The sequence below is a fragment of the Bufo gargarizans genome, chromosome 11 (assembly GCF_014858855.1).
Source record: "Bufo gargarizans isolate SCDJY-AF-19 chromosome 11, ASM1485885v1, whole genome shotgun sequence".
NCBI lineage: Eukaryota > Metazoa > Chordata > Amphibia > Anura > Bufonidae > Bufo > Bufo gargarizans.
This window is the reverse complement of record NC_058090.1, coordinates 85,129,053-85,201,141: the sequence shown is the minus strand read 5'-3', so window position 1 is coordinate 85,201,141 and position 72,089 is coordinate 85,129,053. Positions and strand designations below refer to the sequence as shown.

The 72,089-nt window shown below is 43.1% G+C and overlaps 1 protein-coding gene across 1 annotated transcript; it reads right to left on the bottom strand.

The window, feature by feature from the left end:
- Positions 1 to 13,270: 13,270 nt before the first annotated feature.
- Positions 13,271 to 70,659, bottom strand: VANGL2 (VANGL planar cell polarity protein 2). The gene is made up of 9 exons (XM_044271744.1): positions 70,316 to 70,659; positions 41,924 to 42,098; positions 29,129 to 29,403; positions 28,652 to 28,775; positions 24,795 to 25,399; positions 22,979 to 23,112; positions 18,579 to 18,714; positions 16,641 to 16,872; positions 13,271 to 14,853 (listed from the first exon to the last, which is right to left on the bottom strand). Exons 3-9 carry the CDS (start codon positions 29,197 to 29,199, stop codon positions 14,593 to 14,595), a joined length of 1,563 nt encoding a protein of 520 aa, XP_044127679.1. The 5' UTR covers positions 29,200 to 29,403; positions 41,924 to 42,098; positions 70,316 to 70,659; the 3' UTR covers positions 13,271 to 14,592.
- Positions 70,660 to 72,089: the final 1,430 nt, after the last annotated feature.

Genomic DNA, 72,089 nt, shown 5'->3' with positions numbered 1-72,089 from the left:
CGCACTGAATCCGGACCCATTCATTTCTATGGGGCTGTGCACATGAGCGGTGATTTTCACGCATCACTTGTGCGTTGCGTGAAAATCGCAGCATGCTCCTCTTTGTGCGTTTTTCACGTAACGCAGGCCCCATAGAAATGAATGGGGTTGCGTGAAAATCACAAGCAAGTGCGGATGCGGTGCGATTTTCACACACGGTTGCTAGGAGACGATCGGGATGGAGACCCGATCATTATTATTTTCCCTTATAACATGGTTATAAGGGAAAATAATAGCATTATGAATACAGAATGCATAGTACAATAGGGCTGAAGGGGTTAAAAAATAAATATAATAATTTAACTCACCTTAATCCACTTGTTCGCGCAGCCGGCATCTCTTCTGTCTTCTTCTTTGCTGATTGCAGTAAAAAGGACCTGTGGTGACGTCACTCCGGTCATCACATGATCTTTTACCATGGTGATTGATCATGTGACGGACCATGTGATGACCGCAGTGACGTCATCAAAGGTCCTATTCCTCACAAAAGAAGACAAGTGGATTAGTGTGAGTTAAAAACCCCTCCAGCGCTATTGTACTATGCGTTCTGTATTCAGAATGCTATTATTTTCCCTTATAACCATGTTATAAGGGAAAATAATACGATCTACACAACCTTGAACCCAAACCTGAACTTCTGTGAAGAAGTTCGGGTCTGGGTACCACATTCAGTTTTTTTATCACGCGCGTGCAAAACACATTGCACTCGCTCGATAAAAACTGAACAACGGAACGCAATCGCAGTCAAAACTGACTGCAATTGCGTACCTACTCGCGCGGGTTTGCCTCAATGCACTGGGACGCATCCGGACCTAATCCGAAAAGCGCTCGTCTGCAAGGGGCCTAAATTCTATTTCCAATGAAAAAAGGTCTGCTCGTTGGTAGACCCTGATCTACAGCTGTGTGTGGTGGCAGGAGGCTGACCAGTGTGAACAACACTAGCCACGTGTGATGTCTCACTTACTTCTTCATGGAAGGAGTGACGTTTTTCTAGTGAACACTTGATAAACATTAAGGGTTTGTTCACATCTATGTTGGAGGCTCCGTCACAGTTTGTCAAAAATTGCAGAGAGAAAAATCCCGCATGCAGGACTTTTTTATCCGCAAAAAGAATGTTCTTCTGAATGTATCCTGATATAGTCAATGAGATCTGTTAGTATCCGTTATTTGGTGAATCTGGCATTTCCATTCCTCTGCTCCTATAACGGAGCAGAAGAACAGTAAACAATGGCGGTGTTTCAACCCATTCGCTTCCAAGTTTTTGCCCAGTACAGTTGCTGTAACCACACTCCTGAAAGCACAGGTTTGTAGCTCTGCCCACCCATCTGAACCACCATGCAGCTTTATATTAGCATACACTATGAGGTGAGTGGTGATGTCAACCAGCAACAGGTGGAGGCAAAATGTTATTGGCAATGAAAAAATTTCCATCATTTCATAGTATTTTCAAAAGTTTCGTGGTGGCTCAGTGGTTGGTACTAGTGTATGGCTAGTGCTGTTGTCCTAGGTTCACCTTATCAAAAACAACACCTGCCTGGAGCTTGCAGGTTCTCACTGGTTTTCTTCTTATACGTGAGTGGTGGCTCTGGCCTTGTAATATGCTGCTGTTATACGGGTAAGAAAAAATTAATTGTATTTAAACCAAGGATCCCCGTGCTGCAAGACACCAGAACTATCCACTGAGCCACCATGTCCCCCAACACACAGTGACATTTAAATAAAAAATATGGGGTGATGAAAATAAAAAAAAGAGGGGCGCCACTTGTGTTAGCAGGGCTCACCACTGAGCCACCATGCTGCCATCTTAAAGTGGTGAAGTTATTGGTTCAAATGTGAGCAAAAGTGGTTGCGGGAGAGCAAGGTCTATATCTCTATGAAGTTTGAATGTGAGTGGTGATGATGGGTGTGGCAAAGAGAAGAGTTTTGGACTTGAGTTTTTTAATATTCAAAAAAATAAAAGACCTCCCACATTTTTGAAACCATTGATGGCAATATCTTAACAAATTGGATGCCTCCTCTGATTGCTGGATCATGTCATTGCTCACATCTGAGTGGACTCTTGAGGTGGCTCCAGTGGTTGGTGCTGGTGTCTTAGAGCAGTGAGGTCCTTGGTTCAAATCTGATCAAGAGCATCACTTGCATGAAGTATTTGTTGGCCTCCACCAACATTTTTGAAACCATTATGGGGTTGATAGAAATATCTTAACAAACTGGATGCCTCCTGCCATTGCTCACCTCCTAATGCTCTTTTGTGTTGGGCAGTGTGGTGGCTCCAGTGGTTAGGATTGATCTCTTAGAGCAGTGAGGTCCTTGGTTCAAATCTGATCAAGAGCATCACTTGCATGAAGCTTTTGTGTTCTCCCTGGATTAAAGAGCAATTTGGATTTGAATCAAGCACTAAGCCACCATGTTGCCGAACACACAAAAGCATTTTTGAAAACACAGTGGGCCTAATGGAAATATGCCTCCTCTTTGCTTGATCATGTCATTGCTCACCTCCTAGTGGTCTCTTGTGTTGGGCAGTGTGGTGGCTCCAGTGGTTAGGATTGATGTCTTAGAGCAGTGAGGTCCTTGGTTCAAATCTGATCAAGAGCATCACTTGCATGAAGCTTGTGTGTTCTCCTTGGATTAAATGGGAGAGCAAACTGGATTTGAACCAAGCATCCCAGTGCTATCCACTAAGCCACCATGTTGCCCAACACACACAAAAGCATTTTTGAAAACACAGTGGGCGTGATAGAAATATGCCTCCTCTTTGCTTGATTATGTCATTGCTCACCTCCTAGTGGTATCGTGTGTTGGTCTGTGTGGTGGCTCCAGTGATTAGGATTGATGTCTTAGAGCAGAGAAGTTCTTGGTTCAAATCTGATCAAGAGCATCACTTGCATGAAGCTTGTGTGTTCTCCCTGGATTAAATGGGAGAGCAAATTAGATTTGAGCCAAGCATCCCAGTGCTATCCACCATGTTGCCCAACACACACACAAAAGCATTTTTGAAAACACAGTGAGCATAATGGACCTAACAATAAAGCCAAATCGGGGCCTCCTCCCCTTGCTGTGTCATGTCATCATTTACCTCAGAGTGGTTTCCTATGTTTGCAGCACTCACCATGCGACCATCTTAGAGTGATGAAGTCATTGGTTCAAATGTGAGCAAGAGTGGTTGCGGGAGAGCAAGGTCTATATGTCTATGAAGTTTGAATGTGAGTGGTGATGATGGGTGTGGGAAAGAGAAGAGTTTTGGACTTTAGTTTTTTAATATTCAAAAAAATAAAAGACCTCCAACATTTTTGAAACCATTGATGGCAATATCTTAACAAACTGGATGCCTCCTCCGATTGCAGGATCATGTCATTGCTCACCTCCGAGTGGTCTCTTGTGTTGGGCAGTGTGGTGGCTCCAGTGGTTGGTGCTGGTGTCTTAGAGCAGTGAGGTCCTTGGTTCAAATCTGACCAAGGGTAAGAGTGAGTGCTGTCTGATAATTGGATGTGAGTGGTGTGAAAGGGAGAAAGTGAATATGTGTGGAGGTCAGCTAGTGCTGTTTGATAATTGGTTGTGAGATGGAGAAAGTGACCAAGGGTGTGAGTGTTGTTTGATAATTGGATGTGAGATGGAGAAAGTGAATATGTTTGGCGGTCAGCTAGTGCTGTCTGATGATTGGTTGTGAAATGGAGAAAGTAAATATGTTTGGAGGTCATCTGTGAGAGGGAAATAAATATGTTTGAGTAGGTAGAAAGAGTGTGAGGTAAGATTTTAAAAAAAAGTAACTTTTGGACTTAGTTTTTTTAAAATTATATATACTGGTTGTTCCTTGGTCTCCCACCCAGGGAGACCACCATTCATTATACTTGTAATCGCACAAAGAATACTTTCCTTCATCTCTTACCACCAAGCTGCATCTTTCAGGAGAACACAGAACCTCCATCAGATAACAGCATTGGGTGGATTTGAACCGGGGAGCCTCACAACTGAAAGACACCTGTGCTGACCACTGAGCCACCACTCAGCTCAGTACTAGCAAGTCCGAGGAGGTGAGCAATGACATGTACCAGCAACAGGAGGAGAAGAATCAACAGGAGGAGAAGAATCAACAGGAGGAGAAGAATCAACAGGAGGAGAAGAATCAACAGGAGGAGAAGAATCTACAGGAGGAGAGTGTTTAGGTGATGAGATGTCTATCTAGTTCCAGAGTTTCTCACTGTTCCTAAGCCTAGTACCCCCTGGTCACATACATGACGGAGCAGAGGCTTATCCCCCTCCCCGACCTCATTGAGAGCACAGGCATGTTTGAACTGAGCCTGCACGTGTACAGGACAGATGGGAGTAAGAGCTGAGGTAAGCAGAGTAGTGAGGGAGAAGGGAACTCTCCACCACAATCTCACTGTACATGCTCTTCTTGGTCTGTGGAAAACAGGATGACAAGACTTATTGGTGGCCATTAGTAGCTGGTATCTTCTGGGACTGGGAACAGATCAGACCTGGATGGTCGGATAATGTGCAGAATCTTCATGGAAGGTTTAAGTATTCTCCACACTCGTATAAGTCATTCATCATCTGGTAGTTGATCCTAGAGGAGCCTAAGGTTTTATCCACTTTTCCAGATGCTCTGTATAGGAGATAACAATCCTCCAGAAACCGCTGGATAATAGAAGATCTAGAGAAGGAATCCAAGGTTCTTTAGTTCAGGTAAAAGAGCTTGTATAGATGATGGGCAATACATTTTGGGGTCAAACCAACCCCTTCATCAGGTAAGTACATCAATAACAGACACACACAGTACACATATAAATATATACATAGTCATACAACCATATAAATTAGAATAGATGTACATGCATAGCAAAAATATACTGGATTAATGTGGGAGGAGCCATACTACTAGCTCCACAATATCACCTCTGTAATTTCATTCAACCCATATGGTTGTATGGTTTGGAACCAGTACACCTCCTTGTTCTTTAGAGCTTCAAACCTGTTGTATGTCCCTATAGGTGTATGATCTATCAGCAAAACACTGAGGCAATCAAGGCTGCCGTCATGTTGTACGGTGCAATGTTCTTTCCATGGGTAACCTTTAAATAGCAATTAGGAGCTTCAGGCCAGAAAACCCTTTTTAGGCCGGGTTCACCTCACCATTTCATTGTCAGTTTTTCTGATCCTTTAGAAGAACAGAAAACAACCCATCGCATTGTTTTAGCCATTTTTCTCTAAGAAAATGTCGGATAGGATGAATTTTATCACAGAACGCAGCGCCACCTAATGGCAGGAAATGCACCTACATGCTATACAGACACTGCACCAGCAGGCGGAGCTGTATATTTAGAACTAACCTGAAAATCTAAATTCTTATTCTATCCATGTGAGCTTCGTCTATTGCTGCAATTCATCGCTATCTTTTTAAGTCATGTTGGAAATAGTTTTTCAGACATTGTTTATTTTAAAAAGAGGAACAATAAAGTTAATTGAAAAATGAAATCAAGTATACGGAGTGATATTAATGTCAGTGACTTGTAAGGGGTTGAATAAGTCAGAGAGTACACAGCTCCAGATCTTCTCTTCTTACAGCGGAAATCCTCATGTTCTGCTGAGAAACCTCCCGAGTGTTTACTTCATTCTGATTGTGAGGAGCATCGTGTCTCCAGTTACCTAAAAAGTTGCTTTCCAAACTTTTGAAAAGTCCAAGGAGGGACAATATCAGCAGCAGCAGCAGCCATGCCCTTAACTACGCCCAATGACCATCTATACACATCCAATCCACACAGACACTGTAAGAAAAACACCCCCTTAGTGTTCTCCATGCCCTATGATGCCCATAGTTGCGCCCCCTCCACCCATACATCACAAGGCCTCCCCACAGTTGAAGTCTGGACATGTAGCAGCCAGCCTGGGATTGCAGGACACAGGCTGAAATTTTGGGCTCTCCCGCTGGATCTGGAATGGTTGAGGGGCATGGTTTCTGTTGAGTGTTCAAGCATCACATACTTCCCTGCTGGTTCAGTGTCTGCAAAGAGCTGCAGTGTTCTGTGGTAGATCGAGTATAGAAATTTTAGACCATCATGTACATGTGTTCCAGTCCGACTGCTGGTTTATGGTTCCATACTCACAGAAGAGGAGGACTGGGAATCTCATAAATCTAGAGCTCATCTCTTCTTGGTTCTCTCCAGTTGTAGCTGGAGTGTTAGGAGGAGAGGTCTTATCAAAAGGGCTGGGATTTTACCTTATTTGGTCTCCATTGTAGAAAGTGCAGGGAGGAGTAGATTTCTGTCACAGAAAGAGCCCTCACAGATAAGAAAAAGAGCCAGATAAAGCACACATTAATGTCTCCCCTTCTCTCCGGATGATTAGGAGTGAAGCTGGTTGTAGATGACCAAGAGATGAGTGCATGTCCCGTAAACCTCATGTCAACATTATGGGTTCTACTGACCTAATTGAAGTTTGGAAGAACCTTGGGGTGGATCTTATGGCTATAGAACCAAATGGCTATAATCAGTCCACCTGAAACCAGATTTAAATATACACTACCTAAGCTGGTCATAGACATCAAATAAATGTTGGCTGATCCCACCGATTTCAGCTTGAGAATTGTCTCATGTGGATGGAGGATTCCTGACTCTCTCGATGGTAACAGTCAGAGATGACAAGGGTCGGAGATTTGGATTTCACCTGCCCAATAAATTTTTTGTCATGAAGGTAAGCCACTGCAAGTAAGTGTCGGGTAGTGGCTCTCTCTCCTCTGCCCGTTAAGGACACATGCACGTGTATGGAGGGGGTTGAGAAAGATAGCTGTTGGGAGATCAAATGTAACAAATACCATAGTGCAGCACAAAATTTCTTCCCAGACGCTGCCCGTGTGCTGGCCAGCATCAGCTGTCACGTTCTGTCCTCCTCAAGTTGTCTATAGTTTAGCTATGGAGCAGGAGGACAAGAGTGAAACGTGGCCACAGCTCTGACCAGCACTACCTTCACCATGCTGCCTGGTCATACAGGAGAATACAGCACTACATACCTCTTACATCGATTGATGTCTCCTCTGATGTAGGCATGTTCTTTCGTTTTCCCTTTTTGGACCAGACCACCATGACAACTTCTATCACCACTAATTTCCCCCCCCCCCCCCCCCCCATCTCTTCAATGTAGAGCATGGGTGTCAAACATGCGGCCCGCAATGAATATTTTTGCGGCCCGGCAAGTATTTCTGAACATGAGCGCGCTGCTATCGGCGCGCTCATGTTCTCTCAGCAGCACGGGGAGAAGGAAGCTGTCCTCCCTCCCCCTGTGCTGCTGCCGCTGCCACCAATGAGAAGAGAGGGGGGGGGGAGGAGGGGTGGGCGCACTGCGCCACCAATGAGAATAGAGGGGGGGAGGAGGGGCGGGCGCACTGCGCCACCAATGAGAATAGAGGGGGGGGGGGCGCACTGCGCCACCAATGATTGGACTATTTCCACACAGAGCGGCGCCCAGCACTCACCATTAGTCCTGGGTGCCGCTCCGTTCGCCTGCAGTGCCCCATTACTGTCTCCTCTCCTGCTCCACATGCTGCTTACTATCGGAGCGATGGGAGGAGACATCAGCCTCACTAGTGGGCGTTCCTTCTCCCTGCGCTGCGATTGGACAGCGCTACAGCCAGGAAGAAGGAACGCGCACTAGTGAAGCTGATGTCTCCTCCCATCGCTCCGATAGTAATCAGCAGCATGTGGAGCAGGAGAGGAGACAGTAATGGAGCACTGCAGTCGAACGAGCGGCGCCCAGGACTAATGGTGAGTGCTGAGACATCGCTGGGCGCCGCTCTGTGTGGCCTGATAGTGAAAGAAGTTTAACACAATACAGGAGGCGGGTGCCGGCAGCAGAATCGCATTGCCGGCACCCTGCCGCTGACAGGGAGCTGCGATCAGAGGCAGTTAACCCCTTAGGTGCCGCACCTGAGGGGTTAACTGCTGATCTGCCAGTACCAGCCTCCTGTATAAAGGGGTAATTTATCATCGGTGGTGCAGTGTGCCCCCCCCCCCCCCCCCAACCCCCCCATCCCATCCCATTAAAATCATTGGTGGCACAGTGCGCCAGCCCCTCTCAACCCCCCCAGTATTGAAATCATTGGTGGCAGTGGCCACAGGGACCTCTCCCCTCCCCCTCATTGCTGGTGCAGTGGCAGCTTCTGATCGGAGCCCCAGCTGTGTAAGCCTGGGGCTCCGATCAGTTACCATGGCAGCCAGGACGCTACAGAAGCCCTGGTTGCCATGGTAACATCCCTGATACTGTGTGCACAAGGCACAGAGCAGTAGGGACAGTGTGAAGTCCTATTCACCCTGATAGAGCTGAATAGGACAAGGGATGAAAGATCCCAGGTTCTCGCCCCTAAGGCTACTTTCACACTTGCGTTCATATAATGCAGACGGTGGATCCGTTCAGAACGGATCCGTCTGCATTATATTGTAAAAAAAATTCTAACTGTGAAAGTAGCCTGAACGGATCCGTCCAGACTTTTACATTGAAAGTCAATGGGGGACGGATCAGTTTGAAGATTGAGCCATATTGTGTCATCTTCAAACGGATCCGTTACCATTGACTTCCATTGTAAGTCTGGACGGATCCGCACGCCTCCGCACGGCCAGGCGTTTTTTTTTTTTTATGCGGCCCACATAAACTTAAATTTTGTTTTTTTGGCCCATGTTAGCCTTTGAGTTTGACATGCTTGATGTAGAGCGTTTGTTACACAGCCATTTTATATTCCTCAATTTTACATCATCCTTCCCACCTTCTCAAGACAAACTCTTCCTTCCTTGTCTCAGTGTTATCCTGGTGCCACCCAATGCCTCCAAAATATACTGCTGAACAAACACTGCTGCCAGTATAAATAATCCACTCCATATATTACCTGCAGTAACTGTGTTAAATAAGTGTCCAGCTTTTACTAAGTGATGGGCCATCCTCAGGTCCAACACCCGCATCCCCACGGATCAGCCGTTGGGGTGCAGATCCATCACCCAGCCCCCCACCAATTATCTAGTGTTAGCCTACACTGAAGGAAGGCCAACACTTAGTAAAGGTTGGACAACTCCTTTAATAATGCTCCCAGTAAGGCCGCCTCCACAAAAAAACAGGTACCTTCTGTGTTTCTCAGTCCCATTTACAGAAATGGCTATTCTTGTCTATGAAAATAATAGACAGGTTCTATAATTGGTGGGATGGACATAGATGTGGACAGCACATGGCTGACATCTGTGTGCGGTCCTTTTTGCAGACCCATTGAAATCAATTAGTCTGTGTGAAACCCCCCAAGAAAATTGGATCAGACAGACCAAAAATACTGACGTGTACATGAGGCCTAATACCCACTATTGTATACCTAGTAACAATAATGACCCCTATAGCACGTGCGGGAAGAATAATGCCCACTTTTGTATCCCCAGTAGTAATAATACCCCAGAATAAAAAATAAATAAAAAAGGCCCCCGATAGTGCCTCCACCAATAACAACATCCTCGGTATTAAACATGTCAGCATAGTGCCTCCAATCATCCCTATAAATTATGCGACCACTTTTACACATTTCCCCTTTGTGCAGGGGGTTTCAATGATGTCATCACTTCATGACTGCCTGTGCCATTCTTCTACCTGACATCTATTAGATGACTAGCAGGGCAAGGACACATCGGCTCCCGTGCCCAGCTGCAGTAATCAACCGTATACCCGTCCTAAGGGCTCATGCACACGAGCGTAAGCCCGTATTGTGCTCCGTAAGCATCCAGTACGCAAAATACAGGCAGTGAAGGGCCATTGACTTGAATGTGTCCACAAACCGCCACATATGACCCAAGAATAGGACTTTGTCTAACTTGAGCAGAGTGGAGACACAGATCGGAAGCCCAAGGAAGCACTACGCAAGTTCTATTTTGTGCGGTGTAGAACGTATCTCGCACATCATGAATGGGTCCGCATCTGCAAACTGTGCGCACTCAGCCGGTACTCATGCATTGCAGACCTCTGATAACCATTTCTTAAAATAAAAGTAATAATTCTACATTATACTTCTTAATATATCTTTAAAACGACCATTTTTCTTATACAGGGCTCCCATACTCCCTAACGTACAATGCCTGTAGCACCCACAAGGAGGAGCTTAATAGTACATAGTATACAGTTAGCTCCCTCTAGTGGTGACAGCAGGTAGATGGAATTTTCTTTTACTTCTGTCCACACGGGGGATGAAAGACGGAGGAAAAGGAAATGGTATGTAACTCTTGTAAGAGCTGAAACCTATTGCCCAAAATCTTCAGAATATGTCACAGTTTGGGCAGCTTGATAATTATTTATCGATTTGTGGGAAAAAAAAAATCTCCACTGCAAACACACAAAATAAAATTCTCTTTAAAATTATCTTATTCTTCCAGAAACACCAAAATTAAAAGAACATTTCAAAATGTGTTTATTTTATACAAAAATTTGTACAGTGTTATTCTAAAGTTAAGGAAAAAAAAAGTCTAACGTCTTACGGTCTCAAATCACTGCAAACTGTAAAAACAGGCTTTGTATATATTCTAAAAAATAAAAAAAAACTACAAAAAGACATTCTCCATATTCTACAGGCATGCACATAGAACAGCCTGGGGAAAAAAGTAAAAAATAAAATAAAATTTACAATAATTTTTTTTACAATTACATCCCCAACAGCCAACCTCAGGAAATACCCATCTTTTCATTGAAGAGAACCGGCAGGTGAATGGAGACTTCTTTGCAGGGCAAAGCTCCATAGGAAAAAAATAAAAAATTAAAAAAAAGTATAAATTACATCATGTCAGCAAGACCAGCGAATCTGCCAAAAAGGGATATTAGAAAGTTTATGAAGGATGCAACTGTCAAGGTCAGAAGAGGTCCACCACACTAGAACTTTTGGAATGTTTTCAAAGTTAGTTAAAACTAAAGAAAAAACTGTGGCCATACAAGATAGTCTGACCTGGATCCACCAAAGCAACTGGAAAGGATGGCCTACAGACTTTAAAACAGAAATTTTGAGGTACCGGTTTGCTTTCCACAGGCGTAGCAATTGATTGACCAAAGAGAACCAGGCAGCCAAGTTATAAGGGGGGACAAAGTCTCTTTAAAAGGGGGCAAAATGGGTTAAAAATTTTAAATGGAGCATCTCCAGCCACTGCTTTATGTCTAGGAGCAGGAAGTGGAGAACAGTGGACCACAGCAGTATGACCATCGATATTCAAAGTCAAAGAGGACCAGACATGGCTGTATTTATGGACAGACTGAAGAAACAGGTAAGGAATGTTTTCCAGAACTCACCTTCCCAACATGCTAAAATTCTTTGTGGTATGGGTAGGAGCCTTACATTTACTAGTTGAAATAGGAAGGATAGGTTTCACCATCATCGTCTGCAGACATTATTTTGGTTATAAACGGCCACCACTACTTCCAGTAAAAATAGGACTATGTACTAACTTAGAACTAGTTTTAGAGGTCCCTATGATCCATCAGGGCTGGAATAGCACCCTCATCAAGTATTTTTGGAATGGAAAAATGCTGAAAAATAAAAACTGGTATCAAAACAAGGCACTGAGTTATCATAAAATCATAATGGATGATCATGTCCTGCATTTGAAAGTTTCATTGATATTACATAGATTTTATGACCGGCTAAAGCTTTCTTGTTACCCATTATCTTGGAGGTAGACATTTTGGCAGCTGTCCCAATCTCCATGCCACTAAATACAATATTGCAAATAAGGTTCCAGTTGTGGACCTTTTATTTGCCTTCACACATGGGGACACTTGCCTTCAAGCATTTCATTTTTGAGGCCAACCAAAAAGGTTCCCTTGCACAAAGCTTTTTGCTACACTCAAGACCACCTTTTTCAGACTTTTGGTATGCCCTTTCTAATACTGTCCATGTGTGAAGCAAACAATGTTGAAAATCTGGTTTTAAAGGGGTTATCCCACTTAGCGTTTTTAAACTTACCTGCTGCCACCGCGCGTTCACTTCCTGGATTCTGGCTGGGGGCGGGCTTCATCTTGATTGAAGTCTTCTCCCGGCCGTGCCGCGCGCTGGACTGAATGCGCACGCCGCCGCGCATGCGCAATGGTGACTTATTCCTACAGAGCCGGCGTGCGCGTTCGCAGCTCTGTACTATTCTGGCCGGGAAGAAGTCACCGTCGCGCATGCGCGGCAGCGTGCGCGTTCAGAACAGCGAGCGGACCGGCCGGGAGAAAAGAAGGAGTCTTCTGGGCAAGCGCGACCTTCCGGCTTTTGGAGAAGAGCGGAGGTCGTAACCAGGGGAGACCGAGTCACAACAATCAGGTAAGTGGGGATGAATTTTATCCTAATCGGTGGGGATTTGTTAATAAAGTATATTTACAAAAATGATCACTGTCAAATCATTAACAGATTTAACAGTGATCATTATGATGGGATAACCCCTTTAACAAGTGAAGAGATGGCCGTCAGAGATATGTGCTACATTAGTTTCCAACAAAATAAGACAGGTCTTGCATAATTCAGGTTTCTCTCCCCAAAGACAATAGAGACAGATAATCTCATCTCATACAGCCAACCAAGTGATCGGCGAGTCGAAGAGAACATTTGGCTTGGTTGTTCGGAAGAACCTCTCCATGTTTAGAAAGAATTTGTTGTTTAGTTGCAGTACTTTAAGGCAATTTTTGAAACTACCCTTTTTGAAGAGCAGTAGAAGCGAGATGTTTAATCTGCTAGAAAAAGCTACACATATGGAAGTTCAGGCCATGGAGAAGTCAAGTCACAGTGATGGCCTACTAATATTGAGTGTGCCTCTAATATCTTACAGAAATGACACCTTCAGGGAAAGCGTTAAAGGTATGGAAAGGGTTCACATATGGTCCATGTATGCATTTTGTGAATCATTAAATAATTGACAAAAAGACAAAAAGAAAATCTAAACCTTAAATGAGGCAGGGTTGGTGTTTTAAGATAGTATTAGTTAGGGCTCATGTACACGACCCTGCAATGGCCAAGTCACCTACAGAGGCCTTCAAAAACATCTCCTTATGCTTAGATTTCACAAGTCACCTACAGAGGCCTTCAAAAACATCTCCTTATGCTTAGATTTCATATGAAAGTGTCTTGTTGCTGGATGAGAAGTGCACTCTTCAAAGAATTTTTTTTAACTCCTATATAGGGGCCAAGATGAACCAGACCCATAGAAATAGCAAACGCCCTTTCACACAACGACTTACTCATTTGTCGACAAATAAGTTAGGTAGTGTAAAAACAACTTTATTTTTTTATTATTTTTCACGTCCTTCAGTAGTGAGAAGCTAGAAATGTTAAAGTCCTTTTTATATTAAAAGTGAGACATCACATGAAGAAAAAAAAAATGAGTTTGAACATTTTTTAATTTTTTTTAAAATGATTTTCTGCCACTCAACCCAAAAAAGGCAGCAGAATAAAAACGTAGCAACGTCACACCTAAAATGATGATGTCGGCATAAATAGGCTAACCAATTGGAAGGGGATGGCAGACTGTAAACAAGATGACGATGCCGTTAGTGCACTTATACTGTTATAGAGTTAATCCAGAGACACACTGGAATGGAATTGGTTATTTCCTGGTTGGCACCCACAAAACAATGGTGCGTGAAATAAAATAAAAAAAAATGTTGGAGAAGTGTACTGTGTAATATGTAGGTGCATTTACATCTCAAACCACAATGGCGACACATTTCTGCAATTAAAAAAGTTGACATCCTGCCTAGATATGTAAGAGTACATTTACAGATTTGAAGTTTCTATTTTATACAAATTGGAAATATTTTTTGCAATTAAAAAACAAAAAACAGTGCCACAGTTTAGTGGTTTTTAAGCAAACCTGCCTGGAATTATAAAAACATTCATGCCAACCATCACGTCACCTCTGTCTTTTTGAGGGTTGCACAGTTATGGAGTAACATTTTCTGGATTAAACCACATTGTTTAGAATCAGAGTATCTTCTGAAGCACTTAATACTTCAAAAAGGTTAAAAGTGGACCTTGTGAGGACAGCACCAGGAAATTCATAGGATAGAAAAAGCATTAACTGATAGCCCTTTGCTTTTGGCACCAAATATTTGTATCCCTTGATGGCCTTGGCTGGTAAAGATGTTTAGGGAGATGTCCTGAAGAAACTCCAGAGCAGGTAGTCTTTCTCTTGAAGTCTCAACTGATGCAAACAGTAGTAGATCTCAATTATTGCAAAGATGGACAGATGAGAAATAATGCTTATAAACCATACAGAAGTACTGGCTCTGTGGAGAGTCACTGAACAACCCTGGTAGCTGGAAGAATGAGGTCTAATTCCCTTCAAAAAATGGAAGTAATGAGAACCCATGTAGGTCCTTATATTCTGATGGGCAAAACAGAATTGAAGTTAACACTAGTTCCTGTTGGTGCATACCCAAGGAAGGCATGTTGAGCTTTTTTAAAAAGTCAACTTTAGAATTCGTAGAAAGCCATCAAGAAAGAAAGAGGACCAGAGATGTACGAAAGTTTTGGCCACCTTTCCTTTGTATTCCCTTCCTTCACGATGAAGGTCCTTTGTTTCAAACTGAGGTCTCTGACTGAAGCCTCATTACAAATTTATGTGATTTTGGGTCTACAAATTCTTCTGAAAGCTTAAAGAAGGGTATCTTTTTGGTGCTGACCACCAAGCTGAAATCTTGACGCTTTAGAACAAACACAACACCATCTTTCAATCCATTGGTTACTGGTTCCTCGCTGACCAAAGTCCACTGTTTAGCCAGCCAGCGGTCTTTGTGATACTGGATAGTTGGTCCTGGACCCAAATACCTCTCGAGAAAAGCCTGTAGAGGCAACAAAACAAAAGTCATGTAAAATTTATGGATAAGTCAAATCAACCTTCTAAAAAAGGAGACCTAATTGTTCACAATTGAGGCACTTCATAATTTAAAACATGCTGAGAAACTTTTGGGATCAGTTCCACAAATTATGCAATTTGTAAATATTATACCACTTTAACTTCCAAAACTACTCAGATGTCCTAGAACTGCCCATCCATTGCTCTCATAATGATCAGTAAGCCATTAACAACTAGACACAATGGTCAAGTACGGTATATGATAACTAAAGGTTTTAGCCAAAACACACAGGGCTCCCGGGTTAGATCTGGGGTCTGTGGTTTGAATCTAATCAGGAGCATCATCTTCATGGACTTCATAGGACATCTGCTTATGTGGGCTTCTTTCTTAAGTTGGGCTCCACAAAAGTAATGCTGAAAATCTGTTCTAGCCATCAAAAATGTAAACTTTATAGCACAACAATCCTCACCGAACCAGAACCAGCTGTATGCAGCTTCACCATATGGGAAGAGAAACTGCAATTGTAAACTTTTTAGAACATTTTAGATGTTCTCGATCACCTGCTCTGATCAACTTATTATTTTTCAAAAATATCTCAATCATATATTTTAGCTTCTAATAATACTTTTGATTATTTTTTGGTCTAAATGAAAACACTGTAGTAATATAAAGACAGGTGGACCACTTGTTGCACAGAACATAACTACAACAGCCTCCTGGGGCCTACAGATTCAAGACGAGCAGACAGGTGCCTGTGACCTGCGCCAAGAAGCAGCATTAAATATTCAGTGGTTAGAAAAAAAAAATTCCAAGGAAGCGAATTTCAGCATAACTGGTCGACTGAAACATAAGCTAAGTGTTTACTATCTGAGGAATGGTTGTTTTAAAAGGTCTCAGAGCTTTTCACGGCCTATTATTAAAGGCTTCGGGGTGTGATTCACACATCTGCTCAGCGTATGACAAAGACTACTGCAGAGAGCTTATAATTAAATATGAATGAAAGATGTGAATATTTAATAAAATGTGAGCGCGAGGTACAGTAAAGCCTGTCGGCGTGACATCAATAGCTTTGTTATCCTACGAGAAAAGATTCTTGCATTGTAGTTCATTCTAGTGAACACTAGGGGGCATGCTTGTATCTTCAAGAAGAAGAAAATAACATATCACATTACAGAAAGAAAAAACTTACAGCTAAATAGGGACCGGGTTTAAGCCGCAGTTTAACAACTTGTCCTACACAAGCTTAACACCTCTGTGGGAACGGTTTCACAGGTCATATCTGAAGTAAATAGAGCGGCATCTGGTAACATTGGCACCAGACCCGTGCCCCCCCCCCCCCCCCCCAACGGGAAATAGGAACTACAATCAAAAATATTCATAGCTGAGGACAGATTATTGGATTTCCCATGCATTACTAGCACCTAGGAATTCAGTCAGTCAAGAAAAACAAGGGGCAATTAAGTTAACAATTCAGAAGTCCAGGTTTTGAGTGTTGGACAAACCGCTGGTGTTCCCCAATACGAAGATGCCAAACAAGTACCTCAAGTTGGATCAGATCATTAAGTTATGGGATGATTTAATTAGTTAACAGAGGTTCTGCAGTTACTACACAAGCTAAAGTAGAAAAGTTTCTTTGAGAGATGAAGCACAAGAACCTCTGGTAAGGAGGTTCCATGAAGATGCCACCAACCAAGTTTTCAATCAACATAATCGGGACATAGAAAAAACAAAACATAGTAGACATGATCATCAGGGATACACTGCCAACTAACCTTTGGAGTCATGTCGTGGGTAAGGCAGAATTCGAGGTGTTGCAGGATGCTGTCCATGGTGTGGTATGGCTGTTGTTTCGTTGTCCGGAGATACTTTTGCATGGCTCTGGCCATTGAGGCGAAGATAGCCTGGGCAGCCTCCCTGGGGTCCATGATCTCACGTGGGTTTTTCTGGTCCTCTTCCTGTAGCCTCTTAATGTGAGTAAAAGCTTCTTCTACGGCAACCACCAACCTAGGGTGGTAGAGTTATTCACATTACAAAGCTTCCCCAAGACACATCTGAATATCATCACATGTAGAGCTCATATGTGTCATTAGCAACTCATGTATAATACTCGTGTTTTGGTGGTGGCTGAACTCCATGACTGCTTGTAATACCTTCATATCCGCTATGAGGAAAGACTATTCAGTTATCCATAAAAATACCAACATCTAATAGTTTGGAACTCCCAATGGTCAGAAGGACTGGACTCAACAAATAAATCTGGAACTTAAGAATTCCTAGCCAGATGCCACAATATCGAAGAATGCCTTTGAACTTCACTTGCACAAGGAGGTTACCAAAGTATCGTCATGTACAGTATTTGTAACTGGACATGGCGGAATCAGAAATTATTATTATCTTTGGGATCCATCCCACCCCCACCATCCTCTCCAAATCAATTGGAAACTTAACACAAATTTTGTGAGAATTTGCCTACACCTATAACCATCATTGCCGTTCTCTCGGTAGACATCTGTCCTAAGAAACTGAGGTAACTGGAAGGCAACAAGATGAAGTTTTGAACAAGCGAATTATCCTAAATTCCAGGGCTTTGCTTGTTGCCGTTGACAATTATTGTAAGTGAGAATGACATCTATCTATGCCGAGATTATCATTAAGAGGCAGATGATGACAGATGTAGCAGGTCAGCGCAGGTCTACGAGTCTACACCAATCTGGTGTAAGAAGTATAGGGCTCACCGAGGGGAGACCTTAATTCTTCACTGATCCAAGAATGTGTGAACTACATTAAAACTTGTCACAGAAGCTCCAAACTGGGGCAAAATGAGGGTTTGACATACAGGACCAAAATGGAGACGCCCTTTACATAGTTAATACGGTTGGAAAAAAAAAAAAGAAAAAAAAAGTCTATCAAGTTCACCCAAGGGATAGGTGAGGACAAAAATTTTAGAAAAAAAAAGGGGTGCAAGACCTAGATTTCTACACATTTTCATAAGCATTTATTTTTTTTAAACTGTCCACTGTTCCTGCTGTGACCACGTCCACAGATTTACACTTCTTATAGTAAAGAATCCTTTAAGAGTACCCAAATAGCTTCAATTAACAGTCGCCACAGGTATTAATTGGAGCCATCCATATCATTCTTAATCAGCCATTTGTGATCTCCAAATCTCTTTTTAAAGAAAGTACATGTCAGGTAGTCACAGCCTCACCCATGTTAGCACCCCTGTCTCTAAATGTATTACAATCCTGCAAACAAATTGTCAAAGTTAAGGTTCTCATATCCAAGTATTTCCGTCCTTGGGATCCTGGACAAGGTCCATCTGGAAACAGGAACGGAACCAAGGTCATTATAAAAAGAGGTTATTTGCGGCACTGTTATTACAATAGTAAAACTTGGGCTACATGGTAACACTGATCATGTAATGCAGAGCTAGCCTTAACAGGATGCCCTGCCAGTACCTTCTATTAATACCCTTGCCGTATAGTGCGGAAATAATATACATTGTGCAAATAACCATACTCTGATGAAATAATACTGCTAAACCATTAAGTTTGCGGTCCTGCAATAGAGCACCCCACCTTTACCCTTTTAAAGGCTACAATGTATTTCATCTGGTGTAAACTTAGCGGATTTAGTGGTAAAGTAAACCCAAGTCAATACGTGAGATTGCCGATCGCTGAGCAAGCATTGTGCTGGGACTGTGGAGATACCTTGCTTTCCTCTTCCGCACTCTCCGCTCGTGTTCGGCCTCCTCATAATAATACTCATTGTGGCTGTTGTCTCTCCTCCTGGCGGCAGCGGCTATCACTGCCCGGGACTGTCCTGTTGAGTTATTTGTCGAATTTTCTAAATAAAAAGAAATTTGAAGTCAGAGGTAACAAAGAAGAACCAACCATCTTCAACCCCAACTGGAGAATATAAGATAAATCTTAGAAAGGAAGTGAGGACTTGATGGAAAGAATGAGACAAGAGATGGAGAACCTTGCAAGTTGTAGATTAGATCTGAGTCACCATTAACTAGGCATCTGGTCCACTGAACAACATTCAAGAAATAACTTGAAAATGGCCGCACTGCTTAACTGGCATTCACACAGGACAAGCCTTGACGGTCCACCACCCTGGAGAACTTAGCGGATCAAGTATGCATTACGAAGAAAGTCACTGTGTGTAAAAAGACTAATAAGCTATAGAATGTTTTTGAAGTTCCTGTTGATGGACCACACACACACACACACACACACACACACTATGGATCTTCTATGGAAGAACCAAGGGCTTGAGGGATAGGGAGCCAGGTAGTTGAGCATGTTACCACACTACATTTTTAAGTTTGCCATTATGGGGACTTTTGTACAGACAAAAATGTATGAAGGGATGCTCCATCGGTCACCATACAAGGCCCAGAACAAAAGCATGTCCACTGGTGAAATGAAATGAACCTGCCAAAGGCGGCACTAAAGAAGAAGCTTTCTTCCACCTTGAGGAGGGCCAATTTACACATACTTTATTCCGGGGGAGTGTTGTCTGACATGCAAGGCTCCCTATGCCAACTGGAGGTCTGCCCAAGGAGAAACAATACCCACCTAGACTTGTGGTGGTCATGTAATTACACTGTATATTTTCAATACTAGGGACACCTGTAAGGATAATTTTGGCAGAGAGTCTCTAATAATTTTAAGCTCAATTTTAACCTCCAAGTTCCACGGTATAATTATTGTAACGTAGTACCATCATGTTGAAGTTTATGACGACAATAATGAGCACTCGCATTACAATCCTTGAAGGGGTTAACAGAGACTTAATATAAAAAGGCAGCCTGAAGTGTCAACCTATATTTCAAGTCAGCAAAGAAACTTAATGAGGCCCCGATGCCTGTGACAGGGAAGCTTTGAAGTTTCTGAAATTCATGGTTTGATATTCAACTCACAGTGCCCTAAAGGGGCTGGGAGGTGGAATTCGGCAACCTCTATAATAAAAAGGGAAGCCCCCCCCCCCCCTCCTCCAAAAAGATATTCAATGCAGGGAAATCTAGAAGGTTAAGGATTTATTACAGCAGTCTAGTATTGTAGACAGTTCTGGAGGCCATAGAAGTGAAGTGGGTGGGAGCAGCTACCCCCAGTGATAGAAGACTTGTTTAGGACAAGATTTAGGGACTTTTACTACATATTAACATCTTCTACAGAGCCTTCTGTGGCAACCATAGAAATTGTGAAACTTGGATATGCTATAATCTAAATATTCCCATGGCTATGGGGAACTGGATCCAACGTGAAGAGTCATTTAAACCTTGCTTGGTTATTTGGCTACCAGTAAAAGATCCAATAAATCTGGTTAAATCAGTACGTGAACTTGGACTTAGCAATGTGATCTCTAGTGTTGAAGGATCTTCGGCGTCCAAGGTTCGTGTTTGGGATAGGTAAGAATTCAGTTATGGATTCCGCCACCATGGACCATAACTTATGGTCCGTGGTGGCGGAATCCATAACTGAATTCTTAGATATCCCAAACCCGAACCTTAGACGCCTCAGAGAACTGGCAGAGGAGCCATCTTGAGAAGATCCTCATAATGTAGGATTCAAAACTCAAGGAAAAAACTGTGGTAAGTGAAGAAACTAAAGATTGCTTTATGCATAATGCTGCTGCAGCAGTAACACATGCTAAAATTTAATTTTCTGAAGAAAATATGACAGTTATGCTTTAATCTGACCATACACTTGAGAAATGGTGGACAACTACTTACTCGGCCATTTCTCTTTACCCCGAGTAGTGTTGGGCGCGAATATTCAAATCACAAATATCGCCACTTTGAGAATTCGCGAAGATTTAGAATATAGCACTATATATTGGTATTTGCGAATATTCTAGATTTTTTCTTCATCTGAACCCATGATCCCTCCCTGCTTCTTGCTTGTGGGCCAATGAGAAGGCTCAAAAGTCTTTGTCTGAGCTTAGCAACATCCCTTGCAACCAATAGGAAAGTTGCCTCCCCCTTACTATATAAGAACCTCCCCAGCAGCCATTTTCTGCAGTTCTGAGAGAGATAGTAATGTCATTGCTGTGCTCTGCTTTGTCATTACATTAGACAGTCAGTGTAGGTTAGATAGTGACCGTGTAGCTGGTTCTGCTGTCCATACATGCTGCAGATGTAGTGCTGTGATGTCACAACAATACTTAGTGCATCAATCAGTAATATCTACTCAGACCTAATAAAATGTGAAGTTGCACGTATTGCGCAAAAATATGCGCATCATTAATTGCCGATTTGCGCATTCGCTTATATATTGGAGCACTATCTGCATATGAAGCTATTGTAATGTTCTGCCGTGCCAACCATTTTCTCCAGTCTCAGGAAACTTCTAGCAGCTTGAAAAATTTAGCAAAAGTGACCCACGCCTGTATTGCACGCGCATTACGCGCATATTACATTTCAAAATAAAAAAAAAAAATCGAATTTTCAAATTTACGATGAATATTCGTGAATTATCGCTTCTTCAAATATTGCCCCTACCGCTCATCCCCAACTCTCAATACGCTCAGGTGTTCGTAATGAGGAGACGGGAATAAGCTACTGCTATAGGGAGAGATTCCGAACACACCACAGATTAGGCTACCTTTACACTGGCGATTTGGCTTTCCATTTGCGAGATCAGTCATGGGGCTCTCACAAGCGGTTCCAAAACGGATCAGTTTTGCCCTAATGCATTCTGAATAGAAAAGGATCTGCTCAGAATGCATCAGTTTGCCTCCGATCAGTCTCCATTCCACTTTGGAGGCCGCCTGCAGTGTTTGGGTGTCCGTTTGACAAAACAGAGCCAAACGGATCCATCTTGAACGCCATTGAATGTCAATGCAGGACGGATCCGTTTACTATTGTGTCATAGAAAACAGATCCGTCCCTATTGACTTACATTGTGTGTCAGAACGGATCCGTTTTCTATTGTGTCATATGGTGTTCAAGACGGATCCGTCTTGGCCATTTTAAAGATAATACAAACTGATCTGTTCTGAATGGATGAAGACGGTTGTAATATCTGAACGGATCCGTCTGTGCAGATCAATGACGAATCCGCACCAAACGCGAGTGTGAAAGTAGCCCAAGATGGTTGGCCTGTCCTGCCAAAATTGGCTAAGGGCCAAGAGCCAAGATTTAATCTTGTGTACGGTCAGCTTCAGAGGTCCATAAGAAGCTGACCAGAGGTCATCTCAAAATGTCTATTGAATCATACATTTTAACAACCCAAATTAGGAAAGGTTCACACCAGCGTTGGTATCTCCACATTACTGTTCCATTACAGGAAGGATTACAAAGCTAATGGGATTAGAGTAGATTATTACCTCCAGCAATTAACTCCACTAGAGATCAGACTACCATAGTTTACATTGACCATAATGGGATCCAGCAGCTCTCTGACATAAATGTCGGCTTTCGGCCGGACACACCGTTGCATGCAGAGGCATTTGTTGGGCTGAAAGCTGGAATTTATGCCAGAAAGCAGCCAGATCCCACTATGGTCAGTTGGGATCTGGTGGTACCTGGTGGGATCCAGCTATGTTGGATATGATAACTCCGGTAGTCTTTTCCTCTGCCGGAAGAGACCACCAAAGGTGCTGACACTAATTTGCAAAGGGTCTCCTTAGATGTAAAAACCTGAGATAATTCATTTGATCTGACCAATACACCCGCCAAATTGAGTTTTCAACAGGGAAAATACAGTTTCTCTTTCAAATTGCCAAAAAGGAACCAAAAGATGTGGATTCACCCCTGTATAAAGTCTAACGTGTGTGGGCTTCCTCACCCAAACCAGACATAACCAATTCCAGAACAATGGATTGAAACCAACTGTACAGAAAACGGAGATAAATAAATGCAGTAAAATGCTTATGGGGTGGAGTTGTAGTAGAAAAGTCAAGTACAGACACAAGCCCAATTCATCACAGAAAAAAAAAAAAAAAAAAAAAAAATCTAAAATTTTATCCAAGACCTAAATTATGACGAACTGCAAACGACAATGTCAATGGTGACACGGGATCATATAGCACAGGTTAGAGGACATCAGGTGAAGACATTAAGGAGAAGAGTGGGAGTTCTAGGGAGGAAGCAACATCTCACCCTCGAGGGAGTAGACCTTGAAGCCAGACATTTTCTTGGACAGGATGGATTTTGGCAGGTTCAGGAGAGCAGGGTTGTAGACAGGGAAGTCGTGATAATAATTTTCCAAAATCCATACAGCAACTCGTTGGATACTGCGAGAGGAAAACAAACAGGGTAGGACCAGGTGACAAAAATAAAACTAAAAATGTGCTTTGGGAAGGAGGAAATAAGGAGACATAAGGAGAATACGGAAGGGTCATGGGAACCAATGAGGAAAAGCAAGACATTACAGAAAAAGCCAACGTGAACAAATATGGCTTCCACTTAAGTAGGAAATGCACCACCCCAATTTTACCCTATTCACCTCCAGCAAGAGGTCACGTTAATCAATCCAGTGTACGAATCCCCTTATATGATTGGAGAGGAACGTAGAAAGAAGCGTCCAGAACTAGCTTATCTGGAGAGAAAAACCATAGGAATCAGGTGAACATATCCACGATTCTCGTCATCTCTCTCCCCACCACCACCTAGGATTTGATGGTGTCCATAAAAATAAGGCTGTATATAGATTCCTCTACATCTACCTGAGGGCAGAGGTCTTCGAAATCCATTATCGACCTAGTGGGGGTAATACATACACCATAGAGACAGACTGGGAATATGCTATTAAAGTGTTTGGAATGAGGAGGCCTTTTCTTATTTTGTTCCATCCACTGTATTACTGAATGCTGAGAACCCATGCTGGGTGTCCTCTCCAGAGGAATGCCATTGGGTGGTGAGCTAGCCCCCGGATCATAAAGGGGAAGGGTGTAAGAAACCCTTCCGTCTTGAGGGGCCTAATTTTGATTATTACTTTGGGATCTGATCTCTTCTAGGTACAACGCTGCTTCATACACCTATACAAGGAACTGCACATCTCCTTGTGATATACTAATCTTGGCAAAAATTCTTAAAAACACCCTTTAGGCACAACTCTTTGGACCCAGAGAAAAAGTTGTAAGAAAATTCATGAATTACATGGAGCCATATACAGCGTTGTGGGTGTTTTTTTGTGGAGGGTGGTGCATTTCCCATTAGAAAATGGAAAAACCATCAAGCTATAACTAACTACTATTGAACTTTTTAGAATTTTTATTTTTTCTACATTTTAAAATCTGTTCAGTTGGAGACATATTGACTTTAAGAATGAGAAAGCCGTGGCCTCCCTTGAGCGCATGAAGAATGACATTTGTTTTCAGGTTCATTCCGATTTGGCTTATTTTTCCTATTTACTACGAGTAGATATCTTACATTACAGCTTTGGCGGAGCTTGCAAAAAAGGTTACTATAGCAACGGTTTTAATAATGCAAAAAGTTTTGTCACCGATACAAATGACAGAGCACAAAAATAAACACAATCTCATCCATATCATCACTTACAGCTATGACAAATACTGCTTTTAGAGCGGTGATCGCAATGGTCTTCATAGGATCTAATTCTAGATGATTCCATCCAACAGGCAGTCAGTTTTCACCATTACCGTTCAGTCCCACCCGTAAATCGCAAGGCTGAACTGACTGAAATTATGCTACCGGTCAAGCATGGTTGACTATCGTAATTGAGCCTCTGCAATGTACATTTCATACTAATGGATCACTTAAAGTCAATAAACAGGTAGAAGACTAAAGGGATCGGAATTCTAGACCTGATCACCTAAGCAGTGACATGTGCCAAAATATGCTCTCAAAGAAAACATTGCTTTCGATGACACCGAAGGTGCCACCATACTGGAGATTTCTTAATGTTTTAGGATTTTGTTCTACATTATAATTAGTTGCTCTTCATGTGGCTTACCTTAAGTGGCCAACATTGTAATGTCTGCTGGCTCCATCCGTGGACCTCACGACCTTGATGGTGAACTGAGGTTGGAGTTGTCTCAGCTCCAGCAAGACAACAGCCAAGTAGTGAACGAACAGAAGAGCATCCACAAGTGATACAGCATACTGTACTATCCCCTGGTAATTCTTCTCCGCCGTCGTCAAGATACGGACTGCGTAAAAAAGCCAATAGGACACCACCAGCAGAAATATGAGGACCATGATCAGAGCCCGGAAGACGAAAACCCGGGGGAAGAAAGCTTTGGGGCGACGGAAGAAAAGTGCCCAGCTGCCAACAAGAAGGATGAGGAGTTTGAAGGCCACTGAGATAAACAGACCCTCACAAGCCGTACCACAGGTTTCCAGATCCCACGGTAAAATTTTGGGCAACAGCATAAAGGCTATAGGGGTCAGAAATGAGATGAATGCTAAAGCTCCACCAATGATGACCCCAAAGTGCCGGGAGCAGTCCAGGTTGGCACTGTCCTCCATGTCCTTAGTAATACGTGTAATGTCATCGTGGGATATGCTGTGTTCGGAAGTCCCGGTGACAACTGTAGTCGTTTCACCCCAATTGTCATCCTGTAAATATAAAAAAATAAAAATAAATACATAACCAAGTAAATTTTTGCGATTTCTTTTTTTAATCAGATAGATTCTCTGTCAATTAGATTTATGTTTGGCATTGTCTGAGTATTAGAAACAGTCTTATTTCTCATAACTGAAAGTGACTGAACAAGTCTTATCCTGTCGCCTGGAAGGGCGGCCAGTTACACAGCCTCCAGTGATTTCATTGTGGAGGGAGCTTGGAATAATCTAGGTAGAACTTTTCTCACCTTCACTGGCTCCAGTCTAGTATCACGCCTTAGTTATATCTTACATAACGTTATCCCACGCTGTCAAACATATAAAACCTCTATTTGGGGGCAAATATTAGCCAAAATTGCCAAGGAAGATGCAACTGAACATTTGAAATCGAGAATTTAGGGTGACCTTCACTACAGTGCATGTACAGCAGATTGTGGTAAAATGGCAATTTTAATTAGAAGATCTACAACGTATGCTGTCCCATTAGAAGATTTGGGGATGTACTTCAGTTAGTCTTATGTTGTATCATGCCTGGTCTGATACATTGTTTGTGCCCACCCACTATAATGTAGTGTAAAATTACCCAAACCATACAGTGCTTAAATGTAACTGCCATTCTGTAGCATGCCTAAATAACACTGCTTTACAGGCTGCCTGTCAGGCCGTGCCTCAGGCACAGCTTTGCAGGAAGCTCCGTATTAAACCTGGGAGTCTTCATAAGGCCCAAGCCAGTCATAAGAACCGATCAGAACCCCATGATTTCAGAACGGGGGCTCCGAATGGAAGGCAGAGGGAGCTGCGTTCCTCTGTATAACCTATCAAATGCCGCCATGATGATGGGTTAAATGACTGGGATCTGAGTTATTATACAGCCAACACCCTCCGGAATGGGATCAGGCACTAAGGGGGCAGTTTATGCTGGCACACATTATGGGGGCACTTTAGGTGCATCTACTGGGGTCGCTATATAGGGACATTTTATACCGGCACACATTATGGGGGCACTAAGAGGGAAGGAAGGTAGAGGAGCACAATGGGGACATTTACTGGGAGCACTATATAGGGGGATTTTTCGTACTGACACACAAAGCCATTTTTGTACTGGTACACATTATGGGTAGTGTTGAGTTAAGGGAGCTTGGGATGCGTCACCCAAAGCCGCTTCATTCCAAACTTCGGAATAATAATGTACAGAGATTCGTCTCCGTCCAGTATTAGAATGTAGGGGCTCCGATGAGTTGAAGTTATTCACGAAGTAGAGCGTGACTTCGTTGAATAACTTCAGTAGTTCATTTTTAAAGTGGAAAACCACTGTAAAACTTGAAAGCAAACTCTGCTTCGGTTCCAAGGTACTAGTCTGAACCGAAGCGGAGTTTTGTTTCAAGTTTTAAAGTGGTTTTCCACTTTAAAAATGTAACAAATATTACTGTAAAAAACCTTGGTAACGAACTCTGGTATCAAGGTTTTTTACAGTAATAATGAATTCCCAAAGTTATTACACAAAGTCTAGCGTGACTTCACAAAGTAATAACTTCGGCTCATCGGAGCCAATACATTCTAATACTGTACAGAGCGGGAACTCTGTATAATATTACAACAACGTTTTTTGTAAATCTACTTCGGATGTACCATCTGAAGTCTATTCGCTCATCTCCAATATGCGCCATTCAGAGGAAAAGTTAACATTTCAGAATCACTCCTTTAGGCTACATGCACACGACCGTATGGGTTTTGCAGTCCGCAAAAAAATAAAAAATGAAGGGGGGGGGGGGAACGAGACTTCCGTATGCCATCCCTTTTTTTTGCGGATCCATTGTAACAACGCCTAAAACAGACATGAATAGGACATGTTCTATTTTTTGGGTGGGGCTACGGAACGGAGATACAGACAGCACGCATTTTTTGCGGACCCATTGAAATGAATGCACAAAAACAAACATAATGGATACAGAAACAAACAACGTTGGTGTGCATTTAGCCTAAAATAACACTTGCATACAGCTGCCAAAATTACATATGTTCTATCTGCTGCCATCACCACCACAGACTACAAAATACTGTAATGGTATAATAAAAGGCACCATACAGTGCTCATGTAACACCAGCATACAATGACCAAATACGATAGGACACGGACATTTTTTAAAAATAAATTTATACCCCTGTATACACATTAATAGTGCCATCTTATCGCAGGGATGCTCAACCTGCGTGCCTCCAGCTGTTGCCAACTCCCAGCTATTAAGGCATGCTGGGAGTTGTAGTTTGGCAACAGCTGGAGGGCTGCAGGTTGAGCATCCCTGCGATAAGATAGCACTATTAATGTGTATACAGGGGTATAATTTTCTATAGAACTGTGTATGGCGGTATTTTCTGCAGTGTATGGTGGTAAAAGCTGTATGCCTATAGTATCTGAAATTGCAGTGCTGTGCATTTCCTAAATAATATTTCTTACATACAATTAGTAGTCAGATTTGTGGAGACCACGAGCACTGGCCATCTGTGGTACTCCTTGAGCAGAAAAGCCAACGTGCCCTACTTGGGGTGGCCCCGATTCATCCCTTTACAAATCAAAATGTAATGGAGCTAAGAGAAGTAAATTTGTACCGAGCGGCCGGATAATGCAGTTCCCACAGTAGGCTCATGGCTGTAGGACATTGTCTCTTCCTGCCCTTGACACGACCGGGAAACAATGACATCACCGCCGCCCAATAGCAAAATCCTGACAATTACCCTGCGCACTGAGATGCGACTTTGGATCAGCTCATTAACTCTCCCTGGCAACCGTCCAGAGATGCACAGGTCCGGGGCACAGCTCCCTTACACACCCAGATGCCTGTTAATATTAACCCTGCAGGGTGACGGCTTTTAGGAAGAAGATAGATGGAGCAAAAAATATAAAAAAAATAATCAATAAGCCCTTCTGCTAATTACCTCTGCAAACACTCATGGAGGCTAATTAGACACAGGGGCCGTCAGGCGTTAGGAGAGGGGGGGGGGGGTGGCAGGAATAGTTGCCACTCTCTACAGGGCGATAGGCTGTCAGAGAATGTCTCTACATTTTATGTAGGAAGCCGAGGGGTTAAGTGGTTGTTTGCCATGGAATATGGAAAATCCCATGATGGAAGAGCACTGCCGTCACTGAACAACGCTCAGCCAGTCAGGAGGAAAGCAAAAATGGAAAGTGTGCCGGGACGTGCGGATGGTTTACATTTAGAATACAGACTTAAAAAAACAAAAACGTACCCTCTCTTCTCCTCTCGTGGACTCATTGTCTAACAACGGTTCTCCTGGAGCTTGAATAGTGACCGACTTGTCTCCTCGGCTGCTGCCGTCCCGGCTTTTAGATCGGTGTCTTTCCCTTCGATCTCTACAAAAAGAAAGAAAAATATATACATGAAAAACAAAACAAAAACACAGCCAATAAGTCACACTATAGCTAAAACATGTCTGGTTTAGGAAAGCCCTATTAGGGGAATTCTGGGTCAATAGGGGATGATATCATGCTCTGGATCCACTTGCCACTAATGCAATTACAAAGACACCCTGAGCTCCGGGCAGGTCCATGCTTTACATGGACAGTCCACTTATTCAGGCATACAAGGGACTTGAAGTTCCAAGAAAAGTAGTAGACTTTTTTTGGTTTAACTCCAGATGTATTTAGGCCAGGAAAGGTACAATAAGACCACCTTCATAAAGTTTTGGAGAGAGAAAATGCCCCACCTGTGTTTGCGCGAACTCCGGGATTGCCCAGATTTATACGAGTACCCAGAATATTGGGACTCGTTGTCCATGTTTTCAGAGTAACGACCTTTGTGGCGATCCACGATTACGGTTTTCGGTTTCCCAGAACCTGGAACTGAAGCCAACACCGCTGCGGCCTCTTTCAGCACAGGCTTTTTCAGGCCAAAAGGCGCCGTCAGAAAATCGACTTTCACCTTGAGGGACTCTATTTTGATTGGCGGTGTCGGTCCTTCTCATAAGAAAAATAAGGGAACCTAACGTAGGGAAAAAAACCAAAAACAATGAAACAAAAAATACACTTCCCACATCATTAACCAAGTTTGCCCATGAAACTCTTCATATAGATGTCAGGAACCGATCTGACATTTTAGTAAGGCAAACCAAGACCTTTCATAGAGATCAGTAGAAACCTCAAAAATGTAGGTACCAATAGAAAATGTGGCATCAACCACCTGGACCCTAGCATTTGTCCAGCCTTGACTAGAGGAATTATTAGTCCCACTTCCAGGAACCCCCACCAAGTTCAACCGGTCTACAATATACAAAGTAGGTGGAAATCCCTTTGGGTGGTTGACACCTCTTTTATGACTGGACCTAAAATAAACAGGTGTAACATGGAGAAGGCAGATCAAAAGGTCAGTAGATTTCTAAAAAATATATAAACAAGATCCTCAAAATGAATGGAAATTGGGTACATTTCCTAGAAATTACTGACGCCTGCGATGCATTCACGAAGGACCAAAAAGGGAAGGGACATGCCAGAGTCTGTGGGGATACGCCCAATTCTATATAATTGTGACACCATTATACAATCAAGAAAAACTTCAAACACGAATGTGGGAATATGTGAGCCCACCACTCGCAAAACCTGTCCTGGGCTAGAAGACTTTCCTGTCATCCTGAGCCAACAGGAGAAAACTCATTATCTTATTGACTAAACCAACCCCGGGGCAGCTCTCTGTTTAAGTTTCTGTGACTCTCAACATTTTGTTTACTTTGTACATTCGGCCCTTTCTCAAAAATCCAACCTAATTGGTGACCTTAACAGATGCAGTGATCTGCGTTTCCTCATACTTAAGTCTAGTAAATCTATGAGAGAGGTCGGCAAGCCTGGGATTTTTTTATGTTTTTTTTAAAGGTCAGGATGTCAAATTTTAAAGAGCCTCACTTCATCAATCCCCTGCAGGTCCCGTTTTAGCGATTGGTCCCTGCCTCCCTCTTGATATATAGGAAATGCCCACACAGCCAATCGCTGGTGATTACTCAAGCATTATCTGTGCGCCGAGAGAACCGCAAGGGGACTGTCCCTTATCTTGTTCTGCCATATTGACCTTTGCAGTGAGCCCTCGAGGAGCCAAAGCGGAGGATGGGAGTGGTAGTGGCTCTGACTATGGGATGTGTCACAGTGGTTTCCCTAGGTCCGATGCAGCGAGAGGATTGTGCATCCTTCCTTCCCTCTGCCAGAGGTAGAAGAATAAATGTTCCTTTAAACTTGTATGCAAAAAAGTTGTAATACATCCAACAATAATTGTACACAGTGCAAATCCCTTTTCCAGATGGTGAGGTATGGAGGCTGGCATTCTATGTGCCAGCTCTCTAAAGTCTCGCTCACTAGAACCTCTGCCTAGCAATTATGGCTGTAGTGTCCAATGCAGGATACAAGTCTTTAAAGGCACTTCTGGCCAGGACGTGATTAAGTGTTAGGGCTGAAAGGATTACTCGATGAAATCAAGTAATTCGACGCCAAAAAATCCTCAATGCAAATTTTTTGCATTGAAGATTTGTTTGTCATGTGACCACGGCGTGGGAGTAAAGTGCTTGCCATTACTCCCACTCTGTGGTCTCCAGCTGCGCTTGGAATACTCCCCTTTCCAGCAGGGGACACTCCACGGCACGTCCATGGTCCCGCGCTGGACTGACCTCCTGACGTACAAACACTGTGACCTGACGCGCTGTGCGACATCAGGCGCAGAGCAGCGCGGAACGATGGAGTGTCGGCTGAGCCCCTGCTGGAAAGGTAAGTTGGTGCGACTAAGGCCGAGCGCCCGGAGTGCACAGCGTCAGGGCAGCAGAGACGATGGCACGGGGGGTCTTAATTTTTTCTTATAAAGTAAAAATCAATACTCAATTACTAAAATAATAGTTTACTGCAGCCCTATTAAGTGTGTCGGGTGTCTTAACTGTAATCCCTCACAAGCAGCAAAGTCAGTTTACATTGATGATCCCTATGCTTGGCAATGCAGAATCAAAGTTCTTCTTTCTATCTTTATGGCTGTAGCAGAGAAGCAGTAACTTTCACAGAGATCGTGTAGTCCCTGAATCCTGAGGTCTTGGACATGGACTTTCTTGCTCCCACCTCACTCACTTAGACTAGAACTCTCTCTAGTCAGGAAGTAGGACCAGCCCATTCCTGCCAAGGAGGGAGGAACAGGAGGATTCTAGCTGTCCCTGCCAATGCTTGGTGCACATTACATTACAAACCATTTGCAGAGATCCCCTGTACTGGCGTACTGCAATAGAGGGCTGGCAGCCATTGTGTGGAGGAAAATATTGGGGGAGGGGGGGGTACAAGTTAAGGCGCCCCTACACTGTCAATAGCTGTTAGCCGAATGCCGGCAATTATTCCTTCCAACCCCCACACTAAAGCGCACTGGGTTCAGCCAATCACGCATGCGTCCTGCATTGTGAGAGGGTAAGACAAGACCAAACCTTCAGTTTTCCTCAACCTGATTGGCTGTTCATACATGACGGATATAAATATATTGAAATATCCAACATTTCATCAGCAAGCAACTATTCTCCTAAATCTAGGAGTGTGACCAATTCATGGTCAATAGTTAGAGAATCAATCGATAATTGGACAATTTTTTAAAAAAACATTTTTTTGATGAGCAGCTGGCAGATAGTTGACCAATCCGGTCAAAATTAAGTCTCCAGACTCTTCCAAAATGGCAGATGTCAGACATGGTGCCCAGTATGCAGGTTAACGGTGGCACTGGGAGGAACAGGAATGTATTAGTTTACAACCAAAATTGGATTTGATTGGTTGCCTTCCCACCACAACTACTGGTTATTATCCATATATACACATGGCATCTGTTACACAATCACTCAACCCAGACATTAAGGAGTTTATAACTCAAGAAAAAACGTTTGTTTAGCTGAATTGTTATTCAGTTCCAGAAAGTTCCCAGAAACCATGAAATGGCTGCATCGCCCCCTGTTTACCAAATGACGGGAATACTTAACGAGGGAATATTCATGAAATATGCAAAACCTGTCAGGAAAGAAACAGTTGGCGACATGTTTCTTGTTAATTTCATCTGTCAAAGCTGAAAAATATTTTTTTTTTTAAGCTATGATTTGGGGGGGAAAAACACAAAAACGACTAAAATAATTTTAGCTGCAGATTCCCATAATTCTAATATTTTTGCCAAAAACATTGTTTTATTAGCATTTTTAAACGTGGCGGCAATCTTTTAGATTATAAAGGAACCTGTTAAAGAGACCCTTATTTTAGGGCTTCTATAAGCGCCTACAAAAGAACCATTAGGGGACGGCTACACGGTCTGGAAGACAAAAATCAGGAGTGAATTACAAAAAAAATAAAAAAAATAAAAAAGTTACGGTTTTGTATCTTTCCCGCATAGCTTCTCTCCTTTTAAGATCTCAAATTCTAATGGCGATCAAAAGATTAAACCTAAAATCCTAGGTTACATCAATGTGTAGTCAACAATAGGGAGGTCTACATGACACCACAAGACCAACTGACAACATGGAATGAGGGGGCAGTTCTAGAATATCCAATGTTATGTCTCAGTGGTAAAAAAAACACTTGACCGAGTCCCTATGAGCTCTGGGGACAAACAAGAATTCAAAAAGAACAAAAAACAGTAGATAGTATGTCCACCTCCACAGGAGAAGATGGGATGGGGGGGGGGGGTCGAAGTCAGCACCATAATGATGGGTGTGCGCCAAATGTAGGTCATCTACATTCTCACAAAGAAGCACAATCTTCATAACATTACTGTAATGCTGCCTCCTATCTTATTTAAATGATAAAACCTGTACAGACATTGTGCCCTCCTCTGGATACAGCGAGAGAGGATAATCTAGATTCCCCATCAGTAGATATTTGGATTTTGGAAGGAAACCAGAGAACCACAAGGAAATCCACACAAACAAGGGGAGAACATACAGACTCCTTTCAGACAACACTCCTTGGTCAGACTTGAACCAAAAACCCTACAGCTGCAAGTCACCCGTGCCAACAACCGAGCCACCATGTCTCTATATGCACAAAAATACTAATACAATAATACTGCCTCCTATGTACAAGAATATAACTACTATAATACTGCCTCCTATGTACAAGAATATAACTACTATAATACTGCCCCTATGTACAAGAATATAACTGCTATAATACTGCCTCCTATGTACAAGAATATAACTACTATAATACTGCTCCTATGTACAAGAATATAACTACTATAATACTGCTCCTATGTACAAGAATATAACTGCTATAATACTGCTCCTATGTACAAGAATATAACTACTATAATACTGCTCCTATGTACAAGAATATAACTACTATAATACTGCCTCCTATGTACAAGAATATAACTACTATAATGCTGCCTCCTATGTGCAAGAATATAACTACTATAATACCGCTCCTATGTACAAAAAAATAACTACTATAATACCGCTCCTATGTACAAGAATATAACTACTATAATACTGCTCCTATGTACAAGACTATAACTACTATAATACTGCTCCTATGTACAAGAATATAACTACTATAATACTACTCCTATGTACAAGAATATATCTACTATAATACTGCTCCTATGTACAAGAATATAACTACTATAATACTGCTCCTATGTACAAGAATATTACTACTATAATACTGCTCCTATGTACAAGAATATAACTACTATAATACTGCTCCTATGTACAAGAATATTACTACTATAATACTGCTCCTATGTACAAGAATATAACTACTATAATACTGCCTCCTATGTACAAGAATATATCTACTATAATACTGCCTCCTATGTACAAGAATATAACTACTATAATACTGCTCCTATGTACAAGAATATAACTACTATAATACTGCTCCTATGTACAAGAATATAACTACTATAATACTGCTCCTATGTACAGGAATATAACTACTATAATACTGCTCCTATGTACAAGAATATAACTACTATAATGTTGCCTCCTATGTGCAAGAATATAACTACTATAATACTGCTCCTATGTACAGGAATATAACTACTATAATACTGCTCCTATGTACAAGAATATAACTACTATAATACTGCTCCTATGTACAAGAATATAACTACTATAATACTGCCTCCTATGTACAAGAATATTACTACTATAATACTGCTCCTATGTACAAGAATATAACTACTATAATACTGCCTCCTATGTACAAGAATATATCTACTATAATACTGCCTCCTATGTACAAGAATATAACTACTATAATGCTGCCTCCTATGTGCAAGAATATAACTACTATAATACTGCTCCTATGTACAGGAATATAACTACTATAATACTGCTCCTATGTACAAGAATATAACTACTATAATACTGCTCCTATGTACAAGAATATTACTACTATAATACTGCTCCTATGTACAAGAATATAACTACTATAATAATGCCTCCTATGTACAAGAATATATCTACTATAATACTGCCTCCTATGTACAAGAATATAACTACTATAATACTGCCTCCTATGTACAAGAATATAACTACTATAATACTGCCTCCTATGTACAAGAATATAACTACTATAATACTGCTCCTATGTACAAGAATATAACTACTATAATACTGCCTCCTATGTACAAGAATATAACTACTATAATACTGCTCCTATGTACAAGAATATAACTACTATAATACTGCCTCCTATGTACAAGAATATAACTACTATAATACTGCTCCTATGTACAAGAATATAACTACTATAATACTGCTCCTATGTACAAGAATATAACTACTATAATACTGCTCCTATGTACAAGAATATTACTACTATAATACTGCTCCTATGTACAGGAATATAACTACTATAATACTGCCTCCTATGTACAAGAATATAACTACTATAATACTGCCTCCTATGTACAAGAATATAACTACTATAATACTGCTCCTATGTACAAGAATATACCTACTATAATACTGCCATCAGCCTTGATTAGTGACCACTAGTAAGCAGATGACTATAAGCAGCCGTCCTGTAGTGTTAAGCGCTATTATGGAATCAGGGTCTTTGCGGCACAGTTTGTGTACATTCTATACTTCTTTTGTATTAGTCTTTTCTCGAGTTATTTGCGTTGTGGGAATGTTTCCCTGAAGACAGATATAACCAGGAACGAGGAGAATACCAGGAAAGCATCAAAGAGAAGGAACCAAGAGAGGCTTCAGAGTGGTCAATAGGTGCTGGATACGGTTACAACAGACACAATTACACTGTTGTTTTCAGCCTACATACAAAAAGCAAACGATATGGGGTGAAAAAAAATGCCATTAATTTTCATTCCATAAACTTGGAGCCGCAGGGTATTTGGCGAGTTATGGAAATCAATGACTCATATGCTAATGCAACATTGCCAGTCCATCAGGTAGTAGTGATCCATCAGAAGCCCGGATCTTCAACCAGGACTAGTCATTAAATTCTGATTCTAGTGATTCTGAATTTTGAGTGATTTGATTTTGGAGAAAGAGAAAGAAAAAAAAAGAAAAAATCTCTTCAATTTTGTGGACCCTTGAGATTACCCATTTTTGTACAACAGGGGTCCTGGCACTGCAGCTTTTATCACGGGTAATACATAGGTTTTAAACAAACATCAACAGTGTGAGGAATAGAGCAGCCAGAACCTACGATGACAGAGGAACTGGATTTTAGAGCACCACAGACTCCAATAGATAAAGTAATAGCTTCTAACTAGAGGAGCAAAGCTAAAAACAAAAACAGACAACCAGTTGACACTTAAAAGGGGTTTCTGGGACAATAATATTAATAGCCTGTCCTTAGGCTTGGTCATCAATATCATATCGGTGGTGGAGTCCCACACTTACAAGTGCCGCATGTTATGGACGGTTTTCCTGGCTAAGTGAAGAACATCTGGAGTGGCTGTGCCCTGGAACTACAATCTGGTATCCAGGAGATGGACCTCCCCAGAGGTTCCGAGACCAACATGACACGTAGGTTCCTTGGTCTATAAAATAAAAATTTTGGCCCATGTTGACTGCAAAAGGATTGCGATTATCTTCCTGAGCAAAGAGCCACATTTGGGGAAAAATTTACCCACTAACTAGCTGGGCAAAAAATTATAATTTGAGAATTGTCAAGTTAGTATGGACCAGCTGAAAACCCTCTAACTGCTAAAAGATAAGGACATTTCTGTACACGGCAGTAGCGGCTGGTGGACAATATGACGTGGTTCGGTGACCATAGAAACAGCACTGAAAAAAAAAAAATACACATCTAATCATGTCCTGCTTCCAGCTACTGGTTTTGGATGGACAAGGTCAGGATGCTGCAGTCAGTGAAAGCCTTTGTCCCAAATGCCAGATTTTTTGCATGCATTACCTTGGAAACCCAAAAGGCCTAGTCTCCAGGCACCTCCCCCACACGCACCCCCTTTGGTTTCCTAGGTAATGGCAGCCAGGCCTAAAAACATTCTTCCAAGCAAGTGAATGGAGAGTCGCAGGGTGGAGAGACTGGAAGGAAGGGTGTAGGGTGAGCAAGGAGCGAAACAAAAAAAAATATTTGCTTCATTTTGTAACTTTTCTCCCATTGTTCAGAAAAAGGGATCAGGTTTCTCCAGGGAGACGATCATGAAAAATCTCAAAGAAACAAAAGAACCACGCAGCAAAACCAGCAGGAAGAGCAGAATAGTGTGCAACACCAGAAATACTAAGGTGAACGTGCTAATAATGCAATACAAGCATAAACGTGACATCAGATGCTCCGATATCCATTCCTGAGGTAGTATAGAAGTGGACAGCACCAGGAATGATGGGGCACAGGGACCGGTATGAAAAAAACATTGAAAGGTGACAAAAAGGAAATTCTACTTTTAGAAATTAAAGGTCAAAAGAACATCCTGAATTCATGTGATACATCTGCCCAATTTCAGCCCCCTATAGTCGATTGCAAGGATTGTGTCTAGGTTACCAGGAGTCACGGGTTCCGAATACGACAGTTTTTTGTGGAGGCAATTTGGTTTTTGCTGGAAAACTTTCTAAAGTGGACTCCAGAAGAAAGGAGAAGTAGAAGTTCTCCATTCATATTTCCCATTACTTCAGAGTTCACTTCTGGTTTTGATGCTAAAAACTGCCAATCTAAGAACCGAGCTTTACAGCTCCTGACTGAAGTTGAGGGGGGGGAGGGTCAAAGTCTAAAAGTGGTCATGCAACTTTGAGCATTCTTAGTAAAGAATAGGTTGCCATCAGACACCTCTACTGGAGGATTACCTCCTGAGAACCCAACCTTCCATGTGGAAATGCAGCATGCCTAATCCTCCGTTCCCTTCCAACATCTTTTGAGAGTCTTCAAGAGTCCTGCAACACCCTTAAACATGAGACAGTGGGCCGATGGTCTTCTAATGCTGGCCCCAAGGCAACAGTTGAAGTCTTCTGACAAGAAGCTGGCCATACAAATGAGGTTTAAGGCGAAGGGTAGTCTACGTAGTCCCGTAGGTGTCAGAACTACGTATGCTACCCTTTGCCTTATCTCCAGTATTCATACTCCTCCGGAGGGTTGGCAACCCCTTGAAGTGAGGATCGGACGACATCGGCAGCACTGACCATTTTCATACACGCCTTCACACGAAAAGGTGAGCACAACCATCTAAATCTACAAGCACATATATCTTACATTGGTGGCACATCCTAGAGATAGGCCACCATTATTTGAGAAGAGACAACACCAGTAAGGTCTCCTGAATACGACCACATTTAATTTTGCAGTCTGCAAATTGTGGATCTGCAAAATACGGATGCCATCCATGTTACACTCACATTTTTCTGTGGACCCAATGACTTCTATGGGTCCATGGTCTGCATTTTTTGGCCAAGTATAGGACATAGAGATGTGGAAAGCACAGGGATCATGCATGTGCTTTCCACAAACCTATGTTCGTTCTGCAAAAAGATAGAACGTGTGCGCATACTGCGGACCACAGATCCACTGTAGCCAACAAGTTGGCAAAAAATGCGGACAGCACACGCATGACTTACATATTTTGTACATTCTGCTGACAATGTAGTCAGCCAGGTTGGAAAATTTTGATTAATGACTAAGGCTTCGTTCACATCACTGTTCAGCCTTTCCGTTCTCCTGCTCCGTTTAGGGGCAGGAGAACGGGAAGGACGGATAAGCACATAACTGACACCAAACTGAGTCAAATGGAGCCTGAGGACCCCATAGACTATAATGGGGTCCATTATGTTTCCACTCAGAAGATGATTTTTAAGCGGAGACAAAAGTTGTGCATGCAGCTTAAAAATCATCTTCTGAGCGGAAACATAACGGACCCCATTATAGTCTATGCGGTCCTCAGGTTCCGTTTGACTCAGTTTGGCGTCAGTTATGTGCTTATCCGTCCTTCCCGTTCTCCTGCCCCTAAACGGAGCAGGAGAACGGAAAGGCTGAACGGTGATGTGAACGAAGCCATTAGTTGCTATGGACAGTATAACCACACAGACATAGTCGCACAAAGTCTTGTTACTATAGTTATAGATGCATTTTCCGTCTTTGATTTCATCTTCTCTGAAGGTAGCAGGAGTTGAGAAGGAAACCATGGAACAACTTCAAAAGGAAGCCTAAAAGCACACTTATGCAGGGAAGCAACCATGGAGTAGACTACATATAGTTGGCCTGATAAAAGGACATTAAGAATCTGCTTTAAGGAGCCATAATGGTTCTTAAGCACCTCTTAGTCTCCGACTACCCATCCAAACCCATATTGAAGTGAAGGTTGGTATGATTTCCTATAGGTTTGGCTCAAGTATAATACAAAAATTAATTCATATACCGTATATACACATACACACACACAGATGGCATATTCTGGATGTAAGTAGGAAACTAAAGCTGAAGGAACCTTGGACAACAAAGCTCAGAGCTGTGGAGATGGCTGAGACTAACTCCTTTTGATCTTCGGATGTTAGGTGCCATGTAGGCCTCACCCTCTATTATACAATGCTCTCCCTGTTCTTGGACTGGGCACAAGAAGACTTAGCGTTCATTAATTCTTTACACCACACCCATCACTCGTGCTCTTGCCATGCCTATAATCGCATGGTAGATATTCTAGAGCGTACATGCAAATTACACATGGGAAAGTCTACATTCAGCAGTATAACTAAATGACTTTTTGAAAATAAGCGGACGACTTAATACTATAATAACGCGTTAGCCAAACACCAGGCTGAAACTGGAAGGTCAGCTGCTAGACAAAACCTGAAGAACTTGTTCACGGGACAACTGCAGTAGACAGGCCTCCACGTGAAATCAACCCCTCTACAACAGCATAGACCATCTACGTCATGCAAGAGGAAGATATCTTCTTCAGGACTTCAGCTACAGTGACACCGACACGGCCCTGTCTGGAGGATTACATCTTAGAAAATGCCAAACTGGGGTGCAATTTTGACTAAAGGGATGTTGTAAGAAAAAACAAAAAACACACACACTTAACTTATTGGGGGGCGGGGAGTCCCTCTAAAGTTAGGGATCATAACTTCTGGAACAAGACCGTTTGGAGGGCCATTTTTGGGTACATTTGAGATCGTCCCTTTCAAAGGAAACACATCGGTAAGATGTTCTGCCAAAGACTTAGAATTTAGTCTGGGCAGTACAGGAGTAGAAGGCATCCCAAAAAAAAAAAAATATAATAATAATAAAGGTGGATTACTTCAAGTAATATACAACTGGACTGTTTTTGAGATGTTGTCAAGGGACTTAAGCAGAGGCTTTCAGAGGGGTATGCATCTGCTAGAGAAAGAACAGTATAGCCATGGTCCTAGAGAGCACACTCGGTCCTACAAGCCAATATTCCCTATTTTGTCAGGACAATCCCATGAACTGTATAGAAAATGGATAGGGTTTATGCATAAGTGGCCATTTGGGGGCTTAACAGTGCCGATTCATGCTCTTTTCAATAAACTTTATTCACAGTGGTCCGTTTGTAAATATATACAGTATGTCTTAAGGAAGGTTCTACAAGGCTAAGAACATGTTGAGAACATTTTGTGAAGTCCACTGGCCTAGCTAACAATATCCAGTTGCACAATATTGAGTTGCACTGTGGTTTGGTTTAGGATTGCCCAGTCAAAATTCCAAGATGAAGAGTCAAACAGTAACTCTGCAGAAAACACAGAAGTGCCCATAATTTCCAAGGGGTTGTGCCCACATCCTCTGCCCGCTCTTCTACTGCCTACAACAGGGGTCAGCAACCTCTGGCACTCCAGGTGTTGTGAAACTACATCACCCATCATGCACACTTGCTCGGCTGCTCTCTAAACTCCCACACAAGTGGAAAGAGCATGCTGGGAGTTGTAGTTTCACAGCCAAAGGTCGGTGATCCCTGGTCTACAAGAAGACGAGGAAGATGGAGGGAAGCAACACATTACTGCAGGACCAGACTACACAAGGTTTCACTCTTGGCGGCACATAGGTATGCACAGGAGCTGTATACTCAAAACGCAAGTTGATCTTTAAACTAAATCTATTTATTAAAGTTGCTCGTTTATTATATTTTAGATGACCTGAAGAAATAACAGGATAGGTCATCAATATCTGATCGGTGGGGCTCTGACTCAGCGACCCTGCCATTAGCTGTTTGGAGAGGCTGCGACGTTCCGGTGTGCACTGCGGCCTCTCTCTAAACCAGTGATGTCACATTCACCGGCCTAGGTGGAGCTCATCTCATTCACGTAGATGGACCTCAGCTAGCACAGCATTATGCATTGTATGCTGCGAGGAGGCTGCAGCCTCTCCAAATAGCTGACCAGCAGGGGATGCCAGGAATCAGAACCCCAGCAATCAGATGTCTGAGCTATCCTGGGGATAGGCTATCGATATCAAAATTTTTAAATGATAAAAGGAGATGTTAATGGATCTGAGAAAAAAATAATAAAAAAGCCTTGGTAGACAATTCACCTGACTAGCCAATCAGGTATGCACAACCTGCTGCCCTCCAGCTGTTGCTAAACTACAACTCCCAGCATGCCTTTATAGCTGTCCGAGCATTGAGTTGAAGTTTTGGAAGGCCACCAATTGGGCATACCTGTACTATAAGGCCGAAAAAAGACATTTGTCCATCCAGTTCGGCCTGTCATCCTGCAAGTTGATCCAGAGGAATAGCCCCAAGACATAAAATATCTAAAACGTAAAGTTTCATTTTGGCATACATGGGTAAAGAAAACTATTACCAACAAACCAAAATTATACCTAGAAATTATGGTAAATACTTGGCAACAAAAAACATAACCACAACTGGTCTTGTCCAATTTTTTGAGGAAAAAAAAAAAATCCAAAATGTAAAAAAAGCTGATTAAACAAAACTTGGCCTCTGTACTTGGCCTTCTTGGTTTAACATTCCCAGAAAGTTGCAATCAAATACTAATGGATTAGAATTATTATGGATAGTAATGTTCTGAAAATAAAAAAATTGAAAAAGGTAAACACGGCTTCCATACACGGACACTCACCAGTTTAGGATCACGGGAAACCCGGGATTGGATAGTGTAGAGTAATCCTACGATCCTTCGTGCATCTTCAAGTGGAACTTAGAATTTTAAAATGTAAAAAGTAAAACAAAAAACAGGTTCCCTCACTTATTCACCATTGACATTTCCTACCGGAGGCCAAGAGGAGTCCAAAAACCTACAAAAAAAAAGAGAAATACACCATAAATGAAATAGTATAACAAACAATACACTCTACCTAAAAATGAATAAATAAATACATTTTCTTGTCTTTTTTACTTATTTTGTTTTTGAGAAACCAGAACTATAGCAGTCCGTTATGGTTGAAACTGTCCGATTTAGTCTAAAGCCGGCCAGTCTCTACCGACTCCACCACCACGCACCCAATTATGAGAGAGGAGTAAGTCCCTGCCAAACACTCTTGGCGGCAGAATATGTCCACGGAGAACAAAAGGTTAGGGTGAAATAATTCACTTTGCCCAATCAGTCGGGAGCTGGAAACGGTGGGTTCGGCAGACAATACGCTCATGTATATGGGACCTCGTTAACTACTATCCAACATTACACCGACCTGTTATTCAGCACGACAAACATTGCAGGAATATTTTTCATGGACTTAATAAAATAAAAATATATATATTTATATATAAAATAAAATGCTTTAAAATAAAACAAGGTATAGGATTCTGAGAGCTGCCAACATGATGAATAGGCAATGGCCACATATTAGCGGGGCTGTAAAGAGCCAGGCATGTTGGGTAGAATCTGAAAGCGAATACATATTAATTCCTTCCTGGCTCTGGAAATCCAAGCAGACATTAGGAAATCCTAGTCTGCCAGTCCCATGCTCACACGATGAGAGTTCATTACCTCATCTCAACCCCATCCATCATCAGACGCTCCTAACGTTCCGACCGGCAGCCATAAAAATCCTTAATATCTCCCAGTCTGACTCACAGTCACTTCTGGAAGTAGACTATGAAATATTACGCCAAGGATTCAAGGAATTTCACAAATGCAAAAAAGGAGAAAATGGAATTCATTTGTCAACTGAAGACAAAAGGTTTACATGGAACGGTAACGTGTTAAAAAAGTGTTAAAAAAAAAACTAAGGAAAAATTCATTACCGATTCTAAAAATAATGGCGAAGGATGGAAAAAGACCTTAAGGATGAAGGTCAGAAGATAATTGGTAAAATGCTACTGCTGGGAATCTTCATCCTGGAGCAGACATATCTCCTGTGCGTGGCCCAGAGGGGGAGGGGGGCCCTTCCCAGTGACAGCTGAGGTGTTTTTTTTATTATTTTTTCCCTCCCTTCCTCTGCCAGAGTAACCTGGTCGCCTTGGGGTGGAAGGGGGGCCTGAATAGGATTTACTGTGAATCTGCTGCCTCCATAGCTGAAGGACCTGCCATGACATCATAGTCATGTGACCTTTACAACACTGGTAGGAACTGTGATGAGGTCAGTGTCATGTGACCAGTGCCGAAAGAGGCAGCGCTCAGCGGTGGAGACCTGTACATGGAATGAATGTAAGTGCCAGAGAAATGCTGGGAGATTTGGTTCTCCCCATTATATCTCCTCCCTGCTTAGTGGGAGGGAAATATGTTTTTTACCTGGGACTGTATGTTAGAGGGGCTGAAGGGAGGGGGATGAATGGTGTAATTTACATGGGACTGCGTGGCATAAAAGACTGGAGGGAGAGCAGTGATATTATTTACATGGGACTATCATATAGAAGACTGGAGGGAGAGGACAGGCATTATGATTTATAGGGCCACTACAGAGAAGATTATAACTCTAGGGGGTACGGCAGGAGGTGCTATAATTACAGGGGGCACTGCAAGGAACATTATAAATACTGTGGGCAGTGGTGGCGGCCCATTACTACTAAGGGCTCCATAGGAGTGTCTTATAGATCAGTCTTATATCTATTAGGCGTGCCTTATTAGTACTGAGGGCACTGTAGGGGTACTACACCCAGCAGAGAGCCCTGTGACGTCACTGGCACTAATGGACGGGCATTAGTGCTGCCCTAGCCTGTAAAGCCACCCATCAGTGAACACTGCTAGGGCTGTAAACAAAACGGCTCTTGCCCTACGCTTTACAGCGCAGACCAAGGGAGAGCATCGGCGTATGGAATGTCTGAGGGGCTGAGAAGGGGTATGTCCAGGGTCAACTCTGAACCCGGACAACTGCTTTAAAGGGCATCTGTCAGCAGTTTTATACCTATGACACTGACAAGTTACATGTGCACTTAGTAGCTGAAGGTGTCTGTGTTGGTCCCATGTTCATATGTGACCGCATTGCTGATAAAAATGATGTTTTAATTTATGCAAATGAGCCTCTAGGAGCAATTGGGGCGTTGCCATTACACCTAGTGGCACCAGTTGCTTTACAATTGCCGCTCCCTGTCTACTTTGACAGGGCCTGGCAGTGAAAAGGTCATTACAACTGTCCATGTCAAAGTGCAGAGGGCGCGGCAGTCAAAGAGAGCGGAGCCTCTACGTCCCTGTTTGCATATAATAATACATTTTTCTTAGCAAAGGGGGGCACATGTCTGGGCACAGCTACTGTAAAGGGGGGGCACATGTCTGGGCACAGCTACTGTAAAGGGGGGGCACATGTCTGGGCACAGCTACTGTGAAGGGTGGGCACATGTCTGGGCACAGCTACTGTGAAGGGTGGGCACATGTCTGGGCATAGCTACTGTGAAGGGGGGCACATGTCTGGGCATAGCTACTGTGAAGGGGGGGCACATGTCTGGGCATAGCTACTGTGAAGGGGGGGCACATGTCTGGGCATAGCTACTGTGAAGGGGGGGCACATGTCTGGGCATAGCTACTGTGAAGGGGGGGCACATGTCTGGGCATAGCTACTGTGAAGGGGGGGCACATGTCTGGGCATAGCTACTGTGAAGGGGGGCACATGTCTGGGCATAGCTACTGTGAAGGGGGGCACATGTCTGGGCATAGCTACTGTGAAGGGGGGCACATGTCTGGGCATAGCTACTGTGAAGGGGGGCACATGTCTGGGCATAGCTACTGTGAAGGGGGGCACATGTCTGGGCATAGCTACTGTGAAGGGGGGCACATGTCTGGGCATAGCTACTGTGAAGGGGGGCACATGTCTGGGCATAGCTACTGTGAAGGGGGGCACATGTCTGGGCATAGCTACTGTGAAGGGGGCACATATCTGGGCATAACTACTATGAAGGGGGCACAGTGTGGGCATTACTGTGTATAGTTATGCTTTGGGCAGAGTTATAGGAGTGGCCTAGTATAAAAATATATATATTGTAAACATATTGTCCCATATTAACAAGATGTTTTTTATTTGCACGTATATGTGTATATCTGAATGTGTGGTTTGGGGAGGGTGTTACATTCCTTGCACAGGGGCCCTCTGCTGTCCGTGTCCGCCCCTAGTCTGCACAGCCACAACCTTGGAGGAACATCAATATACGAATTCAGTTATAACTTGGCTATCGACACAACAATCACACCCTGTAAAAGTCAACAAAAAGGTTGCTTAAATTATATAGTCACTCCAATGAAAAATGTCAGGGAGGGATCTTCCCAGCTTGAATCTTGCTTCTAGTAACGTCTGAAGTTGCTCAATTCATGAAAGAGTATAGAACAAGCTCAAAACATAAAGAAATTGTGGACTACCTAAGTAGAGGTGCTCATTCATAGAGAGAGAAATGGGATCTGCAAAGACCCTCAAACAGCAGTCAATAATAATAATAATGAGACCATAGAGGAGGTCAACAAATGGAAATGTAACCATAAAAAAAAAAAAAATGGGAGGAATCCAAGAGGAGAGTAACAAAATAGGGCAAATTCACCCCTTCGAAGTATGAGCCACAAAGGAGATTTCTGCTCAAAGAAGAGAGAGGCCAAGAAAGGAAGATGTGGCTCACAGAGGTGGGCAACCAAAGATGTCTGGTTGACCAGGAGATATTGTGGAGTCCTTAACAAGAAGAACTGTTGCAGGTATAAAAGGCGAGCTGTATCCAATAAGAGGTTACCCAAATGCTTGTAAATTAACAAATAGGCCTGAAAGGGCAAGCAAAGTATGAAACAGGGAAGGGTAGGGAACATGACCAGAAGACTCAATACAAGGGAGTATTTACATTAGAAGTTCCCGTTCATATACGCTCACAAATATTTAACCTGTGAGATGCAGATTCCACCTGGCCTCTTCTAGTGTCTACAAGGGGTTAAGAAGCCCTATGACACCATGGAATAATATGGCATCCTATTCAACCTACAACCATTGTAAACACTGAGAGAACACAAACCCAGGTATGAACACAAGGAACAAAGTACATTATCCATGAAATGAGGAGACAAAAGACTAGAGACAGGTTGCAGAGCACAGGCCTGACGGACAGACTGTGTAGGAGGCCCGAGACAGACGCTCATTGTGCCCCATGCCTTGTCCAGAAGGATCACTGCAGATAATAGATACCATAAATCATAGATACGGTTTAAGATCTGTGACGTCATCAGCAAAGGCTGTGTTCACATTACGTATGACCTCTATGTGGCCATACATGCCAGGAAAGCTCCCAGGCTATATGTTAAACATAGTCATAGGGTTCTATTCACCTGAAGGAGGACAACAGTGTCCTTGAGGCCTTGTTAGTATACCTTTACTGTACGGCAATGCCGCCGAATGACCATACATTGGAAGTATAAGTAGAGGCAACATTCCCAAGGTATACATCTGACAGAAGGCTCATTTGTGACGTCACGTGAACAACACCTTGCTGGTATGTGGTGAAGGTCCATGTCCATAGAAAGCCTTAACAAAAATAAAATAAAATAAAAATACCATAGTTTTATATGATATGGAAATGAATAGTCACCATGAATTCATAGGACTGATCAGTATATACTGTACATCAGGGATGCCCAACCTGCAGCCCGGACAGCCTACAGCAGGGCACGATGGGAGTTTGTTTTACAACAGCTGGAGGGCCGCAGGTTGAGCATCACTGCTGTATATAAATCACACTCAGTCACCGAACTATTTTCGTGGTAGTAGGTACAATGACAAAAATAAGGAGTCATGTGACATTTCAAGATATTTTTGGCACCAGAGAAAACCCACAAGTTCCAGTAGAATATACAAAATGTCCATCACGTTGCGCTTTATTAACTTTGAAACCATTGACTGTGGTTCCGCTTCGAAAAACCACCTTGACCCAAGTAGGGGCATCATGTTTGAGGAATAACTTTTTCAACCAAGTGACCATCCCCTCAGACTAGAAATGTTGGATGCAGCTTTTATACCACTTGTCACTCAAGTTGAATGGCGGTAGACACGACCGGACAAGTTCATAACCACCACGTGTCATCAACACCTTTCCAAAATGGCCGTGGGAACTTAACTTCCAAGATTCTTGCGAAACTCAGAAGATCAAACACCAAATCCATACATTATCATAGAATATACTGTCGCCATTTTACATTCAGTCTTTTGCCAGTGTAGGGAGAGGTTGCTGTGTGGAGCAGGGACAGGCTGTTAGGGCCACCAACGCTAGCTAATAGGACCACAAAGTCCTTTTAAGCACTAGTATAGATGTGCTATTGATAGATGTGATACACAGAGGGGTGCGGTATACTTATAATATACTTTTATAAATGAGTCAAAAACACATAGATCTATATAGTGATCACTTGTCAGTCAGAGGCCTAGGGGCTAGGGGCTTACTAGGGACATTTTTATATAGGGTAAGGTTCCGGACGGGGTCGCTCTTATCAGGGCGGGTGGTCTGTGGTTAGGCTACCAGGGCCAGAATAGCACCCCCTGTAGGGTAATATCAGGGTCAGTTCTTTGCCCACCCTGTCCTTTAATACCACATCATCATCTAGCCCAGGGATGGATGTTTTTTGCTTTCCCTCCGGAATTCATGGATGTGCACTGGAACCCCCCGGATTGTGGTAGGACATATGGTTTCTGATTTGGTGCCGCCGAGCACTTGTTATTGCCGACCACATCTATGCTTTTTGCTTAACTTTAATAATTTAATATATTTTAATTTTGAGGGATATCTTTTCCATTCACACGTCCGCAATTTTGCGGAACGGGTGGAGACCCATTCATTTTCAACGGGGCCGGAATGCGCTATCCGCATTTGCGGATACGCAATTCCGCAAATAAACAGAACATGTCCTATTCTTTTCCGCAATTGCAGACAAGATTAGGCATTTTCTATTATAATGCCGGCGATGTGCGGTCCGCTAATTGCGGAATACACATTGCCGATGTCAGTGTTTTGCAGATCCGCAAAACACTTACGGACGTGTGAATGGACCCTCATAGTAACATTATTAAAGGTTATGTTTTATCTTTATGTATATTCTAATGGATTGCCTTCCGTGTACAATGTTATAATATACTTTCTATGTTAGACAGTATATTATAGTGCATTTGTATTGTGCGGCAGTCGTGTGCGATACTGCCGGTATATAGAGGGACAAGCGTTATTGGAACAAATCATTTCTACTGGTGTGATATACCAGTCACCCCCCAAAAAAAACTGATTGAAGCGGAGTGTTATATACCAATATACTTTCTTTATAGTGCATTTGGGCACTGTATAGTGCATTTGCGCATGCGTGTACGCGAAAATTGAATTGCCGATATTTTGCATTAAAAATAAATAAATGGAGATCGCAAATTGGAATAATAGCTCTGGTCGGTCACTGTCCATGTTGTGGGGCTATTTGTGCACTTCTAGTAAGTATTTCTTGGCTGCAAATATGAGCTGAAGGTTTTTCAGGTTCGCCTGCCATTAAAATAAATGGGACCCGCCGCAAACTTGTGGTTTGCGAACATTTGATTGTGTTCGCGCGATCGCGTTCTCAAACCGTCCCGGCAGATGTTCGTCCATCACTAGCACTCAACTTGTGTTTACATTTTTTTTTTAAATAAAAGCCAAAAATACAAGAAAAAGGTAAAATGTTGTAAAAGGGATAAAAACAGCTATAATTCTAGGTATACAATACTAATTACCTTTCAAATATATTGTGGTTCTGAAACTGCTGGGGGGGAAAAATAAAAATCTCCCCCCAAAAATTTAAGGTCATACAAAAAAGCTGCATCCAGAATAAACCAGTTGTATCGAAACCACCGTCAAGTCTGTTTAATTCTTAATGTGAGCGTAGAGGGAGAAAGTGAAGAATCCCCTCCTCCCCCTCCCCCCCCCTTTTAAGCCACAGATCTCCATAACCTATTCAGAGAGCAATAAATTTAATTTCTAGCCAGGGAGGACAAGGCATTAGCAATTCTTAAGCCTTTTGTCACAACGTCATCACCAACCACAGAAAGCACTAAAATATTGGCCTTCTTGACAGGGCTTTTGTTGGACTTTATTGTAGCCTGAAACGAATAAAATTTGCTTAAATTGGTAGAAAAAACTAAAATAAAAAATAAAGATATAAACCAGCACAATGTAGAAAAATAAGAGTAAAAAGAATACTGTGAATATGGAAGAGTAGCCCAAAAAAAAAACGTGTGAAAATGTTCTTCTGAAGAGGAAAGTCAAGGATGAGGCCGAAGTATCCGTCATGCTAGGCAGTAATAATAACCCTATCAGGACCGAGGACTTTTTGTGGGGAAGGCGGACCTCATCTTTAGTTAGCCGTTTGGCCCTTATACACAAATTCTGAACTCTGAATTCTGACTCTTTTTGAACAGGTTGGCCCCAATCCATTCCCTCTCCCCAAATAGGATGTCGGGGGAAAGTTAGGACATTAGAGACATATTAGACACAATTAATAAAAAAAAATAAAAAAAAAAGTGTGTATGGTCAAGTCAAATACTAAACAAAAAAATATGGCTAATTTCGAGAATATGAGACAAAAATAAATTATAAAAATGTTAAAAAAAATAAAAAAAGAATAAAAAAATAAAAAAACACTGGGTCATGTTTCAGAATTTAAGGTAGCTGCTAAAAAATTTCTTAAAACAACATTTGATAATTTTCAAATTTATTTATTTCTTTTTTAATTACCAAAGAAATTTTTTGCTCAAAATATGCAAAATGTTTAGTAAAAAGGTTATGGACTTCTTCGACATGCTGTGATTACGCGGTCAGGAGACAACGGACATTGATATAAAAACAGTCATATGTCACCGGGAATTTTTTTTATATTTTTTTTTCACCCTGTCTGGAACAGTACACTGTAAAAGATTTATAAGCCGTCTATGTATATGCTTTGCCAGAGCTGTTGCGATCTCAGGCTTAAACAAATGGGCGGGGGGGGTTCAGGAATTTGTGCAATTCAGGATTTCTTTTGTAATTTTTTTTTATTTGATTTTAAATGTTTTTTTTTTTTAACATTTTATTGCATTTCAAATCCTGAGAAACACACAGGCCTAGCTCAGAATCAGCCAGAAATAGAAGTGTGGCAGATCAGACAAGGCCCCATTAATATTCATGCCTACCAACCCCACGAGGACCCCATTACTGGTCCACAGGAAAGGGATTTTATATCCAGTGTGTGGCAAAATATTCTAGTATTGTGTTAAAAAAATTTTTACCAAGGTTTTAAGGATTTGGATGGGGAGGTCTCAGACGCCTCTGGGGAGCGAAGCTGGCACATTGTAAATAATTGATAAGGCGATCCCGTACCAGTCATAAATCTTACTGAGAGACCCTAGAAAGGGAGGATTATGGGAAATTTCAATGCCAAGATCAAAAGCCTTTTGTCTCAGACAATACGGAGACTGTAAACCATCTCGTAAGCTATGAAATTCACTTGCCTCGTCCATGTAAGAACAAAAATAAATAAATAACAAAATTAATAAAAATTAGGTAAATTATGCTGACCTCCAGACAATAAAAGCCTAAAGCTAGATTGGATCCGTTCCAAAAATGCGCATCATTTTTTTTTTTAGCAAAAATAGAATTACAATAGAATTACAAAAACAGAAATGAGAGATTTACTCCCTGAGGAAATTATACATTATACAACTAAAATAAAATTATATTAAAAATTAAGATAAATTGAATAAAACGTCGTCAGTGTGGAAATTCTGGTAATTTGGGTTCCGGAAAATTCCATTTTAGGTTGGAGCTCCAGAGTTAATAATTACATTCAATTTAGGTGTGAGGCCTTCATAATCCTATTTAGAAAAATCGCAACCACACAACATTTGTGATCCGAATAGAACGATGTGGGGAGCTTGCGATTTGTGACATCACGATTTCACACGCGACGTCATGCAACTTTAACGCCCATAGGAACACGCTACATGCAAGATTATGACTAATCACCAAGGGGGCCCTGACCTTGAACCGTAAAGCACCACTATTGAAAGGAGAAGGAATCTTAGTGTTTTCCCCTTTAAGAAGGCGTTAAACACTTAAGGAACTATACAGACACCGTATTGTATAAAGCAACAATAAAGAGAGCGAGCCAATAAAACACAGCCTTGCCAGCCGCAGCCTGGTGAGCCGATCCCAGGACTAGAGCCGTCAGCCATAATGCTCTAAATCAATCAGAGAAATTCTGTAGCGACTCCTGTTTAACAACGCCAAGGCTGCCCGGGCAGAATCTTGTATTGTTCTACTGTTTGGTTCATTCCAGCACCCAGGGGCATGAACCTTTCACCCCTCTACAAAACATACTGGCAGGGACTGTGCAAACTTTACAACTTGTTAGGCATTAGAAAAATATATATATATGTTCCTCTCCTACTGCAATACAGATGTGTCCGTGTTTAAGCCAGTTCTGGAATTCTATTCTTCAAAGACAAAAATCTGGATGAAGAATAACGTTATGACCGATTTTGGATTCAAAGCCGGACTTTAGGTTTTCCAAGATCTCCGATGGTGACCTTTTCCTTCCAGCTTGTCACGTGGTTTCCCCAGACAGAATCCACATCCTGTGTACATTGAACGGAGTATTTCTTAGCAAACTTACACATTAAGTGAATCGTGTCAGCAGACCACTGCTCAGGAGAGGTTCATGTTCTGGTCACTGGAGAAGAAGTCATCTCGCAACGTATGGAATTTTTTTTTTTTTGTGCCAGATCCACCACAGAAAGGCATACACTCTGGTGTAATTCTAAAAAAAATTACAACTTCAAACAGAAAGAATAATCCAATTTAGTTGGTGGAGGCCCCAAACATATTAGAATATCCTCCGCCAAACCGGCATTTTCAGCAGGAGTGGCTGACAACCTGATATTCCTGTCCGAGGGGAGAGAAGGAAGCTTCAAAAGCTAAAACACCTAGGGGGTCATTAACTAACCAGAAATATGCCTATATTAAAGCATAGTTTTGGCCCAACGCCTTTCCCCCCCGACTCACCCAGGTCTAAAAAAAGCAGGTGTGGCAGGGAAATGGGTGGGGAGACAGGCCCATCTCATTTCCTAATTTATACACCTGGTTTAGGTGTATAAAAGGGTCTAAATCAGGGATGCTCAACCTGCGACCCTCCAGCTGTTGTAAAGCTACAACTCCCACCATGCCCTGCTGTAGGCTGTCCGGGAATGCTGGGAGTTGTACTTTTGCAACAGCTGGAGGGCCATAGGTTAAGCATGCCAGGTCTAAATGTAACACAGCAAGGGAACTGGATCTGCCGATACTATGTAGAGGCCGGCACCTTCATCTACAGGTATAAGGTATATTAAGACCGGCATCCATCTTAATAAATGACCCCCCCCAATCTACTTCTTTAGCCACCACCAGAGGTGTCTAGTAGCAGTTTTCTCCTTTCCTACCCTTGAGAAGACATAAGATGGGCGAGCTAGCTGTTGGATGAACAAGCAGTTTGTCAACTGCTATTGAAATTGTATGGACACCATAAAGGGGTTGTCCATATTTTTAATACTTTTGTGTCTCTGTGGAGGGAACCATATTTCTTGGCTCCAGCTCCTTGGATACACTGCCCTCCGGTCCCAGCTTGTCTAAGTCACTGGTCACGTGCCACTTGGGAGACATTTCACTGCTGTGGCCAATCAATGGCTGCAGCAGAACAACAAGAGCCCCATCCATTCTAGAACTTTATAAATGGAAACTGGAGCAGGCAAAACTGAGCGGCAGGGAGCAGGTAAGTATGCTTCCCACCACAGATCCTGTGTGGGAGTGGGGGGTAAGAATGCAAAAAAAACTGGAAAACCTCTAATATAAAACGCATTTCCCATAGAGATAATTATACAGCACACAGGCCCTATGACAACATACTAAAGCACAGCCATCAACATTGGTGCCTTATCTTCCGGGAATGCAGACATTTTGTCTACCGAACCTCACTCGGGGGTAGTATGTTTCTCACTGAAGAGACAGAGCAATGCCTCATGGGCAAAAAAGGGTATGTAAATGAGCTCATAACAGCCAGACAAGACACACACCTGTAGCCAACAACATTTTGGGGTTCTTGCCCCTCATCAGTAGAGAGCAGAGTACTGGTTGGCTACATAAGATGTCTTGACGTAAAACATCCAGGTTGGATTTGCGCACAAAATCTTACCACCTACGTTTCAACCAAGAAGGAGTACTCTCATATGATCATGATTTATCATCTAAAGATCTTCTTGCTTTTGTTACCTCAAGAAAATAAAAACATTGCCCTGAAAATCTCATCTGTAATTACTACCAATTCCCCAACATGCCTGTAGAATGACACTATCCAGCATCTGCCATCACTCCTGACATGAGATACAAAAGACAGAGCAGCATGGACAAAAACATTGGTCATTCGAGAAAAATATCTAAAAATCTGTTGGGCATTAACCTTCAGAAAAAACATAAATGTGTTATGGGCATGACAAAACAACTTAAGGTTACAGGTTGAAGTCTCAAAACTGGGTCTATGCCCAGAAGCCAAAAAGTTACAAGTAACTGAACACCTTAAAGGGAAAGTGTCACCAAAAATGTTATCTGCCAGTTAAATCCAGATAGTAGCACATCTTTTTCTCATCTCTTTATTTTCGGGCAGATTTATTTATTCTGTTTCCTGAAGATTATTATGGGGGCAGCCATCTTGCCTGGATTAGGAGGTTGGTCCTGCCCAGTTTCAGGGCAATATGAGAACTGTTTACAGGAAGGATAAACCATCTGTCATGTTTATAAAACCAAGTGCTCTGCATGCTCGAGGAACCTCCTTTACAGTTACGTGTTGCTATTGGGAAACTTTTGCATGGCCTAGTCTTACCCTCAGGCAGGAGCTTTGCAAGCAATTGAAACAAAGTCCTGAAGAAACCTGGCAGAGAAAAAAAAAAAAAGATGTCTATGTCCTCCTAATGCCCTCTATTTTTGACTGAGGAGAGTCTGAGGTGCAGTACTTCAAACGCAAAGATAACATTTTAGGTCATCTCAAATCAAGTGCTTGGTACCTCCTCAAACATGCCGATTATTGTAGCACATCCTGAAGACCAGAGGATAATAAGAAATAAATCAGGACAGGTAAGGGACAGCACAGATTCTAAACACTCTCGATTCGAAAGCTATGACTTTGGTGTGTCGACGAGCATAGGGTGCGCCATAACAAAATTGAAGATCCTCATGTCCAGAAAGGAGTACCAGTAGGACAAGGGTGCCTTCTGTTTTCCAGTGTTGTGGTGGAATATGGAGAAGGTTCAACCCAAGCAGGGGACTTTACTTCCTGAGTTTCCAATCTTTAAAATATTAGCCGATAAGAGGAAAAAATAAAATAAAATACTCTTCCCCCGCATTTCCATCAAGTAGCTCTGACCAACACACTAGAAATCTTTGATGTTATAATCCAGGTTCTTTAAGAGTCATCACTCCTTGAGTTGATCCCACACTGGAAAATCTCTGTATTAAGAGATAAGGAAACATCGAAGCTGCCCATCTAATTCTTTCCATCAAATGACTAACCTTCTTATACTATGAAGTATAATTATGGGGAGATTTAAGAATTACAAGAGCGCAAATAATACACACTAGCCAGAAATCCTCTCTGTAAAGAGATGATTTGCTACATGGAGAATTAAGACGGCGATGATCTTGTCGTGGCAATCAAATCTTTCAACAAATGCTCTTCTGATTAATCCCAGGCCTGTTGTTACCTGTCTATAGCTTCTGTTCAAGAAAGAGATGTCTTTGAATCAGCTGAAAATTTGGTTCCCTTAATGGGTTTACACGGACACCTACTCAAAAGTCTAACGTGCCAAGTCAAAAAAAGACCATATGGTGCCTTAAAGACAGATCCGAAACACAAAAAGTAACCCTGTGCCGACAAAATAAAATTTTGTACTTTTCTTCACAAAATTGTTTAGGGAAATGTACTTGAAAAACACCTAACATGCAAAGATTGAAAGATTGTTTTGATGGCCCCAAAAAGGTCTGTGATGAAGTTCATGGTTAGTGTCGCAAAATAGATTATGCTGACAGAATTTGGTGTAACGGCATCACAAAACTAAACTAGATTCTGATGAATAGATCATGGATAAAGAAGGGATTTTGGCTGTTATCATTAAAGTGGCAAACGGCACAAAAGGAAACATGTCGCCAAGGATGGAGCCATTTCAACCTGCTATCCTGTGGTGAGGAGCCAGCTGCTTCCACCGTACTAAAACCATTTTGTGTAATCCATCATTCTCTCATGCAGTGTCCAGACCTCAAATGAAACCCTCTGAAGAAACTCCATCCCCTCACCCAACACTCTCCATGGGATTCCTGCCTGTAACACACACACACAGATCTGACATTAGCCAGCCAAGATGAAAGAAGGGGCCTCATAAGGAAGTCTTCCACCCCCACCACAAAATTTGGTTAACCAAGAAGCACATGGAGACAAATCTTAAAAGACAGGCTGTGTAAACAAACAGTGCAGCTGTATACGCAATGCTCAGCGGCCAGTGCCAGGGAAGGAGGCACCTCACATACATGGATCTGGGTGTTCACTGCCAAACATCTTGTTGAATGGCCACCAGATGAGTTGAATCTTTAATGGACCATAGGAACCAAAGTCTCCTCCGGGTTTATGGCTTTCAAAAGGGAAAGGGTTACCCAATAAAATAAGTGGAGAAAGTTTTAAATATAACAAAAGGGACGACATCTGTGTGCGTGTTTATGTATTATAGACAGTAAAAATAATTATAGAAAAAATAAAATGATATATGTATATATTCTAAAACTGTCTGAAGCAGGACAGTTCTGACAACAGGTAAAGATGAAGACTTTGACAAGTCTCAGGAGAGACCTGATCTGCCTTAATGGCTGCATAATGTCACCAGGCAAGCATAAGACCTACAGTCACAAGCTCAGCATTGTGGGCAAGATCAGCTCCAGACACACAACTGACCTCCAAAAGGGTTGTCCAGTCGATTACGTTTCTTTTTAAAGGCTCAGAATGGTGTAACCTCAAAATTGATCCTCTTGCTACTCCTGTTGCGATGCTTCCAATAACTCACCGGTCTCTACTTCAGGTCCCTCTCAACAGACTGGAAATGACCACTCAGCCATCATTGGTGATGGGTCTACAAGTGAGGCTTCTCTTCAGGGCAACCATTTTGCTACCTTACCCCAAAATGACAATTCGCATCTACACCTCTACTAGCTCAGGATTTAGATCAACCCACTGCAGACTACCAAAACACACAGTAATAGATGTCTGCCTCAATGAGAAGCCATGGAAAAGTGTCTCCTGCAACTCATTCACTGTCTATGTGTGGTTGGAGGCCCCTTACATTATGCCTTGAAGGTGGAGGAGGCCTGTACATGCTCTTGTTGAAACATATTCAACTCGAAAAAGTTAACACATGAAGGGGGGGGGGGGGGGGGGGGGGCGAGGCAACACCCAAATTGCTGTCTCTGCTCACCTTGTTTACAAAGGAGCATTTATCTGTAATTACTCCGAGATGTCAGCTATCCTAGAAAAAACACACACGGTAATTCTTACCAGACTGGAGCATTCATCCTGGTCAATGTGGCTCGGCGTCTGACAATGCCTCATGCCTCCTCCCTTGCTTCTCAATGTTTCTGGAGTTTGCATAGTTGATTGTTCCGGCCAATGATGTCAGTTGCAATGTTCCAACGTTTTGGTTACATGGGGTCTAGGATATGACAGATGAGAAGGGCATTTCTGCACCTACGCACCCTACCAAAGGGTCATGGGAGTTGGTTGGAAGCCACAGTAAAAGTTACCATTTTAGTCAAAGTGGTTATCCAAGATTTTAGGGGTGGCAGTGCTGGGAATAATAAAAAAAAATAAAAAATAAAAATAAACCCTGGTCAGATCCTCCTGGTTACAGTCTCCTCTGCTTCCAATCCCTCAATGGTGATGTGTGCGGGAACAACACGTGATCACTGAGGCTATTGCTTGTCCATAATCAGTGATGTGCACGTGGACAGAACGCCATACTTCCTGTGCTATGGGAACTAGGAGTCGTCGAGAACTGAGGTTCAGCGCGGGAATCATGAGGCTTCCGACCAGGTAAGTAGCATATTCTTTGTTTTTAAACCATGCTAAGCCAACCCTATATTTTTTTGATGTCTTAGAAACTTCTTGAAAATGGCCAAAACACATTAGACAAGTATCAGCAGAACCTGGAACCGGCCAAACACATAGGGGCACATTTATCAAGACCGACGTTCTAGACGTCAGTCTTAATAACCCCTATACCTGGTGGTGGACCCACCGGAGTTATGAAGGGTTATTTCAGCTTAATAAATTACCCTCAATGTGTATGGCCAAGTCTTGACTCTCCTCAACAGAGGCTGTCGAGGGAAAGTACCACCAGGCAGTTGGATTTCATTATGACCGAACCCTTTTTTCTCCTTAAGGGGTTATCCAGCAATTTATGTTATAGATTGCTGGGAGTCCGACACCTGGGAGCCCTGCCAATCAGCTGTTAGAAGAGGCCGGAACTCCGCGACTGCCTCTTCCTAGGCCATGTGATGTCATTGTTCATTGGTCACATGGCTTGGTTAAACCTCTAGTCGGCACTTTAGGCATTTAATGGCCCAACGGCATTGACAAACTTATCGTTGGGAGTGAAGACTGTTCCTCTAATGTTGCCGTTACAGTCCCCCTGGTATTCAAATTATTGAGTCTCCGCTATCAGGTTGGTACATATTCCATTCAGGGCGGTTGCTATGTTAAAAGTGAGGGCGACTTCTCCGGGTCCAGACACCCTATCCTAGTAAAGGGGGAGCAAGCCATACGTTACAACATAAGACAGCAACAACTGGATTTCTACTCTGTTGCCCCTTCCTGAAAGCATGTGGCCAAAAATAAATACCACATGCAAACCCTATGTTAATTCAACAAAAACCTCATTTAACAAAAAAAATAAAAATAAAGTTGCAATTTAAAAAGTTCTTTCCCCAATATTTGTTTTTGTTTGTTTCCAAAGCTGCGCACGTTGCTACTGCTGGATTATAGAAATATAATACCGAGTCAGAAGGAAGCCATCGGTAAACAAAGCTCCGAGCCGGTTCAGCAAGTTTCCATGTAACGTTCATTTGTGCCACGCTGATTGTATATACACAAGTCACTGCGAGGCACGTACGACAGATCCGCAGCACAGGCGCTGACGAGGAGATTAACTAACTGAGTGAAGGTCGCCTTAATTGGATCTGAACGCAAACAAACAATAGTGTCCATACCCCGCCAGGCCGATCCCGCACCTCCGATAGACGGCCCTTTATCCCGGTCTCAGGAGAGAGTCAGTCTAAATGAACCACCCAAGGTTACGGAAACGAGGAAACCGTCTGAGAAATGGACGGAGGACGAAAGAGATCAATAATATCAATCACGAAGGTCAATTAACAGCTCGGTGTTCATCAAAAACACATTCTCAAGCCCTGAGAGCAGAAGTGAGCCGAGACGCCAACTGTACCACTCACACCATAGGCAAATATTACACAAAGAAGATTCTCACACCCTCCTGCTCCATTTTACAGGCCGCAGGGGGCAGTATTACAGTACGGAGGCTGGATTCTTGTACATAGGAGGCAGTATTATAGTAGTTATATTCTTGTATATAGGAGCACTATTATAGTAGTTATATTCTTGTACATAGGAGCAGTATTATAGTAGTTATATTCTTGTACATAGGAGCAGTATTATAGTAGTTATATTCTTGTACATAGGAGGCAGTATTATAGTAGTTCTATTCTTGTACATAGGAGGCAGTATTATAGTAGTTATATTCTTGTATATAGGAGCACTATTATAGTAGTTCTATTCTTGTACATAGGAGCAGTATTATAGTAGTTATATTCTTGTACATAGGAGGCAGTATTATAGTATTTATAGTCTTGTACATAGGAGGCAGTATTATAGTAGTTATATTCTTGTACATAGGAGCAGTATTATAGTAATTATATTCTTGTACATAGGAGGCAGTATTATAGTAGTTATATTCTTGTAAATAGGAGCAGTATTATAGTAGTTATATTCTTGTACATAGGAGCAGTATTATAGTAGTTATATTCTTGTACATAGGAGCAGTATTATAGTAGTTATATTCTTGTACATAGGAGCAGTATTATAGTAGTTATATTCTTGTACATAGGAGCAGTATTATAGTAGTTATATTCTTGTACATAGGAGCAGTATTATAGTGGTTATATTCTTGTACATAGGAGGCAGTATTATAGTAGTTATATTCTTGTACATAGGGGCAGTATTTTTATTTTTCAGTGCTAGGAATCTACCTGTAATCCTGAAATTATCACCCAGCTTGAACACAACCATATCATGTCCAAATCTCTGTCCACCTCTGGAGTATTCCTTCTTCAGATCATTATCTGATGTTTGTTTGCAGATTCCTCAACAGGACTGAATTCTTGTTAAATCAGCAGAACAGATGGCGCGCACACCGCGCCGTCTGAGCAAACCAATCCTGCCACTCCACCTGACAGACAAATCTCACTTCCAGTTCAACATAAACCAGTCCATCCAAGAGCAAATTCTGATAAGGGCGTAGGTGTTACTGAGACCCAACAGGGCTTTATATTCACCGTAAAAAAGCAGCGCCTCGTGGATTGCCTATGACAACCAATCAGATTGCTGCTTTCATCATACTGTGAAGAACAAAAATGAAAGCTGGAATATGATTGGTTGCCAAGGGGAAGTCTCTATGGTGACCATTTTGAGTTTAATTCCTTAGTTTGTAAAATGGCCGTCTGTTAAAAGAGGTGGTGGAACAAATTCAGGCATCAACATATTAAAATCGACCAGGTCTACGAGGCACTTAGCCAGCCACAGAGACAGTAAAGCACTTCATTTAATCAGCTTTCCAGTCTGCGGCGTCAGGACAAAGCAACCTGAAATACTCACAGCAGCACAGAGCATTTCAGCTCTGTCAGCAGAACAGAGTGTTTAAGGAGAATAGTGGGCGGATACTGCAGGGGTTGGGCGTTGGATGCAATATAGAGTTGGAAGGTGCCAGAGAAGACAAGTATTAGGGCCCAGAGCAGCACAGAGTATTTAAGGGTATATGTAAAGTACATACTTGATTTGGCTTAGAGGCGTGAGATTTTTAGGTTTTCTTTGCGTATTTCTCAGTGCAGTTACGTAGCGGCTGCACAGTTGTCGGTCAGGTTTTCAGAGCGGCGGGGCAGCTCAGACAGGCCTTATCTGCCATAAAGAGGGACGCGACCAGTATCTGTCCTCTAATGGGTTTACAGCCCCATCCATAAAGTCATTTATCAGAGCAAACACAATAAAAACTGATCAGAAAAAAAATAAGAAATAAAATACAGGCTGGGAGGGTGTAGGGAGCCTGGAAAAGCTGCGGGAGCGCATCAAACAGGGTGTGAAAACTTATGCAATGGCTCCCATCAACGCACCGGAATACAAGGATTTCTTCAGGAACCCACAGGACAATAGGAGGGAGAGGGGTGCGGGGCGCGAAATTCTGTCCACCTCAAATACTTAGCCCACAGATGTCATCGGATCGTCTGGAAAAACTAGATTTCTCTAGAAAGACCCTCAGGAAAGAAATCTCTACTGTCAGCAGCCGGATGTCATCTATCCATACCGACGGCACGGGGGAGGGGGTACTGTGATGGTGTATCTAAGCTATCGTGTGCGGTACCTAAGCCTATACAATACTGCCTGCTGAGCTGTGTATCTAATCCCATCCTGCGCGATACTGTCTGCTGAGCTGTGTATCTAATCCTACCCTGTGTGATACCGTCTGCTGAGCTGTCTATCTAATCCTATCCTGTGTGATACTGTCTGCTGAGCTGTGTATCTAAGCCTATCCTGTGTGATACTGCCTGCTGAGCTGTGTATCTAATCCTATCCTGTGTGATACTGTCTGCTGAGCTGTCTATCTAATCCTATCCTGTGTGATACTGTCTGCTGAGCTGTGTATCTAATCCTATCCTGTGTGATACTGTCTGCTGAGCTGTGTATCTAATCCTATCCTGTGTGATACTGCCTGCTGAGCTGTGTATCTAATCCTATCCTGTGTGATACTGCCTGCTGAGCTGTGTATCTAATCCTATCCTGTGTGATACTGTCTGCTGAGCTGTGTATCTAATCCTATCCTGTGTGATACTGCCTGCTGAGCTGTGTATCTAATCCTATCCTGTGTGATACTGCCTGCTGAGCTGTGTATCTAATCCTATCCTGTGTGATACTGCCTGCTGAGCTGTGTATCTAATCCTATCCTGTGTGATACTGTCTGCTGAGCTGTGTATCTAATCCTATCCTGTGTGATACTGTCTGCTGAGCTGTGTATCTAATCCTATCCTGTGTGATACTGTCTGCTGAGCTGTGTATCTAATCCTATCCTGTGTGATACTGTCCTGCTGAGCTGTGTATCTAATCCTATCCTGTGTGATACTGCCTGCTGAGCTGTGCTATCTAATCCCTATCCTGTGCTGATACTGTCTGCTGAGCTGTGTATCTAATCCTATCCTGTGCGATACTGTCTGCTGAGCTGTGTATCTAATCCTATCCTGTGTGATACTGTCTGCTGAGCTGTGTATCTAATCCTATCCTGTGTGATACTGTCTGCTGAGCTGTGTATCTAATCCTATCCTGTGTGATACTGTCTGCTGAGCTGTGTATCTAATCCTATCCTGTGTGATACTGTCTGCTGAGCTGTGTATCTAATCCTATCCTGTGTGATACTGTCTGCTGAGCTGTGTATCTAATCCTATCCTGTGTGATACTGTCTGCTGAGCTGTGTATCTAATCCTATCCTGTGTGATACTGTCTGCTGGGCTGTGTATCTAATCCTATCCTGTGTGATACTGTCTGCTGGGCTGTGTATCTAATCCTATCCTGTGTGATACTGTCTGCTGAGCTGTGTATCTAATCCTATCCTGTGTGATACTGTCTGCTGAGCTGTGTATCTAATCCTATCCTGTGTGATACTGTCTGCTGAGTTGTGTATCTAATCCCATCATGTGTGATACTGACTGCTGAGCTGTGTATCTAATCCTATCCTGTGTGATACTGTCTGCTGAGCTGTGTATCTAATCCCATCCTGTGCGATACTCCTCCGCCCCTGTGCCTCTCCCATGACCTGGAGGGATGAACCCGAGAGCATACCCGGTGTCACCTGCCCGCTCGCTCCTCCTCCCGCTCGCTCCTCCGCACTTTCCCTGGTGACAGCTCAGAAGTGTTTGATCAGGTTTGTTTGCCAAGTCCGGTCCACAATGGATCTGGAGCCGCTTCAAGGGGTGGTGTCCTGAAACTGAGGCAATGAGACGCTCCCTAACGCCTCACCGACTTATTATACTCTTCTGTTTCTGGGAAAGCTGGGTGACAGTCAGCATGGCCACCATCACGGTCCCTTACTGCGGCCTAGCTCCAAGACTGGATGGCAACCCCTGTGGGAGCCATTATGGCTGCCATATAGGCCATCGCCCTATTTAGTAATATGGCATCTATGGGCAGATGAGGAAAGCTGGATGACAGCCAATATGGCCGCCTGATTCCCTGCCCGCGGCTGTGGTGGTCCCGCTCGGCTCTCCCGCGGAGACACTTGATTTGCTGCCATGTGCTCCTCGCTGTCCTGTTCGGACACAACACAAGAAGTTGTTTCAGTCTGGAAAGGTGTGAAAAGCGGCGCCCGGTGGGAGAAAGCAACGCTTTTCTGAGGGGATTTTCTAATCACAGAGTCAAATAAAAAGGGGGACAAAAGCGGCATTGTGCCCGATGAAAGAGGCAGCCGTGCCCACCCATCGGGCCCCTCAGAGCCCAGCCGAGGCCCTCAGCAACCATCAGATCAGCTGCCACAAGAGGACGGTGCTCCAGGGGCGTATCACACATGGCAGGCTGAGATACACCATGACAGCAGATAGGATTAGATACACAGCTCAGCAGACAGCATCACACAGGATAGGATTAGATACACAGCTCAGCAGACAGTATCACACAGGATAGGATTAGATACACAGCTCAGCAGACAGTATCACACAGGATAGGATTAGATACACAGCTCAGCAGACTATCACACAGGATAGGATTAGATACATAGCTCAGCAGACAGTATCACACAGGATAGGATTAGATACACAGCTCAGCAGGCAGTATCACATAGGACAGGATTAGATACACAGCTCAGCAGGCAGTATCACACAGGATAGGATTAGATACACAGCTCAGCAGACAGTATCACACAGGATAGGATTAGATACACGGCTCAGCAGACAGTATCACACAGGATAGGATTAGATACACAGCTCAGCAGACAGTATCACACAGGATAGGATTAGATACACAGCTCAGCAGACAGTACCACACAGGATAGGCTTAGATACACAGCTCAGCAGACAGTATCACACAGGATAGGATTAGATACACAGCTCAGCAGACAGTATCACACAGGATAGGATTAGATACACAGCTCAGCAGGCAGTATCACATAGGACAGGATTAGATACACAGCTCAGCAGTCAGTATCACAGGATAAGATTAGATACACAGCTCAGCAGACAGTATCACACAGGATAGGATTAGATACACAGCTCAGCAGGCAGTATCACATAGGACAGGATTAGATACACAGCTCAGCAGTCAGTATCACAGGATAAGATTAGATACACAGCTCAGCAGACAGTATCACACAGGATAGGATTAGATACACAGCTCAGCAGACAGTATCACACAGGACAGGATTAGATACACAGCTCAGCAGACAGTATCACATAGGATAGGATTAGATACACAGCTCAGCAGACAGTATCACACAGGATAGGATTAGATACACAGCTCAGCAGACTGTATCACACAGGACAGGATTAGATACACAGCTCAGCAGACAGTATCACACAGGATAGGATTAGATACACAGCTCAGCAGACAGTATCACACAGGATAGGATTAGATACACAGCTCAGCAGGCATTATCACACATGACAGGCTGAGATACACCATGATAGCAGGCAGTATCACACAGGATAGGCTTAGATACTCCAGCCCGTCAGCTCCTGCCCCTATTTTACAGCACAGCGCCATGTCCTGCTCATGACTTTATGGGATCCGGCCTTGGAGGGTGAATACATATTTAATGATGACACTGCTCCATGACATAATACCGCCATGCAGCACCCACATACAGCCATATGGATAAGATTACCAAGAGGGGAAGAAGACCTGAGGACAAGCTGATACATGAGGCCCGGGGCGACCTCCGCTATGAGGCACGGTGTACGGCACAGGCCTGATGGCGGTCTGGTGACCTAGTGCGTGCAGACGTTACTCACGCCGTATCCATAGGGCTATAAAGATTTTAGGAGGAGTCGCACCTCGTCAATAAGTAGGTAGGTGTCAGACGAGCACTAATAGGCTTCCCATTTACACCACAGCGTCATTATATGGGGGGGGACACCACGATGACCGACAACGTATAAATAAGGGTGGGATTCGCTTTCTCGCCTTTTATTTCCCAATTAAGACTCCTGAGATATAAATATAGAGGAAGATGCTAATTAGCCTCCGAGCGCCTGCAGCCTGGCGAGGAGGGAAGCGTGCGCCACCGCCGTGACTCATGCTGCGCGCTGTGGAGGCGATCAGCTCATCTGTAATATTTATGCCACTTTGGCGGCAAATAAAACTAAGAGTCTAGGAAGGGTGTCGTCAGCCACCATCTTTTTTTTTTTTCTTAAAGGGAAAGCACAAGAACAAAAATCTGTACAGCGGCTGCGCAGTGCACACAATGGGCCTTTACTATGCAGATGCTCAGGGGGACGCGTTAGTCACATGGTCGTTTATGACACCACAAACCTCCCCGAATCTGCGTATGAAAGGTGAGCACATCTGTACTAACAGAGCCAGGAATGCATCATGGAGGCTGACCGCCCCCCCACCCTCTGAGGGACACAAGATATAAGGAACCAGGGTCAATGATTAACACCCTCTTTTGTCTGCAGAAGACCGCTCCCTCCGGGGTAGATATCCCGTATTAATTAACCGGCCGCCTGCAGGGAGATAGACTCTGCTTCACGGTCCCTGGTGAGGCCAGAAATGAAATTAGTCTTCTGCCAGTTCTCAGGAAAGGAAATCTCAAGACGCAAGTCTCTCTGCGGCGCGGTATGACGTCTGGGCAAAAATCACGACTTGAGCTTCAATAAGATTGTGCGTTCCCCTTTAAGATATTGCTCAGGGGCGTTACTCTAAATTTCTAAGCCCTCCCCCGAGTATTCCTCAGTAGGGTTCCAGTTTTAATACACTGCCCAAAAAATAGAATATAAAAACTTAGCGCAATCTGGCTCTTTCAGACCTCGAATTTCCTTTGCCCCCCCAAACATGAGGAAATCAGAAGAGGTTGGAATTGGCAAATGATGAGACCTTGAAGTCCGTGCAGTCCCATATATGTCACCCTAAACTCAGCTGAGTAAACATCCTGGCTGACCGCCCCCCACCAGTGCCCTTTATAGGACCCATAATGGACCCTGTTGGTGGCTATTAACAAGACACGATATTTAAAAGGGGTAGAAAATCATAGAAACATCACCGCCCCTGTCCGCTGGTGGTGGGCGGTATTGCAGCTCTCCCATTTGAGTTGCTCTACTGCACACAACCTATAGACTGTGGAAGTTTGGGGTTTTCCAATCCCGGACAAGCCCTTTAAGGAGCACGTCAAAGTGGTCAATATTCAGTTCAGTCGTAGAGGATCCTGGAAAAGCTGGGAGACGACCCACACACCCTCTTGTCCTCAATGGTAGACTCGGTGATCGATAAGGCATGCTGAGCTTGGATAAGCTGTGTGACAACAACCTCTATGGGTACTGTAATGGCAGCTGTGTAGGTTGTCACCCAGCTTTCCCAGGATCAGGTAGAACTGACAGAATTATTTTAAGTGGAAAAACAGCGCCACCCATGTCCTCAGGATGTGTGTGGATTGCAGCTTAGCGCCACCCACAGTCTGTGGATGGGTGCCGATTTTGGAAGGAAGCAGCCATGTTTTCCGTATCGCGCACAAACCCCTTTAAGACAAAAAATAAAAAAGATAAATATTTAGAAACCCCTCCCCAAGCCAAAAGTAGTGGCATAAGCTAGAATACCTGTAAAGGAGGTTTATCGCCGAGGACAAAGGCTGTAGAATAATGACGGGATATTTGGTGTCCATTCCATCCTCATCTACATAAAAGCAGAAACTGGATACTCTGACCCAAACAGCTTACAATCTACGCTCGCTCTCGTGTTACACGCTGCGTTCCCATTGACTGTTCATCAACACCTTCTGCAAGACAGACACGTAAGAGCAAAGCGGGAAAAACTACCAAAAAAGCCACACTAAACGACGAAAGGCAAAAATGTCACCCTAAGGACCGTGATGATGTCACGATGATAAATGACATCATATGCTACGAGACTACTTTACTCTGTTTGGCCTGACAACAGGCTCTGCTGCACATTAGAATTTTCCAAATTTGCTGCAAATTTTTTAGATAATTTATTTTTTTTTTAAATCCACATTTCGCTATGAAAACTTTAAAGGGACCAAAGATCGTAATGATCATTCATCCCCCAGTCACTATGCATCGGTATGTGAGAAAGGCCCTTTAAACGATCACCGATCGACTTGTTATTGGCTTGGCAGTCTAAGTCTGTAGCATTTTCTTTGCTGCCCATAACAACCAATCGGAGCTCAGCTTTAAGGGGTTCTCCAGGACTTAGGACAGGTCATAAAAATCAGATAGGTGGGGGTTCAACTAAAAAAAACTCAGAGCTGTATATGGACCAAGTCACTTTCTGATTGGAAGCGGCCAGGCAACGGATCAGGGGTGGGGGGCACGGCGGGCAGTGGATAAAATAAGTCTACTCAAAATCAGGTTCACTTATAAAAATCAATTTAAAAAAGTGTAACCAACTCAAGTCAAGTCAAGATCACCAGGGGAAACCTAGGACGGAGGACATTATGACTCTCTCAGTGAGGTTTGCCGAGAGTCCATTTGAATTTTTTCACTTTAGTTCCACATTCCATCACCAGGATGCCAAGTGATTGGGAGGGGCACAATTATTGGGTACACAGTTGCAGGCATTCCTCAGCCAAGGCTACACAGCAGTTTTGGTTGTGTTGTCCCAAGGCAGGAGAGTTCAATGTTGATATTCTGTGACCCCCCCCCCCACCAGTCGAAGGTAAATGTTGCTCTACTGTTGTGCTGTGGACATCTGACATTTGCTATTGAGTTCTGTTGTAGCGCGACTATGTCAACTGGAACTAAAAGTCCTCTTCTTGGTCACACTGAGTATTATTGATATGGACATGTTTGATTCTGAACTTCAAAAGCCACGGGTCAGCCAACATCTAGCCCCCACCTTAGGTTTCTCACAAATACACCTACTTAAAGCTTGCTGAAGACATTAGGTTGAGAATCCTGAGGGCTACTGGTCATTTGAACACCCCCAAAAATATACGGAGGTCATATCAATCATGGTCTACAACCATTCCTCCATCTTTCGGCCTACAACCAAAACAGTCAGCTTTTGGTCTAGAACCAAACCTTCAACCTTAACCAGCAAGACCAGTCACACATGACTGTCACTAATGACCTGTCAAAGATTGGACCCACAAAAATCGGTCAAAGCAGACCACCAGAAGGTTTGTTGGTATTGTGGTTTCCAGCCACGTGCCTTCAGATAACAGATAGGTCCTCCTAGTATTCACCCTACGCAGGTACCTGCATAGTGACCAAGTAAAGTAGCACTTTCCCTCCAAAAGGTAGATTCTCTATGCAGGTACCTGCTTATTACAAATCTTGAGAAGACTCATTCTTGACTGGCCCACAACCATAATAAAGAACCCCTGGAAGACCTGCAATTCCAAAGTTCATTAGAAATGCGCAAGAAAAAGTACTGGTGGTGGCATAGGCATCACAGTGGCTGAGCGGTGCCTTGCGGTGCTTGGTTCCAAGGTACAAATTCAACCAAGGGCAACATCTACATGGAGTTTGTATGTTCTCCCCATGTTTGCTTGGGTTTCCTCCCACACTCCAAAGGCATACGGATAGGAACCTTAGATTGTGAGCAGCAATGATAATGTATGTAAAGTACTGTGGAATATAAGCGAGTAAAATAATAACATAAGTAACTCCAAAGATGTTCTGCAGAAGTTGCACAGTCACAATATGCAGATACCATCTTAGGCCATGGAGTGGCTTTCACTGTAACAATGGTGCCATAAACAATGGGAAAAGTCATTGTTATCTAATGACCGTCTCCACCTCTGAATTATCATACTACTTTCCTTTACTGACCGATTAACCCCTGCAAATTAACCGTTTGTGTGTAAGCTATACAGGAGGTTACCATTTAGGAGAATTAGGGCCTGGTGGGAACTTAATGACCTTGGGAGACATGTAATCAGGCTCCAGATTGCTCTTCATGTCCCATATTTAGTCACGAGCAGGCTTTGAGGATCTTGGACCCAAAAAACCAATGGGAATCATGACAACATGCTTGACTGACGCCCAGGATCCCCAATTCAGTTTAGGGCCCCCCTGAAAGCAAGCCAACCACCAGAGATTCCAAATTCAAAGACAGGTTCCTCACAGCCAGCAGGTGGCTGCCATGCTGTATAGGGCCTGGGACCACAACTAGGGATGAGCGAATTTGAAGTTATGAAATTCGTTTGGTGGTAAAAGCAGGACCATACCACTGACCATAACGCAATCCCATGATGGAATGTCTTTAGAGACATTCCGTCATAATAGAAGTCTATGGCCTGCTTAACGGATCCGTCCCGTTTTCGTTATGCTGGAATCATGGAATTGCGTTATGGTCCTTGGTAACGGAATTCTGCTTTTACCACCAAACGAATTCCAAAATATGAAATTCACTCATCTCTAGCCACAACCATAAAACTGGAGTCCCCCATGGATTATCATTTTGTCAAAAGGGTATGAGGAGCAATACCAATTTGACACTTCATGGGGGACTCCATAACTGACAGATCACCCACAAACACGACAGCAGGTGACTGCCTGTAAATTATCACAGTCTTGTTCATGGAGTCCACTGGCTTTGAGGTTCCCCATTATCGACAGTCACCTGCCGGCTATGGGGAGGACTCATGTGGACCCCGTTACAGTCGTTGACTAATTTGAGGACACATATCCAAAGTTCAGTCACAGGTTCCTCATAACCAGCCATCAATATGGGACCACCATAACCAGTAGGCAATTTGGAAAGGCACTGGAGAGGACCCATGACCAAACTCAAATCGTAGAACCATCTAGCTGACACATAGGTCTCAGTCAGTGTGGGAGCATTGATCACAATATTGGGGTATCCATAGTCAGAAGATCCCAAACTCCACCATGGGCCACCATACCCAGGATCATCCTAAATTTAATCTAAACAAAGACCATAAAGATCCAAACCACATGGTAACGAAATGCCCTCTCCATCACCTCGCCTGATCCATATCTCTACCACACCGTATTAGTCTGTGTACGGGAATGTTAATTATTAACACGTTGTTCTCCAATATCCCAGGAAAGTCAATGGCCCCTGCCCAAAAATTAACCCAAGTGTAGGGGGTCCCCCTCCCCAAACAAGTCACCCAGGAGTGGCTAGCAACAGCAAACAATTACAAGGGATTAGTGAGCAGCTCCCTCTCCAGATCCACCCTGACCGGTCACATTCCCACCAGGCAGGGACTTTAGGAGAGTCCAGGGATTCATGGGGCCTAAGGCCAGCAATACATTGTCGTAATCCAACGGAAAGGGTAAAAACCTTGGAATTAACCGCCCCTCATCTCCAGATTAATGCGATTATAAGAAGATCACAACATGGAGATCCTACTGCCACCCGGCAGATCCTTAGATCTTCTACCCCCCCCCCTCCTCCTATCAGATCAGTTACAATGTATCAGCTCAGTGTTACAATGTATCCACAACCAACCCCACCCCCGATCTCCAGCCTGCAGACCCCCCCGCCAACAAGTGCAAATAAAACATAACCAAATATCAGGGCAGGTTTTCTGCAGCTTACCCCCAAGCGGCTAGGAAAAGCCTCAGACATGTGCAATCTCCCCAGCTTCAAGGATCACTTCTTGGGAAAGAAGGAGGGAGGAGGGGGAAGGGAGGGAAGCAGGAGAAGGAGGAGGGGATGGTAGAGTCTCCTTTTATACGAGGAAGCTTTTGTTGTCCAGGGTTGTGTTAGAAAATCCACAATCTGAAAATGGAGGGAGGATAAAAAACCATGGGGAAGGTGGTAGATCCCAGTCCTGGCGAGCAGATCCCGGTGGGTAAGGGTGGGATTCCAGGCGGATGGATGAAGTGATTCCCCAGGATGTATGGATGTGTGCAGAGTTGTGTGTGTCTCTCCAGAATGCAGATTCTACACCTCTGTGGCTGCTCCAAGGACAACCCTTTCCTTTCCCTTCCTCCTCCCCCTCCCTGCTCCTGCCTCCTCCTCCTCCTCCTCTCACCATTGTCTGACATTACCCTCACAGACCCCCTTTCTCTTTCTAATGTCTCCATGGGCTGAGGGATTCAGACCCCTGGGCTTTCCCCTTCTTCTTATTTTGGGACATTTTCCGCTTTTGTTTTTGCAACAATGTCACCGGAGAAGATAAACAGATCCCATTGTTAGAGGCCAACATGGTGCACCACCGCTGCCCTGCCACTGGGGGGAGCTGTGTCAAACATTATGGGGGAAAGGACATTTTTGAAGTTGAGAAAAATTCTCCATTAAGGGGGTTGTCCGCGATTAGAAAAACATGGCTGCTTTCTTCTGAAAACAGCGCCACCCTTGTCCGTGGGTTGTGTCTGGCATTGCAGCTCAGCACCATGAGAGTCAACTGGGCAAAGCTGCAATACCGCACGCCACCTGTGGACAGGGGTGGCGCTGTTTTTGAAAATAAGCAGCCTTGGTTTTCTAATCCTGCATAACCTCTTGAAGGGAATAACGGCTTATATTTTAAAGGGGTTTCCAGGATTTAAAAAAAAAAAAACATGGCTGCTGATTTCCAAAAACAGCAGCGCCACCCCTGTCCGTGGGTTGTGTCTGGAATTGCAGCTCAGCACCATGAGAGTCAACTGGGCAAAGCTGCAATACCGCACGCCACCTGTGGACAGGGGTGGTGCTGTTTTTGAAAGTAAGCATAACCTCTTAAAGGGTAAGCATAACCTCTTTTTTTTTTTATCCTGGAAACCCCTTTAAAATATAAGCCGCCGCTATGTTTCCAGGATAAAAAAAAAACATGGCTGCTGATTTTCAAAAACAGGAGCGCCACCCCTGTCTGCAGGTTGTGTGCGGTATTGCAGCATGCAACTATTGACTGTAATGGAGCTGAGCTTCAATGCCAGACACAACCCATGGATGGGATGGGATGGGGTGGCGCTCTTTTTTGGAAGAAAGCAGCCATGTTTTTCTAATCCTGGACAACTTGGGTGTGAGAAAGCTCGGTGGAAACAATATGGTCAGTCATGCAGCAGGAAAGTTGGGTGGCACGCTCTTCTGTATGTTTGATTGTTACCCAGCTTTCCCAGGAACAGGTATACCTAATACATGGTTGTCCATGTTGTGGTTCTCAGGGTGTCTGTCACTTTAATGAATAATTAAGGGGCGGAGCTCTTCAGGACAGAAGACCCGCCCAGGCGTGGAGAAGTCTGACAGAGGAGCCATGCTGCAATGCACCATGGGTCACACTAAGGTGACACTTCAGTCATGACGACCTCATTCTCTGTCAATACCGCTCGGCCAATATGGCCCCAAAGGGGAGGAGATTCAAAGCTATATGGGGCCCCTAGCAATAGGGCCC

What these genes read in the sequence shown, in the direction of transcription:
- VANGL2 (XM_044271744.1), bottom strand. Translation starts at nt 29,199, where the DNA reads ATGGACAACGAGTCCCAATATTCTGGGTACTCGTATAAATCTGGGCAA. An exon ending in CAAGGTCTACTCCCTCGAGG is followed by an intron (nt 18,715 to 22,978) that starts GTGAGATGTTGC and finishes CTTTTTATTTAG; the next exon opens with AAAATTCGACAAATAACTCA. An exon ending in GTGCGGAAGAGGAAAGCAAG is followed by an intron (nt 16,873 to 18,578) that starts GTATCTCCACAG and finishes CTACCACCCTAG; the next exon opens with GTTGGTGGTTGCCGTAGAAG.